The following is a 72,089-nucleotide window of genomic DNA, read 5'->3' as shown; positions in this document are numbered from 1 at the left end:
TATCACAGTTTTTTTTCTAATAACTCGATGAAGCTCTGACTAAATGTAAGGTGACTCAGCTCAGGAATATAAACATCCAAACCCTGCTGTTTCTTTCACTGACTGAGTCCATCTGTAAAATAGGATCTGTAATCTCATTCAGATGTCTGGCTGCTTGGGTATATGCTGGTACGAATCATTTAAAAGCATCACTTCCAGTTCTGGGTTTATCACTTTAACCCACCTGTTGTCCTCATTTACGGGCACCAAAGAAATATTGTTCCCTTGTCTGAAAAAAAATCCAAATTCATTCAAATTCAGAAAAAAAAACAAATTTGGCAAGAAAGAAACATTTGAAAAATTTTTAAAAAGTAAAAATTATAAATATTTTCAAAAAATGAATAAAAATCTTCCAAAAAAAGTCCTAAAAATATCTAAAGTGATTACACATACATCAGTAAAAATTTGAATATTTTCTTTTAGAACATTCGGGAAAAAAATCAATCCAAAAATTCACCAAAAAAAATCTTTAAATTTATAAAAATTTGCAAAATCTTCAGGAAGAAAATTCAAAAAATTCCGTAAAAGTTTCCCTTAAAAGATTTATTTAAAAAAAACAAAAAAATCCCCAAATTTGAAATAAAAATTTAAAAAATAAAAAATTTTTAAAATAAATAAAAATTGTAAATATTTCCAGAAAATGAATCAAAATCTTCCGAAAAAAAATCCTAAAAATATCTAAAGTGATTATGTACATATCAGTAAAAATTCTAATATTTTCTTTAACAATGAAAGAATTTCGCTGGATTTTGGTTGATTTTTTTCAGAATGTTCTTAAAGAAACATTTTTTTTAACATTTCTTTTTTTCCACCTAAAAAAAGTTCAAAAATTTCCCCAAAATGTTGAAAATGTGGATAATAATTTCTTTAAAGTTTCCCTTAAAAGCATTATTTTAAAAAAATCCCCCAAATTTGACAAGCAAATTCTTGTAAATATTTTCAAAAAATGAGTAAAAATCTTCCAAAAAATCCTAAAAATATCTAAAGTGATTACATATATATCAGTAAAACTTCTAATATTTTCTTTAAGAACAGTCACATAAAAATCTACCAAAATCCAGTGAAATTCACTGGATTTTGGTTGATTTTTATGTGACTGTTCTTAAGAAACATTTTTAACATTTCTTTTTTTTCCACCAAAAAATGTTCAAAGATTTCCCAAAAATGTTGAAAATGTGAACATTAGAAATTTCACTCTGAAATTTCTTCTTTCCACATTTTCAAACTTTAAAACGGGTCAATTTAACCATCAGGACGACACGAGGGTGAAACTCCATTATGCACCCAGTGAACTTCATTTGTGCCTCTTTGCTACTGAAACCTAACGTGTAGCCAGACGAAACCTGAGCTTCCTAACACAGTAAATATGAAGACTTATGAAAAACTGGTCAACCTACGAACATTAATGCACTGAGATGTACTTATCGGTAAACTAGTGCTGTGGATGGTGGCTGTCATGTCACATTTTTGCTTGTTCTGGTCTCATTTTTCACTGCAAGTAGCCTGGTAACTCCGTGGAGCAGTACCACAGCAAGAAGTCATTTATATAATAAAAATGAGCCCACGTTGTGTTTTTACAACAGTGGGTTTTTCAGGGTTAACAGGTGAACATGAAGCCACACTTCCTGACTGTACAGATCGCCTTTTTGGCAAAAACAAAGTCGAGTAATACAAGCAGAATCTGTAATCTAGCCCAGGTCAGCTTCATACTTGGGCCAAGGAGGGCAGAATCTCTTTTTTATTTTTGGAGATGTGTAGAATTAGCTGATTTTGATGAAATGTGGTGATTTTAAGCACAGATTTGGTTCATTTTTCTGATGAAACAGCACAGATTGTTCAAAACAAATGGTTTAACCCTCGTCCTGCAGGTCAAAATTGACCCGTTTTAAAGTTTGAAAATGTGGGGAAAAAAAACAAGTTTTCACAGTGAAACTTCTGATGTCCACATTTTCAACATTTTTGGGAAATCTTTGAACATTTTTTGGTGGAAAAAAAGAAATGTTAAAAATGTTTCTTTAAGAACATTCACATAAAAATCAACCAAAATCCAGCAAAATTTGCTGGATTTTGGTTGATTTTTTTGTGAATGTTCTTAAAGAAAATATTAGAAGTTTTACTGATATATATGGAATCACTTTAGATATTTTTAGGATTTTTTGGGGGGGAGATTTTTATTCATTTTTTTGAAAATATTTACAAGAATTCTCTTGCCAAATTTGGAGGATTTAAAAAAAAAAAAAAAAACTTTTAAGGGAAACTTTAAAGAAATTATTGGAGTTTTCTTCCTGAAGGTTTTGCAAATTTTCTGAAATTTGGGGAATTTTTTGGCTGAATTTTTGGATTTTTTTCAGACAAGGAAACAATATTTTTTGGTGCCCGTAAATGATGACAACAGGAGGGTTAAAATGTGCAGCCACATGAAGTCGGCTTGTATCAGCATTTGTTCAGTTGCAGGAAGTGATAAAATAAATGCAACAATGTGCGATTTGTGAACAGCCTTGTTGTCCTACTGAAGGGTTTTTGCCAGATGGAGTGCCGCTTGTTGTTCCTACACACTATATTGATGGTTAATTTTGACCCGCAGGACGACACGAGGGTTAAACACAGAAGCAAAATGAAAAGAACGTAAAAACAAAATATCAGAGTGTAATGAGATCTGAAGAATAGATGACGGTATAAAACAAACCCATATACCAGGGACATGAAGAACAGATGTTGAACGCTTTGCTTTAACACCGTGTAAGCAGTTCAGTGACGTTTTAGTGCTGGTTTTGAAGGGAACGGAATTGTTGTTTTTTTTAGTTTTAGTTTTGTTTTCCATTTGGCTGTCTGTCTTTCATGTATTCAGTCTTCTCCTAACTTGTCCTGTACTCGAACATACATTTGTATGTAACTATAAGTGGTGCATATAATTCTACTATTATTATCATTTTTATTTTTGTGTGATCGATGTATTTGTGTATCTCTGCTATTCTGTATTATGGATGTTTCTGGAGGAAATAACAAAAAGCATAATTGAAAATAAATAAAAAATAAAGAAGAAACCAGCTGATTTGAACAGAAAGTAGATGTTTCACATGGTTCTGCACAGAAACAGGGAACACACTAGATTGTTCATTGTTCTTTTGTCGTTGTCATTTTTGTAATATTTTGTCTTGTTTTTGTTGGTTTTTGTCTTCTTTTGTCTGACTTTCGTCTCATGTTTTTGTTGTTTTATGTTTCCTTTTTGTCTTGTGTTTTTTGTCTTATTTTTGCCATTTTGCGTTTTGCTTAATTAGTTTTGTTTCTCATTTTTGTCATTTTGTGTCCTTTTTGTCGTTTTGTGTCTTTTCTCATTTCTTTGTCCCTTTGTAACTTTTTTGTCTTTTTTGGTTTTGTTTTGTGTCATGTCTCATTTTTTGTCACTTTGTTTCTTGTTTTTGTCGTTTTGTGCCTCATTGTTGTAATAGTTTGTCTTGTTTTTTGTTGTCTCTTTTTTTGTCTGACTTTTGTCATTTGTCTCACGTTTTTGTCGTTTTGTGTTTCCTTTTGGTCTCACTTGTGTTTTTGTTTTATTCATTGTTTTTTGTGTCGTTATTGTCATTTTTGTCTCGTTTTTGTCGTTTGTCCATTTTTTTGACACTTTGTAACTTTATACATATTGAACACAAAAACATGATAATAATAGTAGAATTCTATGCAGCATTTCTAGGTACATATAAATCTATATTAGAGTACATGACAAGTTTTATTCAGTCATTTCCTGATGACTGAATAAAACAACACATATTTCTCCCAGAGTTGTTGATTATTTTGATCCTGTGTGTTAATCTGTTTTCCATAGTAATTGATTTCTGTCCCCCAGGATCGGAAGCAACAACATTTGGGCCAGACACCAGAGACAATGCTTCGACCACCAGCATGAGCCCCACAGTTCCTGCAGCCGACACTGCTTCCCCCACCTCCTACTCCAGCAGCCCTGAACCTGTCCTGGGTCTCCTCACCGTCAGTTGGACAACGGATTGTAAAGGCATCATCAGCCTGATCCTACATCTACCCTCCCACAGCTCCTCCTTACCTGTGTGTCACAGTCAAAAAAATAAGATGGAGACTATTCTGCAACATGTTTGTCAGAGCAAGACAGGTTGTTACGGTGTGCCAAGATTTTACAATGGATTCAGAATGGAAGGTTATGACATCACTGAGAAGGGATCAACCAGAAAAGTTGACTGTGAGACGCTGGTGGTCACATGCAAAGGTTGGTATACCGTCTGTTTGTCTGTGATGTTTGTCAAAGTGAATTTCACATCCTGTTTCGTGTTTTCATGCTTTGAGATGTGTTAGCTGAAGATGCAAGATAGTGTGAAACACCACTGTTGATCCACTAGCAAACATCTAAACTCTCCAAAGAAAATTAGTCAAATTAGACCTTAAAGCACCGGACTGGGAATGTTCCTCTCAATGCAGAGGGAAAAGAAAAGCAGCATTCCCACATTGGGAAAGCGCTGAGGAGCTGTGACTAACCCCAACTGGGCCTTCATCAAATCAACAAAGATCTAGAAAGCACAACACCACAACAAACAGCCAAGAAAGGAAGAACAGGAGAAACAGCATTGTTATCCCATATGCATATGGAATATCGGAAAACCTCAAGGATTTTCTCCAAACATATCAGTGGACTTTAGTACCACTTAAAAGACAAACTACTGGTTCACCCCAAGGTCACAATATCCATCCATCCATCCATCCATCCATCCATCCATCCATCCATCCATCCATCCATCCATCCATCCATCGTCTTCCTCTTATCCACTGTTGGGTCGTGGAGGCAGCAGATGAAGCAGGTCATTCCAGATGTTCCTGCTCCCAGCAACACTTTCCAGCTCAGGTGTTCCCAGGCCAGATGAGATACATAATCCCTCCAGAGAGTTCTGGGTCTACTCCGGGGTCTCCTACCAGGAGGACATGTTCAGAAAACCTCCAAAGGAAGTCTCCCTGGAGGCATCTGAATCAGATGTCCAAACCACCTCAACTGGTTCCTTTAGAGGTGAAGGAGCAGCAGCTCTACTCTGAGCTCCCTCCAGATGTCTGAGCTTCTCCCCCTATCTCTAAGACTGAGCCCAGACACCCTACAGAGGAAGCTCATTTCAGCTGCTTGTATCCATGATCTCATTCTTTAGGTCACTACCCAGAGTTCATGATCATAGGTGAGGGTTGGAACGTAGATGGATGGTAAACTGAGAGCTTCTCCTTGCGTCTCAGCTCCCTCTTCACCTGCATTTCTCCTGACGCTGCACCAATCCTCCTGTCCATCTCACGCTCCATTTTCCCATCACTCGTGAACAAGATCCGGAGGCACTTGAACTCCTTTGCTTGGGGAAGCAACTCCCCCCAACCCAGAGGAAGCAATCCACTTTGGATAAAACACCAATGTTGTATACGCAGTCCAATGCTGTGAAGGATGCACAGAGTCATAAATAGGAGAGACTAAACAACAACTCCACAAGTGCATCCTCAGGACAAGACTCAGCAGTTCACCTGTATCTGAAGGATAAAAGACATTCCTCTGAGGACAGCAGTGTCCACCTTTTGGACAGAGAGGACAGATGGTTGGAGAGAGGAGTGAAGGAAGCCATCTATGTCAACCTGTAACAACCATCTCTAAACAGAGGAATCTATGACTCCACATATCAAACATCTGTAATGCACTGATAACGTTTCTCCCAGGAAAGTTTCACTATCAGAAACATCTAGATGCACTCCAGACTTGGTAGATTCACATCCTTTGTTGTGTAAACTAGCAGCTCCACCACCATGATTACTGTCTGTCTATTACTTTGTTGTTGAACATCAGGTTTCCCAGCTGTTCACACCTGGAGACAGGTGAGTCCTAGTGGTTAATGGACCATTAGTCATGTGACCTGGAGGAACTATATATTCAGGAACTCCCCATTAGTCAGCTAGAACTGAAGAAGCCTCTTGGATGAAATGTCTTCGAGAACCTTTAAAAGAAGTCCGGTTGATTTCTACATAAGCTCTTAGGAGTTCTACATAATGAAAGCATTTAACTGATTAAAATCAGGCTCTACCTCATCTAAAATTAATATGATGCAAACTCAGAATAAGGCCAGGCATTCAATTCAACCTCCAGTATGTTAGTACTGTTAGTAGTACATGAACACAACCATACAAAACTGAACTGTCATCATGTGTTGATGGAAATCATGACCTGTGACTGTGTGTGTGTGTGTGTGTGTGTGTGTGTGTGTGTGTGTGTGTGTGTGTGTGTGTGTGTGTGTGTGTGTGTGTGTGTGTGTGTGTGTGTGTGTGTGTGTGTGTGTGTGTGTGTGTGTGTGTGTGTGTGTGTGCGCAGAAGTTGAGATGATACCAGATGTAAGAGGAGAGCTGAAGGCCTACAAAGTGGTGACTGGTTTGCTCTGTTGTGTGTTGCTGATCCTTTTACTGATCCGCTTCACTAGACCCACCATCAAAGCCCTGCAGAGAAGATGTGAGTACACACACACACACACACACACACACACACACGCACAAGCACACACGCACATATTTGCATGCAATCTGTCTGACACAATAGATAGGATCGAATGGAATATCAAGACCTAGCCTTGGTGTTTAGTAAAGGGGATGCTCTCTCCTTGCCCTCTTTCTGTCCATATGACTGTTCTATTGACCTGATTCCTGGAGCCATTCAGCCCACCAGCCAAGCCAGAACACACTGCTATGGAGACTTACTTTAGAGACCTTCTTCTTCACCTTTTTGCTCTGGATTCTTCTTTGTGGATAAGAATCATGGTTCTCTTCGCCCCTGCATTCACTCCCATGGATTGAATGACATCACTGTGAAGAATACCTATCCTTTCACCCTGCTGCATGGTGTCAGGGTCTTCACCAAACTGGATCTCCACAATGCTCATCACCTCATCTGGATCAGAGAGGGGGATGAGTGGAAGACGGCCTTCAACACACCTCTGTGATATGTTGAGTACCTGGTCATGCCCTTTGGACTAACCAACGCATCTGCAGGTTTCCAGGGCCTAATCAACAATGTCCTGTGAGACATTATCAACAGGTTTGTCTTCGTCTACCTAGATGACATCCTCAAGGAACACACTCTACCAGCAAGTCCTGGTGTACCTTCTTAATAAGCACAAAGTGCAAATTCCATGCCTTTACAATGTCCTTCCTCAGATACATAATCTCCACTGGGGAAGTCAGGATGGATCCTCAGAAGCTCTCCACAGTACAGAACTGGCCACTACCAGAGAACTGCAAACAACTGCAGAGGTTCCTTGGGTTTGCAAACTTCTATCGCTGCTTCGTCAGGGACTACAGCAAGATAGCTGCCCCGCTTACAGCCCTCGCCTTCACCTCCAGGCCTTTCCTCCGGACCCCAGAAGCAAATCAAGCATTCCAAGACCTCAAGCAACGGCTCATTTCCACCCCCATCATTGGTTAGAGGGTCCAGAAGAATCTTTTATTGTTTGGACTGACAACAGAAAACTGGAGTATGTGTGATCTTCTAAAAGGCTAGATGCCTGCCAAGATCGCTGTACCTTGGTCTTCAGATGATTCAACTTTTCTCTGATGTACAGGTCTGGATCCCATAAATATCAAACTCAATGCCTTATCCCAGCAATTCTCAGCCAAGGAATAACCTGTGAGCCAATTCTGCTGAAGACCTGCTTGGTTGCCTCCCTCACTAGGGAGATGGAGTCCCAAGTCCAATGAGCTCTGGTACAATAACCCGGTCCAGTTAACGGGCCTCCTGACAGATTGTTTGTTCCAGAATCCGTTTGCTCCCAGGTTCTGCAGTGGACCACTCCTTTGGGTGACCTATAGCCCGGGAGCTGCACATACCCTTGAAGTCCTGCAATGAAAAGTTTGGCGGCCGTCCATGGAGGCTGACACCTGAGAGTTTGTTGCTGCCTGTTCCGTTCCGTTCCGATGAGTATTGTCAAGTGGAGCACTGAGATTTAGTCGGACAAGTGTAAGGGCCCTTGTCTTGAGGCTATAAGAAGATCTTTGGTGACTTTCACCAGCACTGTTTATGTACTAGGTCTAAATAAAGCCTAAAAACTTACTACTTCTGTTTAGATGGTCACATAATTAAGGGGGCTTTGCACTATATACGCAGTGTTCTTTTTTCTTGTTTACAACTCTGTGAACTTGACTAACAATGCGGACTTTTCTTTATAATACCATATATAAACCACATGTAACACAGCTAATCCTCTCTTTTAGGAGATGATGGGATTTGTTTGAAATCTTTACATCTTCTGATTCAAATATCTGTTAATAAAAAACATATTTAATACCTGGTTGTTGTGTGATAGTACATCACTTCACCTTTCTCTAATTCAAACCAATGAGAAGAGCTCCAAGAAAAAACAAAGAAACTCTGTTTTTACATATCCTGGTAGGTTACTGTTTAATTACAACACAGCAGTTTGGTCTGGTTTGGGAGTTTTGTTGCTTGTAAACTTCATTTGTCTCTACTGTATTCCCTGCAATGACAGGACAAAATAAATAAATTTGAATGATGGTAGGTAGACAAACATTTCTTCTTCTAAAGTGGAGGAGTTGACCCTTTAAATGAATTTCATTAATTTCAGACTGGCAAACCTACACCCTACAAAAAACATGTCATGTGAAAAGGTGCAAAACATTTTCCACGATTTCATTTTCCAACATGACTATGTTTGATTAAGAGTCCACTGCTAATCACTTTAACTTACATGAATTATACGTGTAGCTGCATGCTCATGTCGATTGGTTTCTGTGCAAATTGTTTTCAGTCTCCGACAGAAGGCAAAACCGCTGGGTTGGACCGACACAGAGTCACAGTGGTAAGTCAGACACACTCTAATCAACATTGGATTGTGTCACTCAAAGCCTCTCACCTCTTTTCCTATAATGTTGCACTGGTTTCCATGGTCCTTAATTAACATGAACACACAATCTGTAGCTTTTCTTTGACTCAGTTTGCTGCTATTTAAAGGTGATATATCACCTCATTTATGTAATGCTTGTCATTTAGATAAAACTAGACCTGTATGTCTGGGAGGTTAATATTTTAATGTAAATTCCTTGTCTATTTGTGTCTCTATCAGTGTCTTACCATCGAGGGAAAACTACAGTTAAAAACAATGATGGAGACAAGAGACTGTCCTATCCTGGTAACACAAACACACACAAAGTTATAGTTTTATACAAAAACTTTATGTACTTCATGTTATTTTTTCATTTAATTTTTCACTCAGTAATGATGAAAAAACAGACTATATTGTAGCATGGTAGATTGCGGTTGGATAAACTATCATAAAACATCGACAGAATTTTCAGTGTTTAAACTGTATATAAGCTACAGATGTTTTGCAGTTTTAAAGGTGGTCACCCAACCAACAAAAATGTTAACTATACCAGTAAATTTTAACCTGATTCTGGACAACAATAGAATTCCTGAAGTTTAGTTATGGCTTTTGGTTTTGGGTGCCATCTAAAAATGTCAGTGCCTCCATCTGGCCACCACTATATATATAGTACATATGGGATGTGTGTGTGTGTGTGTGTGTGTGTATATGTATGTGTATATGTATGTATGTGTATATATATATATATATATATATATATATATATATATATATATATATATATATATATATATATATACATACATATATATATATATATATATGTATGTATATATATATATATACATACATATATATATATATATGTATGTATATATATATATATATATATATATATATATATATATATATATATATATGTATATATATATATATATATATATATATATATATGCTGCTCCTCCAGGCATCATTCTACTGCTTTAAATCTGGTGCTCTTCTGTCAAACAGCTCTGGAACTTCTGACCATCAGTGGCAGCAGGGAATTTTAATCCAAGAGAAACAGTACTACAGCTTCATCATCATCATCATCATCATCATCATCATCATCATCATCATCATCATCATCATCATCATCAACACATATATTCATTGTTGATTATTGATTGCACAGTGCCGTGCAAAAGTATTTGCCCCCCAAGAGAAGTCTTCTATTTTTGTATATTCATCACACTTAAATGTTTCAGATCATCAAACTAATTTTAATGTGAGACAAAGTTGACCCAAGAACACTCAAAATGCCATTTTTAAATTATGGTTTTATTTTTTGAAGGAAAAATGCTGACCAGTCCATCTTGCCCTATGTGGAAAAGTAATTGCCCCCTTAGCTACCAGTCTACCAAATGACCAAATTCATTTGGCACTTTTGTTCAGTTTCACCAGAAACACTCACATATGATCACTGCCAGGCTTACTGAATCTTAACATCACTAAATAGAACCTGTGAATAGCTAAAGGGTCTCAAAAGCAGGACATGATGCCACGTTCTAAAGAGATTCAAGAACAGATTTGAAACAAAGTCATTGACATTCATCAATCTGGAGGGTTCCAAAGCCATTGCTGAGGCTCTGGGACTCCAGAGAACCAGCGACATTATCCACAAATGGAGAAACATGGGAACAGTGGAGAACCTTCAGGAGTGGACCCACGACCAACATTTCTCCAAGAGAACGTCGACATCTAACCCAGAAGGTCACTAAAGAACCCAGATGAACATCAAACAACTACAGGCCTCACTTGCGTCAATGAAGGTCAGTGTTCATGACTCCACGATAACAAAGACACTGGAAGGAAATGGATCCATGGGAGAGTTGCAAGGTGCAAACCACAACTGACCAAAAACAACATAAAGGTTCGTCTGGTATTTGAAAATAAAATATCTAGATGAGCACCAAGACCTTTGGAATAACATCCTGTGGACTGATGGGTCAAAGGTGGAACTCTCTGGAAGACATCTGGCATATCGTTAATGCTGAATTCCACCAGAAAAATGGGATACCAGCAGTGAAACATGGTGGTAGTGAGATGGTTGGAGGACCTGGAGAACTTCTCATAAATGAAGAAGCCAGGAATTCTGCTCTCTATCAGGAAATCCTCCTGGAAAATATTCACCTTCAGTTCATGACCTGAAGCTCTACACAAATGGTTTATGCAACATGACAAAGACCCAAAGCACACAAGCAATTCCACCTCAGATTGGCTCAAAAAGAACAAAGTTAAGGTTCTGGAGTGGACGAGTTAAAGTCTGGACTTCAGTCTAATTGTAGCAAGACCTTAAAAGTTGCAGTTCATACTCTAAAACCATCTAATGCGGCCAAATTAAAACTATTCTGCAGAGAAGAGTGGACCAGGATGCCTCCATGGTGATATAAAAGACTGATCATAAGCTGGAACAAACATTTAACTGCAGTTGTTGCTATAAAGGAACCAACCAGTTATTAGGTTCAGGGGGACAATGACTTTTTCACATGGATGATTTAGATAATCAATAAATCTTCAATAAACCATAATTTAAAATTGACATTTTGTGTTTTGTAGGTTATCTCTGTACAATATTCAATGAATATAAATAATAGTTTGATGATCTGAAAGATTTAAGTGTGACAAATATTCAAAAACAGAAGATTTCTCTAGGGAGTAAATACTTTTGCACAGCACTGAATATTTTTGTCAAAACATCATCTATGTTTGCCAAGGACTTGTTTACCAATGTATTCATAATTATGTAAAAATGACATTTCATTTGTTGCATCACGTGAAATCTTTAAAGTCAGAACTTACCAACAAACAACAGAAACTACAGGAGTTTCACATTTCAACATTTCAGCTTTTATTTCCAGCTATTCACATCTGGATCTGATACACAACTTAGAAGATAGCACCTTTTATTTAAACCTACCCATTTTTTATGTGAGCAAAAGCATTAGTCCTGTTAAATACAGGTGTGTTCTGTTGTCCAGGTGTGTTCTATTACACTGATTATTCAGACAATAAATAGTGCTCAGTGTCGACGCTCAGCTTCAGATTTGGGTTTTGCCTGTGCAGACTGCATCTATAGTTAGAGGTGGAACCAACATGAAAACCAGAGAGCTGTCTATGGGTGGAAAACAAGCAATTATGAAGCTGAGAGAAGATGGAAAATCAATCAGAGCTATTGCACATCGGTCATAGTCAGTAGAACCATTTGGAACGTCCTGAAGAAGACAGAAACCACTGATGGACTGAGGAACAGACGGGTAGAACAAGGAAAACAGCAGCAGTTGATGACAGAAACATTGTGAGAGCTGTAAAGAAAGAACTGTTCGTGACATCAGCAACAACCTCCAGAGGGCAGGAGTCAAGGTTTCACAATCTGCTGTTGGCAAAAGACTTCATGAACAAAAGTACAGAAGCTACACCAGAAGATCAAACCACTCATTAACAAGAAGAACAGGAAAGCCAGGCTGGAATTAACCAAAAAGTACAGAGATGAGCCTCAAAACATCTGATGAGATTAAAGTTTGGAGAAAGAAATGATCTGCTCATGATCCAAGCATACAAGCTCATCTGTGAAACACAGTGGAGGTGATGTCATGGCTTCGTCTGGGATGGGCTCATTAATCTTCATTGATGATGGAACACATGATGGCAGCAGCAAAATGAACTCAAAAGTCTACAGAAACATTTAGTCTGACAATTTACAGAAAGATGCAAACAAACTGAAGCCTCTGAACCAAGATAAAGACCCAAAACACGCTGAAAAAACAACAGAGGAGTTCATCAGGGGCAGGAAGTGGAAGGTTTTAGACTGGACAAGTCAATCTTCAACCCTATAGAGGTGCATTTTACCTGCTAAAGAGGAGACTCGAGGGAATAAACCCCAAAAACAAACAATAACCGAAAGAGGCTGCAGTGAAATCCTGGAAAAGCATCAGTAAAGAAGAATGCTAAAGTTTGGTGATGTCAGTGGGTCACAGGTTTGATGCGGTTATTACAACTAAACATTAAGTCTGATTCACTTTATTCTATTATAAATATATCCGTTCCAATACTTTTGCTCACCTAAGAATCTGGTGTTTTGTTACAAATAATGCTATCTTCCAAGTTGTGTATCAGATCCAGATGTAAACACCTGGAAATAAAAGCTGAAATGTTGATCTCTGGTGTCATATTCATCATTTGATGTCAAACCCAAATGTGTTCCAACACTTTTTAAATAAAATGACAACATTTATAAGTAGCTTCATGAAACCCCAAACTTGCTCAGTCTCATAAAAACAGCTATGCTATATTGTCAATTACATTTTGGAAGAAACATATTTTTCGCAGAGAGTTCACAGTCTGATTTAGAACAAAAGCTTTGAGATGTATTTGTGGCAAATCACAGACAGGAGAAAATGCATTCCCTCCAAATCTCAATGAGAACTGAGTCAAGTTGCTAACAGACAGCATCATGTAAACCTGGAATTGTTGAATGACTTTTCACTTCTAGCTATAAGTTTCTAGTTCCCTCTACTTCCAGTCTTTTTGCTCAGCTCGGCTCCAGACATGAGATATCTGTACATAAATAAACAGCAACAGTATTTTTCAACATGTTGTACCTTTAACCAGAGAGATATTCATTATCCTTTCTGAGGATTCATTAATATCATTCATTAATATCACTGATGTTGTCATATAATAATGTTGCTTTATTGTTCTTGTCAACCATTTGTGATCTTAGGTTCAGTAAAATAATCCTAACAGTCGTCTTTGACCTGATTTATTCTCTTTCAAGCAGGCAAATGGAAAGTTTAGAAACACAAAGAGAGAGAGAGAGAGAGAGTAGGAGGAGGAGTGGATGAGAGATGAAGATGGTTCTGAAGTGCAAAGATGTGGTTTCCTTTGCCGTTGACACCAACTTCCTGTTTGTGTTATTTCTGGTACAACCTGCACGTCAATCTTCCTCTCTCCTTCTTTTCTCCCTCGTGCTCATTCACATCTTGTGTTTCTTTCAGTCTACCTCTCATTTTTTTATTCCACTTTGGACTTCTGTTTTCTATTTTCTGTTCCTTTCTTACTCCCACCTTCTCTTTTTATCTCCTGTAGTCTCCTGCTCATCTTTGCACAACAATTAATAACTGAGTTTGAACAAAAAGTTGTTTTCAGAAGGAAACGTTTGTAAAAATGGTGAAGCGGATGAGGCTGACACACTTTTCTGACAACCCACTGAACACAGACTGGCTTCCAAAGCAGGAAACTGTCCATAAAACCAGTTTTATAGCATGCAGTGGATTCACAAAGTACTAAAACCCTCTCAGTAGTTCACACTTTACTGTGATATGGATTTCTAATGGATACATTTGTCATTTTTGTCATCAATCTACACTGATTTTCTTTTCAAACTGAACAAAAAATCAAAACCTTAAATTTGTCATTCATAAAAGTATAGAAGTGTGTTGTCACTTCAGAATGTGGTCAGGTGCGTCTTCCATCCATCCGTCCGTCCGTCCATCCATCCATCCATCCATTCATCTTTCTATCATCCATCCATCCATCCATCATTCATCCATCCATCCATCCATCCATCCATCCATCCAACCGTCCGTCCGTCCGTCCGTCCGTCCGTCCATCCATTCATCATCCATCCATCTCTCCATCCATCCATCCTTCCATCCATCCATCCATCATCCGTCCGTCCGTCCATCCATCCATCCATTCATCTTTCTATCATCCATCCATCCATCCATCATTCATCCATCCATCCATCCAACCGTCCGTCTGTTCATCCATCCATCCATCCATCCATCTTTCTATCATCCATCCATCCATCCATCCATCCATCTTTCTATCATCCATCCATCCATCCATCTTTCTATCATCCATCCATCCATCCATCCATCCATCCATCCATCATCATCTCTCATCCATCCATCCATCCATCCATCCATCCATCCATCCATCCTCCCATCCATCCATCCGTCTATCCATCCATCATCCATCCATCTTTCTATCCTCCATCCATCATCCATCCATCCATCCATCCATCATCATCTCTCCATCCATCCATCCATCAATCCATCCTCCCATCCATCCATCTTTCTATCATCCATCCATCTTTCTATCATCCATCCATCCATCCATCCATCCATCTTTCTATCATCCATCAATCCATTCATCCATCCATCCATCCATCCATCCATCCATCCATCCATCCATCCATCTTTCTATCATCCATCCATCCATCCATCCATCCATCATCCATCCATCCATCCATCCATCCATCCATCATCCATCCATCCATCCATCCATCCATCCATCCATCCATCCATCATCCATCCATCCATCCGTCCGTCCGGCCATCCGTCCGTTCATCCATCCATCCATCCATCCATCCATCCATCATCATCTCTCCATCCATCCATCCATCCATCCATCCATCCATCCATCCATCCATCCATCCATCCATCTATCCATCCATCCATCCATCCATCCATCATCATCTCTCATCCATCCATCCATCAATCCATCCTCCCATCCATCCATCCGTCCATCCGTCTATCCATCCATCATCGATCCATATTTTTATCATCTATCTATCATCCATTCATCCATCCGTTCATCATCATCTCTCCATCCATCCATCCATCCATCCATGTTTCTGGACTGTGGGAGGAAGCTGGAGAACCTGGAGAACCCATGCTGTTATGTGAGGTGACGATGCTAACCACTGATCCACCATGCAACCCCAGGTCCATCTTGTTTCCATGAATTACTCTGGAGAGTTGTCTTGATTACAGAGCACCTGTGGCAATCGAAGTGGATTGGACATTGTTTAAAAAGGAAACTCAATGTGGGCACAGATCAGGTCGAGGGTATAAAACGACCTCTAAAACTCTGGTTGTCCCTAGGAGCACAGTGGCCTCAATAATTGTTGAAGTTTAGGCCCATAAAGACTCTTTCTTGGGCTAAAGTGAACAAGCCAGTGCTCTTGGTCTGGGTCAGGGATGTGAGAGAGACCATCAGACACAGCTTCAGAAGTCTTCTACAGAGATGTTGGAAAGACGACCATCTCAGCTGCACTTTTACCACCAAGTATTTCTGATCCAGCAACATGATGGAAACCATTCTGTGTACCAGTAATACGACAGCCCACTGGGGTCCTTTATTTAAAACAACATGAGGCCCGTGGGACAAAAGCGGTCCTCCAGAGGGTCCAATCTGGCCCTCAAAGTGTAAAAATTCCACAGAAGACATTAACTGCAGTTTGTAAATTATTAAAACTATAAATTTAAAATCATTTCTAGACCATGGCAAGTTGTTTGGATCAGAAAATAAAATACTAGATTGATTATTGTTTTTTTGTCATTTTGTATCTCATTTTTGTAATATTTTGACTTGTTTTTGTTGTTTTTTTGTCTGACTTGTCATTCGTCTCATGTTGTTGTCGTTTTGTTTCTCATTTTCATTTTCTTTTTGTCTCGCTTGTGGTTTTTGTCTGATTTTTGTCATTTTGTCTTTTGCTTTATTTGTTCTTTTGTGTGCTGTCTTGTGTTTTTTCCTCGTTTTTGTCTTTGTAGCTTTTTTGGTTTAATTTTTTGTCACTTTTTTGATTTGTTTTGTGTCGTTTTCTCATTTTTTGATGTTTCGTGTCTCATTTTTGCAACATTTTTGTCTTGTCCAGTGATGTAAATGATGCTGAGCAGATCGTACTGTTCTGCAGATGTATGAACTCTGATGGGCCTCAGGAAGAAATCATTGAATTAATACCGCTAAAGGAGCAAACACGGCAGGAGGACATTTGTGAGGCTGTTGTGAATTGTTTAAAAGCTGTAACACCATCATTTAATAAGCTATTTTTTGAAAAACAGCTCTATTTTAGATCCTGAACTGACATGTTTTCAGTTTCAGGTGTGACGGTTGATCGCTGTAAGCGGCTGAGGAACAAAAAAGAACAGGATGACAGCACAATGGACTTAGTTTTTATGTTTACTCTTATATGTTATATTGATTTCAAAACAAGCTAATTTTTATTTCATATATTTTCCACAAACACGCTGAGAACCCAAACAGACCCACAATGTTCTGCATTTAATTCACTCCTGCAGCTATACGTTCTATTCATTTAATTTCTCTTCCCACTGTTTGTGTCTGTGTGTGAGTTCATCTGCACATGAGTGGGTGTATTTTAGCTTATCCTGCCTGCTCAGGTCACAGTATGAGATGATAATCTGGCCTCGTTGCAAATGTCCCATCCTGAAAACAATGACAGATGACTGCAGATTACAGCTGCAGATTATAGCAGGGGATTGACAATAGGGGACAAATATGGAAGGAGAGGGGGGAAAGGAAGAGATGAATATGGAGGAGTGACATTTACTGAAAGATGAAGACAAAATGTGAATATATAAGAAGATAGCAGTACATTTTCATATCAATAAAAGATTAGGAATTTTCAGGATACAAAAACACTATAGCTAACAGACAGAAACTAAAAATTTAACCCTCGTATCATCCTGCAGGTCAAGTTGACCCATTTTAAAGCTTGAAAATGTGGAAAAAAATATATTTTCACAGTGAAACTTCTGATGTCAACATTTTTGGGAAATTTCTTAACATTTTTTGGTGGAAAAGAAGAAATGTAAAAAAATGCTTCTTTAATAAGAGTCAGAAAAAAATCAACCAAAATCCAGCGAATTTCGGTGGATTTTGGTAGATTTTTTTCTGAATCTTATTATATAAAATATTAGAAGTTTTACTGATTTATATGCAATCACTTTAGATATTTTTAGGATTTTTTTGGAAGATTTTTACTCATTTTTTGGAAAATATTTACAAGAATTTTCTTACAACATTTGGAGGATTGTTAATTTTTTAAATAAAACTTTTAAGGAAAACCTTTAAGGAATTATTGGAATTTTCTTCCTGAAAAGTTGCACAACTGACTTCCCCTCTTGACATCCCTTTAGTTTGCCCCTAGTTATGCTGCTATAGGCCTAGGCTGCTGGGGAACCTCTCTGGATGCACTGAGCCCTTCTCTAACTACCTATGTATTTACTATATATACCATTATTGCATTACATTCACTCTGTTTCTTTCTGTGTCCTTCCTCCGAGTGTCCCTGGTCCCAGAGCTGGATGCTGGATGCTTCAGATGTGTGGTTGTTCTCCCACCTCCAGCTGCCCATTTCCACCAATCTACTCTGCATTGCCCTTACTATATTTGATTTGCTCATCTACATATTTTTGAATTTACCACCAGCTATATATGTAGTATATTTAATGCCAGAGCTGTACACCATAGCAGTAAACTATAATTAGTTTCCATGTTAGTTGTACTTTGCATGTATCATCTGTCTAATCATGCATGTATTAAACTGTGTGTTTTATGGTCCTTGTGTCCCCCCCTACCTCTCTACCTCTATCTCTCTATCTCTACCCCTCTATCTGTATCCCTCTATCTCTACCTCTACCCCTCTACCTCTACCCCTCTATCTCTACCTCTCTACTTCTTCTGTCCCTCTCAACCCGTCCAGCCAGCAGCAGATGGGTTCCCCCACATTAGAGCCGGGTTCTGCTCGAGGTTTTTTTCCCTGTTAAAAGGGTGTTTTCCTGCCACTGTCGCCTTTTGGCTTGCTCTGGAGGTTCAGGCATATGGGTTCTGTAAAGTGTCTCGAGACAATTTGACTGTAATTGGCGCTATAGAAATAAAATTGAATTGAATTGAATTGAATTGAAAAGTTAAAGCCTCTAATTCAGGGGTGTCCAACTCATTTTAGTTCAGGTTCCACATTCAGCCCAGTTTGGTCTCCAGTGGACCGGACCAGTTTTACTATATGATCAAAATGACAAAAGTCAGATAAAAAAGACAAAAAAACAACAAAAACAAGACTAAATATTATGAAAATGAGACACAAAACGTCAAAAAATTAAACAAATGACAAGAAATAAAACAAAAAAGAGACAAAAAATTAGACAAACAAGTTACAAAGCAGCAGAAAAATGGATAAACGACAAAAACGAGACAGAAAACCACAAAACTGCACGCAAAACAATGAATAAAGCAAAACACAAAATGATGAAAATAAGACAAAAACACAATCGAGACAAAAAGTAAACACAAAACGACAAAAACATGAGATGAACCACAAGTCATATAAAAACAAGAACAAGACAAAATATTACAAAAATGAGACACAAAATGACAAGAATTTGACAAATGACACAAAACAAAACAAAAAAGAGACAAAAAGTTTGACAAAAAAGTTACAAAGCAACAAAAAATGGACAAACGACAAAAACGAGACAAAAAAACTGAAAATGACAAAATTGGCACACAAAACAACGAATAAAGCAAAACACAAAATTACAAAAATAAGACAAAAACCACAAGCAAGATGGAAAGGAAACAAAAAACGACCAAAACAAGAAACAAAATGACAAAAACATGAGATGAATGTCAGACAAAAAAAGTCAAAAATCAGACAAAAAACAACAAAAATGAGAGAAAATATTACAAAAATGAGACACAAAATGACAAAAGAACAATGAACAATCTAGAATTTTACTTTCTGATCAAAACAACTTGTCATGGTCTAGAAATCATTTTAAATTTATAGTTTTACTAATTTACAATCTGCAGTTAATGTCTTCTCTGGAATTTTTACACTTTGAGGGCCGGATTGGAACCTCTGGAGGGCTGCTTTTGGCCCGTGGGCCGCATGTTGGACACCCCTGCTGTAGAGGGAAGCTCCAGCTGACGTTCTGCCTCCCAGCTACCATCCATCTGATCCTCACAGCCTCCTCATCCTCGTGGAGGCTCCACTTTCACTCCCCAACATCATGAAGGTTCTGCTGCAGTCTCACCTGTTCCTGGGTTAACCAACTCCACTTCCACTTCTGGTTGAACAAAACCTCTCCAGTACCTGAGCTGGCCAACACCTTCCTGATTCTGGTCTTTTTCCATGCCTCCTCTATGTCTGAACCTTTTTCTGAGTCTGAACTGACTTGTTCTTCTCCCATTCTGGTCCCAAGTCTGGCTTGGTAAGTTCCTCTCCTTTACCTGTATCTGCCCCCGAGTCATCCAGCACCAAGTCCATGCTCCTGCACTGGTCGACTGATGTCAAGCCAAGACCCTGCCAGTCGATCAACACCAAGACGTGTCCTAGGTCTGAGTGGCCTGGAAAAGGCCAGAAATGGGTTAACAACTTAAAGCTATTCTGCAGCAATGGAGGTTGATGAAGCCTTGAAAGTTGGAGCTACCAAATCCTTCAGGAGTCCCAACTTTTCTAGATTCCTTCCAACTTCCTCTGTCTGCATAAAGTAGTGCTGGAACCCACCGTGGAACCTTCCAGAGTATTACTAGAACCGGAAGTACTGCAGAAAGTAATGTGTTGATGTAAAAATGGAGAGGAAAAGGCAATTAGCAATAGAAGAGAGACAGACCATCAGAACACTTCAACATGAAGGTCTTTATACAGAGAGGAAGAAAGTCCAGGTGTCAGTGAGTCCAGTTTTCTTCACCATCAAAAGGCTCAAAAACTGGAGGAAACTCTGACAGGAAGAGATTTGGAAGAACCAAAGCCACAACAGAACCAGAAGACCAGGTCCTGAGAGTCACCAGCTTGGTGATAGGAGCTCACAGGACAACAGCTTCAAGCAGCTTCATAGAGGTCGTAGGAAGACGTCTCAGTTTAACTGTGGAGAAAAGACTTGGAGCTGCAGGTTTGACAGGTGGAGTTGCAGCAGAAAGCCGTTGTTCAGACGTCAGAATCAGAAAAAGAGGCTTCCTGGACCATGAAACACCACCAATGGACTACCGACGACTGGAAGAAGGTCTTATGGGCTGATGAAAGGACGGTTCCTCAGTGTGGGACGTCAACCGTCCAACATGGAGGAGGAAGCGTGATGGTCTGGGGCTGTTCAGCTGGACTCAGGGTCGATGACAGAGTGAGAAATCTTTTAGTGTCATTTTTACATCTTTTAGTTTCATTTTTACATCTTTTAGTGTCAGTTACATCTTTTAGTTTCATTTTTACATCTTTTAGTGTCAGTTACATCTTTTAGTTTCATTTTTACATCTTTTAGTGTCATTTTTACATCTTTTAGTTTCATTTTTTCATCGTTTAGTGTCATTTTGGATGTTTGGGGTCATTTTTGGAACTTTTAGTGTCATTTTTGGATTTTTTGGGGGTAAATTTTGGATTTTTTGGGGGTAAATTTTGGATTTTTGAGGTAATTTTTGGATCTTTTGGGGTATTTTTTTGCATCTTTTAGTGTCATTTTTTACATCTTTTAGTGAGATTTTTGGATTTTTTTAGGTAATTTTTTTTATTTTTAGTGCCGTTTGTGTGTCTTTCAGTGCGTGACATTGACTGTCAAACATGGAGGAGGAAGCGTGATGATCTGGGGCTGTTCTGCTGGATCCAGGGTTGGTTCTTGTACAGAGTGAGAGGAACCCTGAACCTAAATGGCTACCACAGCATTCTGCAGCACCATGCAGAACCCTCTGGTATGTTCCAAGTAGGTCAGGGGCTCCTCTTACAGCAGATAATGAGCCAGAACATCAGTCCAAGCTCTGCCAGAACCACCTTAGGAACAAAGAACCAGATGGTTGAAAACATGGAGTGGCAGCACAGTCTCCAGACTTAAACCTCATGGAGATGGTTTGGATGAACTGGACAGAAGAGCGAAAGCAAAGAACCTACAAGAACCACACATTTATGAAAACTTCTGCTACAGAGTTAGAAGAACTTTCTGAAGAATATTTGGCTTCCATTGAGGAAAGAATGCCATGAGTGTGTTCTATGCTTTCATTTCAGAGAACAATGAGACATCATTTGCAGAATTTCCAATCAAAACCTGGAAAAAATTGGGCTGGTCTAAAACTTTTGACTTTTCATGTGCTTCGATGATGTTAATGGAATCAGAAGTTATGTAATTCAAAAATGGAAAACCACTGAGTGACTGTATATGCAGTGCGGTGGAAGGAGGTGAAGGTCTGTTTAGTGAAATGCTCATATGCTGATGTTTTTCATTTTTTCTCCTCCTCTGTTAATCTCTACTCTCAGTGTCACATCCATTGTCCTCTAAGCCCCTTCTGCTGCTCTATTACTATTCTAGTACTGTCCCATGACCAGCCTCTCTTTCTCTCTCTATCCGCTGCAGAAGGATGATTAGTGGAAGATATATACACTAACGAGCCACAACAGTAAAGCCACCAGCTTAATATTATGTAGGACCCTCGTGATGCCAGAATAGCTCTGATCCATTGAGGTCTGCAGTCATCAGACCTTTAAAGGTGTGCTGGTTTATGTACCTGGCACCGAGACGTTCGTTGGAGATCATTAGATTCTCATCCAGGCCAAAGTCTGGGGAATTTGAAAGTCAACCAAAATTTTGAAATCTGTTTTTTATGTTCCTCAAACCATCCCTTAGCAATGTTTACAACATGGCAGGTCACACTGTCATTGGGGAATACTGTTTCCAGGAAGTGTGTACATGGTCAGTACTAATGTTAGGTAGGTGTATGATGGCCAGGACCCAAGGATTTCCAGCCTGGGACCAGTTTTGGTTCATACTAGCTATAAACAGCAGGAGCCCATCACAGTTTTCTTGCCGTCACAATTAGACTCCATGCTTTCCTGCTTTCACCAGCTTCAAGAACGGACTGTTCACTTGCTTTAGTTCCATCTCTTGGCAGTTGCGATTGTAATAAAGATAGTCAGTGTTTTTTGGTTTGTTTGTCATTGGTTTTAATGTTGTGGCTGATCGATCTGCACAAACTATGTCAAAATTTTGCATCTCGATGAAATTTTGTGTCCCAGAAACTGTCCTGAACGGAGAAAGATTCACTTCACAGAATTTGGTCAAGCTCATGCAACCCTAAATAAGTTTGGCAAAACAGCTGCATGGAAGATGTTTGATTCATTCATTCATTGAGACAATAGGAAAGAATTGGAAAATGGGTTGTTTAAGAAACTGCAAAGTTAGAATGGGGGACAACATTCAAGAACAAGACAAGAACATCCCCTGTACAAACCCAGCAGAGCATTTTAACAGAGCCCTGGTGAGCATGCTTCAAACACTAGAACAGGCATAAAAACCAAACTGGAAGGATTGCTTTAACATGGTAACCACCATTATACACCTAAAGTGTTCATGAATTAGCAGGATTTCCCCATTTTCTTTCTGCTCATTGGGACAGAACCCCCTTTGCCTTTTGACCTCATGTTTCCTAGAGAAAGAATAAATCCTCAGTCTCATGCAGGATGTGCTGAAAAATCTCAGTGTAGGAAGCCCATAGCATCCAAAGAAAAACATCCAAAGGGTATAGACTTCTGTAGGGGAACCTGGAGGCCACATGTGAGTCCAGAAACCCTCATCAAGAAGAGGCTCAGAAAAGGCTCATGCCTTGTGGGAAAGTCAGTTGCATGTAGTTAGAGAAGAGGAACAGTCTAGTGTGTTGTAACACCTTGTCCTTACCGTCAGGTTTCTCCTAGACACTCTTAGACTACAAGTGAGGATGAGTATGATGTGTGGATGTGTAAGCGCCATTTTGTAACGTGAAAAGATTAAATTGTTGCACTTAATTGTGATCCTGTGAGGCTTCCGTAGGCTTTGAATGCAGCCTTGAAGAAAAATAAAGCCAGAAGTGTTGTGTTCTGTCACAATAAACAAACCACATCAACCAGGATTTATCTTTACAAAGAATGACATAAAGAAATGTAGAATCACCCCAGTAGGAAGGAAGGGACTTAGAAGCAGATGTTCATAGTAATACTAAAAATTTTAATTCTAGAGTTCATATATTTTTAATATTTCTTAAGGAATACATTTGCAATAAGTCAGCAGTCACGTGACAGAAATGTATTTCTTGTACTTAATGATACAAAGAACTACACATTGCAAAATGAATAACCATAAGAGCAGATACAATGTGAAAAAGACACAAAAAATGTAATGAATAGTCTGAAAATGAACAGCATTTAAAATGCTAGTATAAATTAGGGATAGTGAAATGGTACATATGGCCAAATGTACCTTATTAATGGAGTGGGGAGGCCTGCTAGCTTATTACCCAGTGTGAGGTTGGGGGTTAAGACAGGGACTCTGCTACTTTTGAACTCTCTTGGTAACAATAATTAATGCTAGACTTCAGATCTGTGTATTTCTGTTTGGTTAGAGTAATCTAGTTAGGTTTTTTTTTTACCAACATTATCTTTGTCAGTGCAATTTAGATTAAATTTGCAAAACCTTCCAGTGGAAGTTCCTTTGGTTGTGTTTATTAATTTTTAATTAAAGCGCACCGTCTGCTTTCTGTCCCTCCTTTTGGTCTTCTGAATATTAGGTTAAATCCCTGTTTTTCTGCTTCAAACAGCGTCCAGCAGCTGTCTCATTGCTGTTCTAGCTCTTCCTAGGTTTGTGGACTTGTCTGGGGTGTTCAGTCCAGAGCTGATCAGTTGGTTGATAGACTGATGGGTTGGTTTTGTGCACAGACCACAGCAGCTATCTTTGATTTGGAGCAGCGTGTTACCAGCCTCTACCTCTAGTTAACTGAGTGCTGTTTGTTGCAGATCACGAGCCACTCTGAGAGCAAACTGTTAAACATAAGCTTAAAGCTCTAGTGGTAGGTAAGATAATGGAAGTGAAGGTGATAAGTTTGTCTGTGCCTACTGTCTCCAGCCATACACTGGAAAAAATGCTTCTCTCAAAACAAGAAAAAACTTATTTCAAGGAACTTTTACCTTGAAATAAGTGAAAAAATCTGCCAATAGAACAAGTGAAAAATGGCTTGGTAAGATTTCTTGAAATAAGATGTGATATTTAGAATATTGAGATCTCAAAATTAGCTGGGAAAACTTATTTTAAGCTCTATTTTACCAGGATTGTCAAGTTTAGGTGTCTTAAAATAAGCCAGACATGCTTAAAAAAAGTAGCAGTTTTTCACTGAAAAATTGATTTTCGCTTTCATGTAGCCTCCTAATGTGAAATGTATTAATCCTCCTGTTGTCTTCATTTACAGGCACCAAAAAATATTGTGTCCTTGTCTGAAAAAAAATCCAAAAATTCAGCAAAAAAATCCCCAAATTTCTGAAAATTTGCAAAACCTTCTGTAAGAAAATTCCAATAATTCCTTAAAAGTTTCCCTTAAAAGTTTTTTTTTTTTTTAAATCCCCCAAATTTGGCAAGAAAATTCTTGTAAATATTTTCAAAAAATTTGTAAAAATCCTAAAAATATCTAAAGTGATTCCATACGTATCAGTAAAACTTCTAATATTTTCTTTAAGAACATTCACAAAAAAAATCAACCAAAATCCAATGAATTTCACTGGATTTTGGTCTATTTTTATGTCAATGTTCTTAAAGAAACATTTTTAACATTTCTCTTTTTCCACCAAAAAATGTTCAAAGATTTCCCAAAAATGTTGAAAATGTGGACATGAGAAGTTTCACTGTGAAAATGTATATTTTTTCCCACATTTTCAAACTTTAAAATGGATCGATTTGACCCGCAGGACGACATGAGAGTTCAACTTATTTTGAGTTTTCTTGTACAATTCAATTCAAAACAAGATAATTTCAAGATTGTTTGACTTAACAAGATATTTAACCTGTGTTGTCTTCAAACAAGTGCCTCTATGTTGTGGAAATGTCACTTGTTAAGTGAATTTATCTCAAATCAAGTGGGATGAGACATTTTGACTAAAAATAAGACAAATAGACTTGGTAGGATTCTGGGATTTTGCAGTGTAAGGGTTAGAGAACCCCTCACATTTGTCCAGGTGCTGCTGTGGATGTAGGCAGAGGTCAACCTTCTTTATTTCAATCCACTCTAACCTGATTTTTCTGAGTCTCCAGATAAGGCTTGGCTGAAAGTGTGCCCAGCTTGAAGCCCAAGAGAAAATACAAGCTAGACATCCACAGCTGGACCTTGAGATTATAACGTTGGGGATTAAAGCTGAAGCAGTCGTGTGTAAAATGGAGTTGGAATCCTAGACTGCTTGAATACCAACTGACACGTTCCACATTACTTAGTTTTTCCCTTCCAAAGTTGATGGCTTTGATTCCCTGCAGGAACTACTACTGTGAGATGTTCATCAGAGCATGTTGTTGTTTATCAGAATGAACAGAATGTGACTTCACTGTCCTCTGCTGCTACAGTGGCTGATGAGTACGTTTTAACACCTAAAGCATCCTTTCTTTTATTAATGAAAGGTCCCATGGTAATCCTGTACAGCCATGTCCCCTGTTAAGTCCATTAGCCCAAGGGGGGAGAGCTGTGAGCGCTGTTATTGTTAGAAACCTGGACATCATTGCAGACTCTGTGATGCTGAAGTGTAAAGCCCAGCAGAATCTACAGCAGCCGAAAGGTGTGGGATTGATCCAAGCATCGCCCCACAGCCAGACTCCTGTCAGTGATGATCAGACATTTGAAAAGCTGACAATTTAATTCAACTCCAATTCACAGCATTCATCATCTCATAGCACTTAACATAGTAACTTGAAGACCTTGCAAATTTTGAACAGACAGCAGAGAACCTAACAATCCAAAGTTTCCTTTGGATTCTCTATGAACAAGCAAAGAAAACCCTCTGATGAGCTCCCACAATAACCGACATGCTTGAGTCGCTGTTCTCTAAGTTATATCCAGCATGTGTAGTCACCCATACCCAGTTGCACAAAAATGTACATATTTCTTTGTCCGAAACTGCAATCATGTCAGCTCTGTCAGGTGAAGAATGCTTCCCAATCTCACTCCAAACCAGTGAAACTGGAGCGATCTGTTGTGGAGCCATAGCCTCTGGATGGTGTGTCCCTTCCTATAACCTGCAATCAGTTGTGCGCTGTTCAAAAAGCTCATCTAAAAAGGTAATCTGACCTAAGCAGCACTCCATCATCTCCTTCTTGGTCAGATAGTCCTTCCACAGCCTGGAGGTGTGTTTGGGGTCATTGTCCTGTTGGACAATAAATGATGGTCCCACTAAACCAAACCAGATGGGATGTCATCTCGCTGCAGGATGCTGTGGTAGCCATGCTGGTTCAGGGTTCCTTCAGTTTGGAATAAATCCCCAATAGTGACCATCACACCTCCTCCTCCATGCTTCACAGTGGGAACCATGCATGTAGAGACCATCCGTTCACCTTTTCTGGTCTCACAAAGACACGACAGGTGGAACCAAAGATCTCACATTTGGACTCATCAGACCAAAGCCCAGATCTTCACTGGTCTAATGTCAATTCCTGGTGTTTCTGGTTCCAAACTAATCTCTGCTGATTGTTGCTTTTCCTTAGTAGTGGTTTCTTAGCAGCTATTGGACCATAAAGGCCTGATTGGTTCAGTCTCCTCTGAACAGTTGATGTAGAGATGTGTCTGCTACTAGAACTCTGGGTGGCATTTATCTGGGCTCTAATCTGAGCTGCTGTTAACTTGACATTTTTGAGGCTGGAGACTGGGATGAACTTCTCCTCAGCAGCAGAGGAGACTCTTGGTCTTCCTTTCCTGGGGAGGTCCTCATGTGAGCCAGTTTGGTCGTAGTGCTGGATGGTTTTAGAGACTGTGCGTTCCTGGGTAGTTCCTAGATGGTTCCTGGTAGGTTCCTGGGTAGTTCCTAGATGGTTCCTTGAGGATTAATTCAAAGTTCTTGAAATGTTCCTGATGGACTGACCTCCAAGTGTTAATGATGGACTTCCTTGTAGGTTCCTGGGTAGTTCCTAGATGGTTCCTGGTAGGTTCCTGGGTAGTTCCTAGATGGTTCCTTGAGGATTAATTCAAAGTTCTTGAAATGTTCCTGATTGACTGACCTTCAAGTGTTAATGATGGACTTCCTTGTAGGTTCCTGGGTAGTTCCTAGATGGTTCCTGTAGGTTCCTGGGTAGTTCCTAGATGGTTCCTGGGTAGTTCAAGATGGTTCCTGGTAGGTTCCTGGGTAGTTCCTAGATGGTTCTTTGTCGGTTCCTGGGTAGTTCCTCAATAGTTCCTTGAGGATTCATTCAAATTTCTTGCAGACTGACCTTCAGTTCTTACAGTAATGATGGACTGTCCTTTCTCTTTACTGAGCTGATTGGTTCTTGCCATAATATGGATTCTAACAGTTGTCAAATAGGGCTGTCAGCTGTGGACCAACCTGACTTCTGTACAACACAACTGCTGGTCCCAACCCCATTAAGAAGGCAAGAAATTCCACTAATGAACCTTGACAAGGAACACCTGTGAAGTGAAACCATTTCAGGTTCTGCCTCATGAAGCTCATGGAGAGAATGTCAAGAGTATTCAAAGCAGGAATCAAAGCAAAGAATCTAAAATATGAAACATATTTAGTTATTTCACAATTGTTTGCTACATAATTCCATATATCTTGCTTCGCAGTTTTGATGCATTCCGTCTGTATCTACAATGTAGTAAGTAGTAAAAATAAAAATAAATCATGGAATTAGACGGTGTGTCCAAGCTTTTTACTGGTAGTGTATGTCAGCTTTTACATCCTCTTATTTTGCAATGATAAAATGGAACAGAATGGAGAATTGACCACACCAGGTGTGAAATCCAGAGTGCTTACATTGGACTTACTGGATTGTTAAAATTAATCATTTCTCATTAAGACACATGCTGAATAAACACTCCTAACTTGACTGTTTAAGTATAATTATATGTATAATTATAGCAGACACTCTTATACAGACACATAGACACAGTGAGGCTTTTAGGAAACCAAGTGAGACACATGTTCAAATAATGGGGGAAGGGCGAGGAAGGAGAAAATGAGAACAAGAAAACAAACCTACAAGAAAAAAGAGAGTCATGAAGAATACGAGGGAGGAGGGGCATGAGGGGATTATTTACTGATTCAAACGAATAAATCCATATCGTGTGAATCTGCCACAGAGAGAGAAGAGGTTTAGAGCAGCAGCAAACCAGCAAGGACGAGTCAGACGGATAAAAAAGACCATGTAACTGTTTGCTTTTTAATAGAAATTATATATATTATATATTTTTTGCATTTTAATGGTCCCTTTTGGAATCAGCGATATGACTATTAATCATTTTAAAAAGCCGTGAGGAAGAGATTGGATCTGAAACTGGAATAGACAGATGCAGGTGGGTAACAGTAGAGGAGCATTTGTGAATGTGTGCTTTTGCTTCTGTTCTGAGGCCATAAATCACTTGTTTTTAGTGTGGTGAGTTTCTTAAAGGCTGGAGTACTGATAGATTTAGGTTAAGATTAGCGTTAAATAATTAAGAACTGTAATTAGCTATGGTTCCAGGAAAATAATGGAAGTCCATGTAACGTGCATGTGTGTGTGTGTGTGTGTGTGTGTGTGTGTGTGTGTGTGTGTGTGTGTGTGTGTGTGTGTGTGTGTGTGTGTGTGTGGGTGTGTGTGTGTCTGTGTGTGTGTGTGTCTGTGTGTGTGTATGTGTGTGCCTGTGTGTGCCTGTGTGCCTGCTCAAAGTGATTGTTGTCATTATGATAATACCTCCATTCACACATACTTGCTATATTTTTTCAATTTCAATTCAATTCAATTCAATTTTATTTCTATAGCACCAATTACAGTCAAATCGTCTCGAGACGCTTTACAGAACCCATATGCCTGAACCCCAGAGCAAGCCAAAAGGCGACAGTGGCAAGGAAAACACCCTTTTAACAGGGAAAAAAACCCCGAGCAGAACCCGGCTCTAATGTGGGGGGACCCATCTGCTGCTGGCCGGACGGGTTGAGAGGGACAGAAGAGGTAGAGAGGTAGAGGTAGAGGGTTAGAGGGTTAGGGTTAGAGGTAGAGGGGTGGAGGGGACACAAGGACCATAAAACACACAGTTTGATACATGCATGATAAGACAGATGATACATGCAAAGTACAACTAACATGGAAACTAATTATAGTTTACTGCTATGGTGTACGGCTCTGGCATTAAATATACTACATATATAGCTGGTGGTAAATTCAAAAATATGTAGATGAGCAAATCAAGTATAGTGAGGGTGATGCAGAGTAGATTGGTGGAAATGGGCAGCTTCTTCCCAACATGCTGAGGTTAATTGGTGATTCTAAATTGTCTGTAGGTGTGAATGTCATTGTGATTGTTTGTCTCTATATGTAGCCCTGTGATAGACTGTTACCTGTCCAGGTGTTCCTTTACCTTCAGTCAGCTGGGATAGACTCCACCCCCCATGACCCTAATGAGGATTAAGCAGTGTATAAATGGTGGATGGATGATGGATGGATGGATGGATGATGGATGGACGGATGGACAGATGGATGACTTTTCCTGGCAATGGGAAGGTTTTACAAACATGAAACTTCCCATAGAATAAAAATTCATTTTAGCAAATGTAACCCCTGTCCTTTCTTACGGTCAGCAGATTTCCAGTCGTCTCTGTGTAATGATGACCTGTTGGGAAAATGCTGTGTGGATGAGGGGATTTTTCTGAGTTGAAATAACGCAAGTGACCACTTTCACAAATTGGCAGCAAGCTCAGTGGGTTAGCTATACCAGCCCTCTTAATAGGTACTAAGGTGAGCCATACAATGCAGAAGCAACCCTGCAAGCTAGTGGTCAAAGGGTCAAGAGGACTGGGACCTCAACACATGACCAAACCTGGGATGAGGAGCCAGGGGAGTGAAACACAGAGATGAGACTCTAGGAACACACCGGGCTCCACAGGTGCTTCTGATCACATTAAGAAGCTAACTGCAGAACTGATGGAAATGCAGGTGATCAGAGCCGCTGTCACGATGACCTCAGAGGGGTCGTCAAAATGTACACAGTCAGAAGTCTTCACTACGCATAGGAGTCTGGACATTTCATGTGACTAACACAGATCAGATCACTAAATAGTTCTGTGGCAGTATTCTGCCATCTTCCCATGCCCTCTATTGACACTGAAATGTTACAGCAGCAAGATCTATGTTCCTGCAGATAGGCGTGATAGAACAATCAATGGCCAACAATCACCACAAGACAGTCTAAACTAGGGGTGTCAAACTCATCCTAGTTCAGGTTCCACATCCAGTGGGCCGGACCAGTAAAACCACAGCATAATAACTTAAAAATAACCACAACTTCAAATGTTTCCGTTGTTTTAATGCAAAAAAGTTAATTCTGAAAATGTTCACATTGAATTAATTATCTTTTTACAAAACATCATGAACAGCCTGAAATTTCTAAAGAAAAGTAAGTTAAATTTCAGAAACATTCAGCCTCAGTTTATCATTTCCACATTACAACTTCCAGATGACAGAGTGTCTACAAAGGAACACAACATTTAGTAATCTGGAACTGAACCTTAGAAGATTTACTGTAGGATCAAAGCCACAAAAGTCAGACAAAAAACAACAAAATAAGACAAAATATTTCAAAAATGAGATGCAAAACGACCAAAACGAGAAGCAAAATGACAAAAAAAGAGACAAACAACACTAAACAAAACAAAAAAGAGACAAAAATTAGACAAAAAAGTTACAAAGCGACAAAAAAATGGACAAATGACAAAACTGAGACAAAAAAACACAAATGACACAAACGATCAAAAATGACAAAAGTGAGAAAAAAAGACAAAAAGTAGACAAACAACACAAGCAAGCCCAAAAAAACACAGAACGACAAAAACAATGCACAAACCAATGAATAAAACAAAATACAAAATGACAAAAATAAGACAAAAAACACAAGTGAGATAAAAAGGAAACAAGAAACGACAAAAATGAGAAACAAAATGACAAAAACAGACAAACGACAAAAGTCAGTCAAAAAACAACAAAAACGAGACAAAATATTACAAAAATAAGACACAAAACATCAAAAGAACAATGAACAATCTAGTATTTTACTTTCTGATCAAAACAACTTGTCATGGTCTAAAAATGATTTTAAATTTATAGTTTTACTAATTTACAATCTGCAGTTAATGTCTTCTGTGGAATTTTTACACTTTGAGGGCCGGATTGGACCCTCTGGAGGACCACTTTTGGCCCGCGGGCCGCATGTTGGACACCCCTGGTCTAGACTGTAGCAACATGAGCATTTCATGTTACTAAGACAAATGCATCGCTGAACAGTTTAGTGACATCCATGTGTGGTCTTTGAGTGCCCTCTATTGGTCCTTCAGTGTGATAAAACACAGTCAGCCTTCTTGTCTCATCACAAAGAGCCTTCTTCCAGTTGACCTTGGAGTCTCCCACATACCTTTGGGTGAATTCCAGGTGAGGTTTAATATGAGCCTTTTTCGACAGTGTTTTTTTCTTTGCCAGTCTTCCCTACAGCTCTGACTGGTGAAGAACCCTGACAACAGTTGTTGTATGAACATTCTCTCCCATCTGAGCCACTGAAGCTTTTAACTCCTTCAGAGTCGTCCTAGTGTCTTGGTGGCCTCCCTCACAGGTCTTCTTCTTGCCCCATCATTCAGTTCGTGAGGAACATCTAGCTCTATACAGATTCAAACAAGTGCCATATTCCTTCCAATTCTTAATGGTGGATGTAACTGAACTCTGGGATGTCCAGTTGGAGATCTTTCTGTAGCCATCTCCTGACTTCTACTTTTCAATGATCTTTTCTCCGAGTTGCTTGGAGTGTTCTTTTGTCTTCGTGTAACAATTTTAGCTGGACTACTCATGAATCAGAGACTGGACCTTCCAGATACAGGTGTTTTAATACTACAATCACTGGACACATATCACCTGCACTCAGGTGATCTCCATTTCATCAGCTAGCTGGACCTCTATTGAATTAGGTCAGTCACTTTAAAGTGGGCTAATATTTATGCAATCACTTACTTTACTGTATATATTTTTAATTAATTGATGCGATTTTGTAAAATCATGAAGATATTGAAGGTTTTTTTTGGGGGGGGGGTTTGCAAATTATTGTCTAAAAAGCCCAATTATAGTGACCATGATTTGTATTTGTACATGTATAAAAGCAACAAAAATGTGAAACATCCAAAGGGGGTGAATACTTTTTATTGGTATTGTAATATTGTGTAAGGAAAGCATGTACAAAGTAAATAATATTTGAGACTTCCAGACTGACAGAAGGAGACCAATGGTTGTAAACTGACAACACATTGGATTAATGTGCTGCAAGCAGCAAGTAAGTGGAATTAAATAATTCTTTTTGGTTTGCAATTTTATGCTCCCTGCACTGCTCTTTTAGATATACTATGAGTGCCTGTAAAAAGTATTTACCCCCTCCTGAAGTTTTCCTTTTTTTTTTGTTTTCAAACACTGAATCATGGTGAAGTTAATATTTTGACAAAGTTTACAAAAAGACATAAAATTAAGACATATTTCTAGAAAGTAAGGGTTATTTAATTCAACACATATAGTGAAATTCACAAGTGAGATTCTTTCATGTTGGCTTGCCTGATACATAACTTGTTGATTTTCTTGGTTTGATTTTCAGCTCACTGATGCTCCATTTCACATCTGTCCTGTGCCCACAGGCATTACGAACTACGTTACTAACTCTGACTCATATAATAATAATAATAGTAATAATAATAAGAGAATACATGTTTAAAATCAATTCAATTCAAAAAACTTTATTTGTCCCCTGTGGGCAATTTAAGGTTTATCAAACAATCAATCTTTATTGGTCATTGCACATTTTCATATACAACGAAATTTCATTTGAGCTGCCCTGCCAATCACAGCTCCGGCTGCTGCGCAGTGCTGCGCACACCTTTCTTGAAGAAAAAAAGAAAAAGGACATGTTGGGATCTGGGTAGGGATAGCAGAGGGTAAAAGAAAAAAAGGCTCGTTGTACCAAATGAAACCTCCAATGTTGGGAAATTCAATTTGAGAAGGAACCTAAAAAAACAAACCCGCAAACAGGCAAAGCATGACGTTAGACAAGAATAGTTGAGATAAGGATGTGGGGAGGTGGAGGGGGGGAGCACTGCACAGTTAGCCGGTTCCTGTGCAGGTGCACGGATTCCTGGCTCCTGTGTATAGTGAGGAAAGCTTGTGGAGGCGGGGGGGGAGGGGGGATATGGGAATGTGTGTGCGAATGTTTAGCTCAGTCCTCAGTTCATGAGTCCGAATGTGTGTGTATGCGTGTAGCCCATCTTTTTCCATCTCAGACCTCCGGTGTCTCAGTTCGCGAGGGTGGGAGCGATAACACAGCAAGGTTGCTATGCAGACGTCCTCGGTTGGCCCGGTCCAAAAGTCAACAGGTGTCCTTGGGAAGGTGGGTGGGTGGGTGGGTGGGGGGTGGGGGTGGGGTGGGGGGTTAGGAGAGCTATCTCTTGGCCATGAAACTTCCAGAGGAGTTTGTTATTGTTCCAGGGGCGCCAGAATGTAATCAGTTATTCACATGTTTGGGCGGGAGAGAAGTAATTTCACCTTCTCCCTACTGCTCTCAACAATTTTAGACCTCAGCTGTAGCGATTCTCACCCTGATGGCCTCCAATCTGCGACTCAAATCTTACGATTGAGTTCGTCATACTGGGAATCGGCAGCCGTGATCCGTTCGTTTGCATAGACCAGCAGAGTTTGGACGTCGTTTCTGTCTGCAGTCTTCCTGATTTTCCAGAAGCTCAGGCCAGTGAACAAGCCAATTATCAGCAGGCCTATCATCATAAATCTGAATATATAAACATCTTCCACATCCTCCACGGATAGGGGTGCCAGGCACATGATCCCCTTCCACTTCCCCCAGGCGTCGATCACGTAACCAGAGGCAAAACTCCCATCCGGGCAGGTAGGCTCCCCTAGGCCTGTGCTCTTTGTGGCGACAATCTTGTCAATTGCGTTGAGAGACCAGTTAATCAATTCCATGATCGGTGTTTCGAAGGTCCAGTGCCAAGCGATCGCTCCAAGTCAGACAGACGAGACGAGACGAAGAAATGCAGCAAGCAGGGAAACATGAGGGTATGAGGAGGAACAGAGATAGCGGAGCGAGGAAAAGTGCGACCGCCTCCTACGAGAGCTGAGTTGAGTTGAGAGCTGAGTTTAGTTTAACACGTTGAGTATGATTCCTTACATACAGTGTTTTGCTAGTATAATAATTTATGATATTTTTACTTAATTTAATTTGTAACAATAATTGTTTAATTTGATTCACCATTCAGCCTAATATGACGTGTCATGCATGGAGTGGGAGCGATTACAGCGGTGCAGAGCTCAGTAACAGCGCTTTTCCATTAGCACCTACTCTACTCGGTTTAAGTCGTTTTCCATTCCAGGTGAGCACCACCTCATCGTGGGTGGAGTCCTCATAGCACGGCAGCACTACCTTTAAGATTTTTTAAGATTTTTATCCCGCACCTTCTGCTATGTTTGTACTGAAAAGGAGAAGCTCTCCAATCTCGTTCTACATTGTATAATGACAATAAAGCACATTCTTCTATTCTATTCAAAATGCAAGAAGCAGCAAGCACAAAATACACTTTAGACCTTTTCCAGCTTCTCCTGACACTGCTTCATTGTCCTGCTGTATCCGTGGGCGTCCGTCTACTCAGCGACCTCCTGATAAACTTTCTCCGTCCAGTTCCCTCTGGATTCTTTGGTCCGCCACCAAAAACAGAAAAGTCTCGACCTCTTCATTCGCCCACAGTACAGGTCTGGTTGCCATATTCAAATCTTGCCAAGTTCCGTCAAGAGCAATGCGCACCGTCGCTGTTGCCAGTTTTTTTTTTTTTTTTAAAGAAATGCTGGGTTTGGTTTTGGTGAAGGAGTCGCTCTGGTGTGTCGTCACTCCCTGTCCAATCAGTGGCCTGCACTCTGTAGACGTCACATTATCGGCTCCACTCAGCTCGCTGGGAACCCCGGCCCAGTAGGAACTAAAATAGTAGCTGGTACCAGGTACTACGTCCTGATGGAAAACCTCACAAACCCAATAGAGTCGAGCCGAGTAGGTGCTGGTGGAAAAGTGCCATAAGATGGCAGCTGTTCCTATGCAGGTGCTGGAACAGAGATTTCCGTAGTGCCCCCTAGAGTAAGGGAGGGCAAACAGACTGGCCAGAGTATGAGCGGTCCCTTACAATGCCTCGTGACCTCTGCAGGTATCACTAGTGTTACGCAGTCCCAGCAGGAGGGAGTGGTGTACTGGTGATATGTTGGGCAACCTGTAATGAAACCATATCAGACTGTGATGCTGTTGGCTGATCCTCACTGCTGCCCAGCTCCTCATCTGGTTCCCAAGTCTGGTCCTGGTCCAGTCTATACCTCTCTTGTTCGTCTGTCAGAACGCTGATTCTCCTACTCATAAAGCTTGTATCTATAGTGGTGCCTCGTCTATCGCAGGGGTTACGTTCTGCCTCCCATTCTACTTTTAGAAACTCTGGGAACAAGAAGTAAGCCTGCAGTCTGAGAGCGAAGAGTTCTGATAGGATAATATGGTACTATCAGGTCTTTAAGATATGATGGAGATTGGTTGTTTAGAGCTTTATATGTCAGAAGAAGGATTTTGAATTCTATTCTAGATTTAACAGGAAGCCAATAAAGAGAAACCAGTTTACTGACGTCAGGAGAAGTGACACCAACAAAGCAGCAGTTCATGCAAGCAATGCCAGCATCAGGTCTGAGAATTCTCCCTGACCTTCAGGTTTATCTTCTAGTTGGAAGAAGGTCAGATTTAGATTACAGACCAATAATGGAGACAACTCGCCTCCTTAGTCCAGTCAGAATAGACAATATCTAATCTTGACCAGGGCAGAGAATCCTAACATATCTTCTGTCTGTCACATGGCCATATTAGTGTGAGATAAGGTCTGAATCTAACCATGGTTTCAGGCCTACAGAGGTAAAAGGGGAACAAGGACCAAAGGTGGTAACCTGCTGTAACTTGAAGGATTATTTGGGATGATGTCAGCTAACAGTTGCAAGGAAATACCTTAGGAAGGGGAAAGATCCATTTTTCCCTCACTATATGCTTTGAAAGCGAGTTTCTAAGATGTTTGGGGCCAAATACAATGACTTCAGTCTTGTCTGAATTTAGTAGTAGGAAATTACAGGTCATCCAGGTCTTTATATCCTTAAGACAATCTTGCAGTCTGCCTAGCTGATTAGTTTCATCTGGCTTCATAGATAAATACAATTGAGTGTCGTCAGTGTAAAAATGGAAATTAATACAGTGCTTAGGATAGTGTTACTTTTAAACCGACAACTCAGTAAGAAAGGATGGTTTTACTTTGTCGACATGTTTCGACGGCATCTGCCATCTTCTTCAGAGCATCATCCGGCGTGTGATGATGTGTCTTTTTTTTTTATCATGTGGCCGATCTGACAGATCTGTCAGATCGGCCACGCCCCCCGCTGTCCGGTGGTCTCTGGAGGATGGAGTCCCAGGTATTAGAGGGTGTAGGCCCCCTCATCCCGGTTCATGGAGCAGCTCACCCGCTTCCTGATCTCGATGGCCTCCTTAATCCATCGTTTGTGTTTGTTGGTGTCTGATGTTAAAATCTTCCCGTTGTCCCAGTCCATGATGTGGTCATTTCTTTTGCAGTGATCCGTAATGGCTGATTTTTTGTTTTCTTGATTGGCTTTTTCTTTTTGTGTTTTTGTGAGTCGTCCAATTGTTTCCTAGTAAACAACTGCACAAGAAAACCATCCTTTCTTACCGAGTTGTCGGTTTAAAAGTAACGCTATCCTATAATAAGAAACAACAAAATGAACATAATCCAACTAATACAGTGCTTCCTAATAATATTGCCTAAAGGAAGCATGTATAATGTGAACAGTATTGGTCCTAAGACAGAACCCTGAAGGAACTCCATGATTAACCCTAGTATGCTCAGAAGAGTCATTGTTGACATGCACAAACTGGAACCTGTCTGATAAGTAGGATTTAAACCAGTCCAGTGCTGTCCCTTTAATGCCAATAGAATGTTCTAGTCGCTGTAATAAAAGTTTGTGGTCGATTGTATCGAATGCTGCACTAAGGTCCAATAAAATAAGTATAGAGACCAGTCCAAATATCTGACGCTATGAGGAAGTCATTAGTAACTTTCACCAGAGCTGTTTCTGTGCTATGATGCACTCTAAAGGCCTGAGTTAGGAAAATAAAAATGGGATATCATGCATGGAAGATGGGGATGCCATTGCAAACACTGCGGGGTTGGAATGGATCAGCTTACACTGTGGAAAAGGACACAAATTGTGTGGTGCAAATATACAGAATATAGCCCCTTAAAATTATTGATGTTAAATAGGGCATGATTATAACTTTCTAAACAGTGCACATGACACACAACATACAGTTAAAAAGACATCAAAGCAGCTCTGATTCCACTCTGTTCATCATCTGCAAAGACAACTTAACCTCTGTGCTAAAGTGTTATTGAGGTTTAGACACAGAAAAGCTTCACTTCCACACATATTGTGTTTCAGGAGGTCTGTTGTGATGGCGGGTGTCAGCCGGTTCCATGTGTTGTGGACAAGAACAGCGGAGTTGCTGCTCTTTTGGATGTCCATACTGGGTAAGTCTCTCTATCTCAATTATTATCTGTCTGAGGCTAAACAGGGTCAGTGTTCATTTCACCTTCAAAGCTGTTCACTTCCTGTTGTTATTTTTGTTCTGCTGTGTTCAGGCATGAATTCCTTCATATCGTCATATTTTCATTTTTCTATGATGTGGCTTTCAAGCATTATTTTTCAAAAGTACAACACAAAATTATATTTCTACTAAAAAAGTCCATTCTTCAAGCTTCACACTTCCACTTTCCACTGATGTAAGTTGCTGACCAGGTCATGATTGGTTTCCTATGAGCTGCAATGTAGTAAATCCTGCAGGTTCACCCAGACTTGTAAAGTTCCGCTTCAGCAGATGGATATAAAACAAACTGCACAAGCATCATTCTGCCCAGTGAGGTAAAATGACAGCCTAAATGCAGTGCAATGAAAAGCATCAGTAAAGCCTCTCCAAGAAGATATACTTCATTCTACATCACAGAATACAAGGGTGTCCAACATGTGGCCCGTGGGCCAAAAGCGGTCCTCCAGAGGGTCCAATCCGGCCCTCAAAGTGTAAAAATTCCAGAAAAGACATTAACTGCAGATTGTAAATTAGTAAAACTATAAATTTAAAATCATTTCTAGACCATGACAAGTTGCTTTGATCCTAAAGTAAAATACTAGAGTGCTCATTGTTCTTTTGTCATTTTGTGTCTCATTTTAGTATATTTTGTCTCGTTTTTGTTGTATTTTGTCTTTTGTCTCATGTTTTTGTCATTTTGTTTCTCATTTTTGTCATTTTGTGTTTCCTTTTTGTCCTGCTTGTGGTTTTTATCTTATTTTTGTCATTTTGTACTTTATTTGTTGTTTTGTGTGCCGTTTTTGTCATTTTGTGGTAGTTTGTCTCATTTTCTCGTTTGTCCATTTTTTTGTCGCTTTGCAATTTTTTTGTCTAATTTTTTGTCTTTTCTTGTTTTATTTTGTCTTGTCTTTGTTCTTTTTTGTCTGACTTTTGTCGTTCGTCTCATGTTTTTGTGATTTTGTTTCTCGTTTTTGTTGTTTTGTGTTTCCTTTTTGTCTTGCTTGTGGCTTTTGTCTTATTTTTGTCATTTTGTGTTCTGCTTTATTCTTTGTTTTCCCTGCCATTTTGTGTTTTTTTGTCTCGTTTTTGTCGTTTGTCCATTTTTTTGTGGCTTTGTAACTTGTTTGTCTAATTTTTTGTCTCTTTTTTGTTTTATGTCGTGTTGTTCGTCTCGGTTTTTGGACGTTTTGTGTCTCGTTTTTGCAATATTTTGTCTTGTCTTGTTTTTCTTGTTTTTTTGTCTTGCTTTATCTGGCCTTTGTCGTTTTGATCATATAGTAAAACTGAACGTGGAACCTGGACTAAAATGAGTTGGACGCCCCTGTCTTAATACAACAGGACCACAGTTTCCAATTGGTTGTCTTTAACCATTGGTCATACCATATTTTTTTGATGATCATTACTTGAAAAATGGTAGGATTGCTTTTTTGGATTCCCTGTTGTGAAGGAAGGTTAACAGTTTTATGACCTTCTAACATGCCTCACTTCTGTTTCTCATCTGCTGCCTTCCTCTCCTCGTTCATTCCTTCAGTCTCTCCATCCCTCCTCCAGCCCACTCCTCCTCTCTCCCTGCCGGTCCAGATATCAGTAATCCCTCCTCTCTGGCAGTTCTTCCCTCTTTCCCAGGTGGAGCTGGGCCCTCTGTTCTCCAACTCCAGCCCCTTCTCCTTCTCCCAGAGCATTTTCATGCTGCCCCCACTCAGCCCGGTTCCCACTCCGAGCCTCCAGGCTTCATTTGGACCTTACTCAGTTTCTGAGGTAAGAGGAAAAGGATAAATGAACTGTCCCAGAGTTGCACTGGAAAAAAATACCCCTCTCAAAACAAGGAAAACAAACTTATTTCAAGGAACTTTTACCTTGAAATAAGTGAAAAAATCTGCCAATAGAACAAGTAAAAAATGTCTTGGTAAGATTTCTTGAAATAGATATGATATTTATAATAAAACTTATTTTAAGCTCTATTTTACCAGGATTGTCAAGCTGAGGCATCTTAAAATAAGCCAGATATGCTTTAAAATAAAAAGAGCAGATTTTCACTCAAAAATAGATTTTCACTTTCATGTAACCTCGTAATCTGAGATGCATTAACTCTCCTGCTGTCTTTATTTACAGGCACCAAACAATATTCTTTCCGTGTCTGAAGAAATTCCAAAAAATCAGCAAAAAAATTCCCCAAATTTCTGAAAATTTGCAAAACCTTCAGGAAGAACATTCCAATAATTCCTTAAAAGTTTCACTGAAAAGGTTTATTTTAAGAAAATCCTTCAAATTTGGCAAGAAAATTCTTGTAAATATTTTCCAAAAAATGAGTAAAAATATTCCAAAAAAATCCTAAAAATATCTAAAGTGATTTCATATATATCAGTAAAACTTAAGAACATTCACATAAAAATCAACAGATTTAGATTTTTATGTGACTGTTCTTAAGAAACATTTTTAACATTTCTTTTTTTCCACCAAAAAATGTTCAAAGATTTCCCAAAAATGTTGAAAATGTGAACATTAGAAATTTCACTGGGAAAATTTCTTTCTTTCCACATTTTCAAACTTTAAAACGGGTCAATTTGACCCTTAGGACGACACAAGGTAAAATTCAAACTAAAAACAAGATAATTTCAAGATTGTTTGAATTAACAAGATATTTCAGATGCATTGTCTTAAAACAAGTCCCTCCATCTTGCTGAAATGTCTCTTGTTAAGTGAATTTATCTTAAATCAAATGGGATGAGACATTTTGACTAAAAATAAGACAAACAGACTTGGTAAGATTTTGAGTTTTTGCAGTGCAGAGTTGATTGAAGATGGCACCATTTCTTCGGTACCTCTCTCTCTGTTTCCACAGCTCATATCAGAGCCTGTCCTCCCTCCATCTCTCCTGTTGTCGGCTTCCCTCCTCTCAGAGAATGTAGAGAGAGGATGGGATGAGGAGGGGCAGGAGAGGTTCATGGTGAGGGCTTTGTTCCATAAGCGAGGCAACATCAGCACCCAACGGAGCTGCATCACCCTCCACGCTTTCAAGGACACGGAGGAGCACAGAGCCTCCTGTATCACACTGGTGAGGATCATCATCTCCACTGTTTTCTCTTTTCCACCCATTCATTTCACTGTTTCCCTCTCCTCCCTGTAGACCAGGAGAGTCCAACTCATCTTAGTCCAGGTTCCACATCCAGTCCAGTCTGATCTCCAGTGGACCGGACCAGTAAAACCACAGCAGAATAACCTAGAAATAACCACAACTCCTAGTGGTTCCTTTGTTTTAGTGCAAAAATGTTCACATTTAAGAAATTATCTTTTTGCAAAACATCATGAACAACCTGAAATTTCTGTAGAAAAAAAATTCCATTTCAGCAACATTATTACAGACGACACGAAGCAAAGCCAAAAAGAAACAAAAAAAATAGACAAAAAAGCTACAAAGTGACAAAAAAATGGACAAATGACAAAAGCAAGACAAAAGTTTACACAAACGACACAAAAAACAACAAAATAAGACAAAGCACAAGCGAGACAAAAAGAAAACACAAAAGCAAGCAGCAAGTCAGACAAAAAACAACAAAAGCAAGACAAAATATTTTTTAAAAATTAGACATTAAATGACAAAAAATGAGACAAACATCCCAAAACAAAACAAAAAAAGACTAAATTTGACAAAGTTACAAAGCGACAAAATAGAGAAATGATAAAAACCATGAATAAAGTGAAAGAAAAAATGATAAAAAAAAATAAGGCAAAAAACACAAGTGAGACAAAAATGAAACACAAAATGACAAAACATGAGACAAACAACAAAAGTCAAACAAAAAACTAAAACAAGACAAAATATTACAAAAATGAGACACAAATTGACAAAAAAGTGACACCAACATACCAACAAAAAAAGAGAAAAAATATGACAAGAAAGTCACAAGGCGACAAAATGGAGAAATGACAAAAACAAGACACAAAACAACAAATAAAACAAAACACAACACGATAAAAAAAAGAGAGAAAAAAACACATGCTAGACATAAAGGAAACACAAAACGACAAAAATGTGAGACAAGCAACAAAAATCAGACAAAAAAAAACAACAAAAACAAGATGTTACAAAAATGAGACACAAAACGACAAAAATGACACTAAAACCATAAGCGAGACAAAAAGGAAACACAAAATGACAAAAACGAAAAACAAAATGACAAAACCATGAGAGGAAAGTCAAACAAAAATAAGACAAAAAACAACAAAAACAAGACAAAATATTACAAAATTGAGACACAAAACGACAAAAAATGAGACAAATGACAAAATAAAACAAAAAAGAGACACAAAACTAGACAAACAAGTTACAAAGTGATAAAAAAGTGGATAAACAACAAAAATGAGACAAAAAAACACGGCACGCAAAACAATGAATAAAGCAAAACACAAAATGACAAAAATAAGACAAAAACCACAAGCGAGACAGAAAGGAAACACAAAACGACAAAAACGAGAACCAAAACGACAAAAACATGAGACGAAAGTCTGATAAAAAAAAGACAAAAACAACAAAACGAGACAAAATTTTGCAAAAATGACATGCAAAACACTAAAAACAAAACACAAAAAAGACACAAAAAAATTCGACAAAAAAGTTACAAAATGACAAAAAATGGACAAACCACAAAAACAAAAAGAGAAAAACACAAAACGGCACTCAAAACAATGAATAAAGTAAAACACAAAATAGCAAAAATTAGACAAAGACCACAAGCGAGATGAAAAGGAAACACAATACGACAAAAACATGAGACGAAAGTCAGACAAAAATGAGACAAAAACAAGACAAAATATTACAAAAATGAGACACAAAATGACAAAAGAACAATGAACAATCTAGTATTCTACTTTATGATCAAAACAACTTAAATTTATAATTTTACTAATTTACAATCTGCAGTTAATGTCTTCTCTGGAATTTTTACACTTTGAGGGCCGGATTGGACCCTCTGGGGGACCGCTTTTGGCCTGCGGGCCTCATGTTGGACACCCCTGCTGTCTGACCATCACTGCCTTGTTTCCAGCCTCCTCTAGGGCTGTGTGTGGTCACTCTGACGCTTCCCAACGGCTGGTTTGAGGATCAACACACCCAACAACCACATCAGGGTCTGGACAGATGGTACAGCAACCCTCGTCGCCAGGTGCAGACGCGGCAGCAGGGACAACATCACCGTGGAAACGTCAACCGTCAGCGACCAGATTCCTCTTCACGGAGGTGCAGTGATCTTTCATTCTTTTAGTTTGGATAACTCATTCGTTTCATGTCAGTTGGCTCGTTTATGGAATAGGTTATTTTATGAATCCAGAATGCGTACTGACTGCCTCCTGCTTTAGTGAACGCCTGCTTTGCTTTAGTGAGACGTCTCACTTTCTTCCTTCATGGTTTAGTTCGGCTGTTGCTGCTCCATGGGCCCTCAGATACCAACACAACCAAATACAGCTTTACTACTCTTCCTTCGGCACAGTGGATGGCCTACAGCGGACTTCAGCAGGGTATGTTAATGAGGCTTTTTCTGTTGTTTCTTCCATTTACGTCTGGAATTGAAATGGAATCGTGGAATTGGAATCATCAAGCTGCAGTCATTTTGTCAGGTTTAGTGCCGAAACAGTTGGTAATTTAGTCAGTCATCAGCTCTGAAACAGGACAATTTGTTGCTTTTTTTTTAATGTTTCTATCAATACGAGCTGCATATATTTTGATTCTGTACTTTTAACGCAACAAAATGAGCAACTGTGACCTTTAAAGGCTTTTATTTTTTGGAATGGACACTAGAAAGCATGGGAAATTCTGGCAAAATCAAACAAGTATAGACGTCTCTGGTTGTGATCTTGGTAATCAAATTACTTCCATACGTTACAATGAAGATAACTGAAGTCCAGCCTTGGTTAGATGATATATTTTCTCTTTAAAGGTTCCTTTTATTTGTTTTCTGTTATTATTGAACTAAATTTTGCACCTGCCACTGCACTTTAGAGTAATATTGAGCAGTTTGTCAGGTTTAGTTGAAACAGTTTAATGACCAGCCAGGTCACATTGAAAGCTGATCAGGCTCACATTGTGACTGAATGCAGAAAAATCATTAGCAAGCCTAGCAACAGCTCAAGAAGTAGTATTGCTCCAAACAAGTAGGATGCCACTCAATGATGGCCCGACGATCCCTGACCCATCACTACACTCACCAGTGGTTCCTAGCACATCTCTGGGGGTCATCAGGTGGAAACCTCCCTTCAACGGTGTTTCTGCTGTTTAGTCCCACAACACCTCCAGGAGGCTAGGATGAACTCTGGTGTCCCAGATTCACCCCACTAGTGCCAGTTCACACTGCTCCTACACAATCCAAACAGCACCGCCACATTCAGCTGACCCAGGCCCATTTAGGAAATGCTCCAGCTAGGGACCAGATGCTACCAGTTAGCTAATGCAAGATGCTGAATACCTAGTGCCAAGTGCTACAAAGTGACAAAGAAACTATACCTATAGACTCTCCAAATCTGCTAGTGCTAACTCTAAATGCTAATGCTAGCTGCTAGACCCCTACCCTGTCCAAAGATAATTCACCACTGACAAAGAAACAATACAAGCCAGCTCACCAAACTTGGTAGTGCTACATGCTAATGCTAACAGCTAACTGCTAAAATACTTCAGCCAAGCTCACCACAGACAGAGACTATACAAGCAGACTTCATCTAAAATGCATGTACCAATTGCTAACTGCTAATTTCTAATGCTATCTAAAAGAAAAAAAACAAACAAAAAACAACAGTTCAAGTAGTAAACAGTAATGTTAGCCTAGGAATCGAAAATAAAATAGAGCCCATATAGCTTTATTGATTTCCTTGACTGAGGACACATCATGTTCTTTCAGCCAGCCATATATATATATATATATATATATATATATATATATATATATATATATATATACATATGTATATATATATATATATATATATACGTGTGTATATATATATATATACTACTACTACTACTAATTGCAGATTGTAAATTAGTAAAACTATAAATTTAAAATCATTTCTAGACCATGACAAGTTGTTTGGATCCTAAAGTAAAATATTAGATTGTTCATTGTTCTTTTGTCGCTTTGTGTCTCATTTTTGTAATATGTTGTCTTGTTTTTGTTGTTTTTTATCTGGCTTGTCGTTTGTCTCATGTTTTTGTCATTTTGTTTCTCGTTTTTGTCGCTTTGTGTTTCCTTTCCGTCTCGCTTGTGTTTTTTTGTCCCGTTTTTGTCATTTTGTGTTTTGCTGTATTCATTGTTTTGCGTGCTGTTTTGTTTTATTTTGTGTCGTTTGTCTAAATTTTTTTATGTTTTGCGTCTCATTTTCGCAATATTTTGTCTTCTTTTTGTTGTTTTTGTTGTTTTTTTTCATCTGACTTTTGTCGTTTTGGTCATATAATAAACACCGTTCCAGTCCACTAGAGATCAAACTGGGCTGAATGTGGAACCTGGACTAAAATGAGTTGGACACCTCTCACTAAACCTTCTTCCAGGTGTCTGGAGGACAGAGTGGCTCAGTCCCAGGGACAGCTCTTCTTCATGAAGACAGTGTCGCTGGTCGAGCAGGAGGACGAGGGGAGAAAGCAGAGCAGGTCCAGAAAAGAGGACGTGTGTCTGAACAGGCAGGAAGAGGAGGAGCTTAAAGTGGACTCCCATGTTGTGATTCGCTATCACAGGGGCCCGGTCCTGGTGGGACAGCCAATCAGGGTTTCTGTAAATTTGAGAGCTAATTTCACTGCTCAGTTTGTCGTCATCAGGTAATCATTACGTAACATTTATTTTTCATGTTTTTTAAAATGCTGTCTTCAGTCAATGAGGACCAGTGAACTCTTGTGTGTCTTCAGTCTGAAGGTGAAGAGGGGCTTGGTGTCAATCGTGGCCCGGAGAACTCTAACCTCCGACCTGTGGGCAGTGACCCTGGAGAGAAGCCAAGACTCCGAACACGACGTGGTTTCCATCGTCTGCCACAAACACAGCATGCTGAAGCAATCTCCTGAGTAGGTCAACAGATCAACCATTACAGGTGTCCCTCTTTTTAAGGCTGCATGTCATGTCCTACAGTTTCAGGACATGTGCAGTGTGTTTTTTCTGCTAAATGACTGAAGGTTCTAATTGTAGTGCACATGGTACTGTCCTGTAGATGGCCCCCTATAGTCATGTAGCAGGCCAGTCTTTAATGTTGTTAATTTTACAGCATTGTTTTTCATTTTTGTGTCATTTAAGAGGGAAATTGTAGAATTAAATGCTTCCTGGTGTTTAGGACTATTACACCATGTGAGGACATGACTGCAAAATGTGTCTGATTAGTCTCCCAAGAAGTAGGAAGTAGAATGTAAGGCTATAAGGAAGTCATTGCAGTTACCTGAACTGCCGTACACCGTACACCTATAAACTGAAAAGTCTTTTCCAAAACAACTTCAAACCTTGAGAAGGCAAGAGATCAAACAAGTGTTGGACATGACACCGGCCTTCAGCTGCTGTGGACATGACTGGAGAGAAGGACAGAAGTGCCACAACTTTTAAAAACTGGTGAATTCTCTAAAAGCCTTTAGTTTGTCCAGAGTCTTCAGTTGAGAAACCATACGGCTTCATCTGCCCCATAAGTGCCAGTCCTGTTTGAACACAACTCATAATTATGGTCTACTTTGGTGTCAGGACAAAGCATGAATTCCAGTTACAACTTAGTTCAGGTGCAGAGAAGGTTTTTCAAGAGGTTCTATCAAACTACTATTGGAAGTGGCCTTACTCATGGAACCAAGATAGTTAAGATGAACTCTTTGTGGACTGTGGATTGAATGCTAATGTAGCAGCAGCTCAGTCTGGCCTCTGTTTTCCTGCAGTCCCACTGTCCTCCAGCAGGTGGTGTGTCTGTCCGTCGATGGATTGAGGCGGAGCTTTGGCGTGGCCATGACGGTGTCTGCCAGCTGGTGGGTGGAGTACTCTGGGCGTAGTAACCCCCCATCTTCACACAGGACGGCAACGAGCATCTTTTCTTTCACTGATCGACACATCTATGGCATTGCTCCCGTCACAGAGGTACTTTATTCTGTCCAGTCTTTAAAGAGCCACATAATATCATCCAGTCTTTCTGATTGTGTCTTCTCTGATTGTCTGTTCTCAGAGTAACACCATCATCAACACAGCCATACTGACCAACCAGCCGGTGTCGCTGCCTGTGATGGTTCTGGCTGTAGGCGACGATGAGAAGGTGTCCGATGTTACCTCTGCAGTCACCTGCCGTTCGACCAACGAGAACACTATCAAGGTGCGACACATAAGATCTGTCCAGTACACTAGTCAGGTTTATTACCAGAGAAAGATCTTTGTCCTGTGCAGTTTCAGTCTGACTACTAGTGTTTTCCTCAGTTCAGTGCCTTTCAGTCTTCGTCACTAGATTTCAAGTAATTTTGGACAATTTTCTTGTCATTTTGGACAATTTTTGAGTCATTTTGGACACGTTTCGAGTCATTTTGGACAAGTTTCGAATAATTTTGGACAATTTTCGAGCCATTTTGGACAATTTTTGAGTAATTTTGGAAATTTTCTAGTCATTCTAGACAATTTTCAAGTCATTTTGGACAAGTTTTGAATAATTTTGGACAATTTTCGAGCCATTTTGGACAATTTTCGAGTCATTATGGACAATTTTCAAGTCACTTTGGAGAAGTTTTGAGTCATTCTGGACAATTTAGAGTCATTTTGGACAAGTTTCAAATCATTTTGGACAATTTTCAAGTCATTTTAGACAAGTTTCAAATCACTTTGGACAATTTTTGTATCTTTGGAATAATACTTGTGTTATTGAGGACAAATTTCACGTCATTCTGGACTAATTTTCTGTAATTATGGATCATTTTCAAGTCATTCTGCACGGGTCTATATATAATTGCGTCATTTTTTGTATCATAGTTGACATATTTGCTGTTTACAGGCTTAAAATCAACATGACCGCCTACAACAAAACACTCCATGGCATGGTGTGAGCGCTGTCACTGAAAAAGAATGGAAACACCCTCAGAGACACTAAGAGGATTATAAATATTGTTTTTAATTAATGACTGCTTCTGAAGTCAGTAACGAACAAGCACTCATCTGTAGCTCCGTGCTAAAGTGCTAAAAGCTTTTTTAAGCTTTAATCAAACAAGAAGCAGAAACCAATACTTTCATACTGGACCGTCTTCTAGATGACAGAGATTACTCACATCTTGTTATCATGGATATATATATATATATAGTACTGTTGCTGGATAAACCTCTTGAAATTGATTTTTCTGTCACAGGGGGAGCATGCTAAATTGTAAACCCCCACCAGTTGAAATAAACGACCAGCGAGTTCCAGTCTGTCAGAGGTTACTTCCTCTTACCAGAAACTTTTCTTGCCCATTGCCCATTCTCTCTCTAGACCAGGGGTGTCCAACTCATTCTAGTCCAGGTTCCACATCCAGTCCAGTTTGATCTCCAGTGGACCGGACCAGTTTCTACCATATGATCAAAATGACAAAAGTCAGATAAAAAAAGACAAAAAACAACAAAAAAAGACAAACTATTGTGAAAATGAGACGCAAAACATCAAAAAAATTAGACAAACGACACAGAATAAAACAAAACAGCATGCAAAACAAAATGTCAAAAATCAGAATCAAAATGACAAAAAATTTGACAAACGACATGAAACAAATCAAAAAAGAAAATTAGACAAACAAGTTATAAAGTGACAAAAAAAATGGATAAATGACAAAAACGAGACAAAAAACACAAAACGGCACGCAAAACAACGAGTAAAGCAAAACACAAAATGACAAAAACAGGACAAAAACCACAAGCGAGACGAAAAGGAAATACAAAACAACAAAAGCAAGACACAAAATGACAAAAACATGAGACGAAAGTCAGACAAAAAACAATAAAAACAAGACAAAATATTACAAAAATGAGACACAAAACCTAGAAATGATTTTAAATTTATAGTTTTACTAATTTACAATCTGCAGTTAATGTTTTTCTCTGGAATTTTTACACTTTGAGGGCCGGATTGGACCCTCTGGAGGACCGCTTTTGGCCCGCGGGCCACATGTTGGGCACCCCTGGTCTATACTGTTTGGTTTGGGCCTTAATATGCAAATCATATAAGGCTTTGGCACTCCATAAATAACCACCTCTCTCTTCCTCGTAGGTGTCCAGTGATTGCTCCACCCTCTTTGTGGACGGCAGTGAGTCCGGGCTGGGGAACACCTGTGCAGTGGTGGAGTTCGTTCTGGGCATGCTCCGTGGGTCTGTTTGTCTGGAAGTGTGGGCTCCATCGGTGCCTCTTCAAGTGTCCTTAGCGGATCCTGTTCTCAATGCCATCGATGGCTGGAACCTCTTCACAGAAAACGGGTACAGAACAACCTTCACTCTGCTCTATGGTCTCTTTAATGCTGCAACAACGTTGTGTGTATTTGTTTTTTGTCTCGTTTTTGTCGTTTGTCTATTTTTTTGTCGCTTTGTAACTTTTTGTCTAATTTTTGTCTCTTTTTTGTTTTGTTTCATATCGTGTGTAATTTTTGTTCATTTTGTGTCTCATTTGTAATATTTTGTCTTGTTTTTTGTTGTTTATTGTCTGACTTTTGTCTCATGTTTTTCTCATTTTGTTTATCATTTTTGTCATTTATCTATTTTTTCGTCGTTTTGTAATTTTTTTGTCAAATTTTTTGTTTTGTTTTGTGTCGTCTGTCAAATTTTTTTATCATTTTCTTTTTTTGTCTGACATTCGTCTCATGTTTTTATTGTTTTGTGTTTCCTTTAGTCTCGCTTGTGTTTTTTGTCTTATTTTGTCATTTTGTTTTACTTTATTCGTTATTTTGTGTGCAGTTTTTGTCATTTTGTGTTTTTTTGTCTCGTTTTTGTCGTTTGTCCATTTTTTGTCACTGTAATTTTTTTGTCTAATTTTTTGTTTTATTTCGTGTTGTTTGTCAAATTTTTTTGTCATTTTGTGTCTCATTGTAATATTTTGTCTTGTTTTTGTTTTTTGTGTTTTTTGTCTGACTTTCATCTCATATTTTTGTCATTTTGTTTCTTGTTTTTGTCATTTTGTGTTTCCTTTTTGTTTCGCTTGTGTTTTTTGTCATATTTTTGTCATTTTGTGTTTTGCTTTATGCGTTGTTTTGCATGCCGTTTTGTGTTTTTTGTCTCGTTTTTGTCGTTTATCCATTTTTTTGTAACTTTGTAACTTTTTTGTCTATTTTTTTGTCTCTTTTTTGTTTTGTTTCGTGTCCTTTGTCAAATTTTTTGTCGTTTTGTTTCCTTTTTGTGGTTTTTGTCTATCTTATACTGTTTATCCATTTTTTTGTCGCTTTGTTTGTTCTTAAAAATTTAAATATAACACACGTACTTAATTACTGTAATTAGCAGCAAATTTCACAGAACTTTCTTAGAATGTCCTGTAATTTGCAAGTATTTGTTTTAGTAGATTATTAGAAGCTTTCTGAGAAATTACCTGGAAAATACAGAACATCCAAGTAAAATATGACCAGTCACTGTTTAACAAGATGAACCACTCTGTTACGATATTAGTTACACGTTCTTAAATGTAATCTCAGCCTACTATGATATTATCCTAAATGAACGTTCTTCTGAAGGTCTTTACCTCCTGATGTGTTCTCAGGTGTGTTCCGGTCTATCAGCGCTCCTCCGTCCAGGTTCTGACTCAGTTCACAGCTCAGGACTCCAACAGTAAGTCCATCCATCTCCTGGGCTCATCCGATTGGTTTGTTGATGTCACAGAGCTGGTCCATGACTGGCTCAGAGTAGAAGACTCCCAAGTGGCTGCCCTTGGCTATCACAACACCGTGATTGGCTTACGACCAGGAAAGACGTCGCTGCATGTAGATGAGCTGCACATCTTCCACTTCTTCATCAGTTCCTAACTTTTATATCTTCTCTTTCTGAGCATCTTCTCTCTGCGTCCTCCTCAGATCATCTCTGAGCAGTGGGACGGTGTCCTCGGCAGGTGTGACATCACTGTCACCCCTGATGCCGTTGTCCCCGGCGACTTGCATGTCCAGGTGGTCAGCGGTCTGGGCATGTCGGTCACGGCCGGCTCCGCCCACCCGTCCATCATCACAGCGACAGTGACGGCTTTCAACATCCTGTACCATCATCAGCAGGTATCGCTTCATCACACAGTGGAAAGTCTTTGTCAAAGCAGGCGTTGAAATTATAGTAAAAGTAAAGTTAATGTGACGTTCACCGTGATGGCTGACATGGTAAAGCAGAATTTAGTGTGTTAATGCACTGAAGCACACGAACAATGTTGTTATGGGGTTATTAGTTTGTCATTGCATAAGCACTAAAGCACACTAATAAATGGATCTGGGAAATAAACCGAGCACATTAAGGAGTGATGTGCTATTACTGACTGCATTTACTGCTGATATGTGCAGTGACTGATTTGGTATTATTTTTATAATGTTTAAAATTAATGGGAACCTAAAGGAAACAAGACTCAACTTTGCTGAACATGCTCACCTTAAAAATATAAAGATTTACCATCCACACACCTATGTCAAATTAAAGCCTTAAAATACTCCCAAAGGCTTTGATCTTCTATTGTATGACTTTTCCTTTGCTAAAAATGTTCTTAGTTTTGTAGATATGTGCCCTCAAGCTGAAGTATTTTTTTGCTTTTTGAAGTTTTTTCAGTGTGTCATGTGACCAGCTAGACAGTAGAGCAGTGGTTTTTGGTAATAAAAAAAACGCTTCCAACTTAATCAAAAACACAAATTAGTCTCCATATGTAAATAACTGGTATCGAAATGTTCTCACGGTGTTTAAATCTAGCTCAAATGAGCTTTTGTATTTTTGATTTAAATCTTAACTGATATGAAACTCACTGTCAAGCTCTCAGAAAGTGCAGGCAGATTTTCCTGAGTAACTCGGTCAGTTGATGAATTTCAGACATGTTAAAACATGTTGAGGATCCTGTAGTGGACTTGGTTAAGTTGGTCCAGTCAGAGAAAATTTATTCTAACATCATAATGTCTAACTTTACTTAGTGTGATATCTGCTGATGTAACCTAGTAAGCCACTCCCCTACGTTCTGCTGCTTTGTGGGAGAATAGAGCTGTAGCTTATCCTGCCAGGATGGTAAAAGTCGGCCTGAATGGTGTCAGGGCCGTTCTCATGCACGAGTGGAGGAGCTCACTGGTGAGTCTGGAATCATATTTTGTCTGAGTTGCTGTTGGTCTGTACTACGAAGCCAGATTAGTGGGTTAGCTCAGGGGTCCCCAACCACTGGACCGTGGACCAGTACCGGTCCGTGGATCATTTGGTACACGGCCACACAGAAAGAATAAAAACATGCATTGTCATTTTATTTACATTAGTCTGCCACATATCTTATTTTAAAAAATGACAGCTTCCTCCTGCGTGCATCTTTCATGCAATGGTTAGCCCACAAGCTAACCTTAGCAAAAATGAGTAAAAAACTAATTTTGCTGAAGAGCTTCTTTGAAAAGGAGCAAAGACCCAACAATGAGACAGCAAAAGACTCCAAGAATGCCACCAAAAATAAAGCAGCATTTAAAAAAAAATACCAAGAGTCCTACTTAAATTACGGGTTCCTCGCAACAGGTGATGCTCCAAGTCCACTCTGTTTAATATGTAGCGACAGGCGATCCAACAAAGCCTTAAAACCTTCAAAGCTGCTTTGACACATGGAGACCAAGCACCCTCCATTAAAAGACAATCCTTTGGAGTTTTTATTAAAGAACAAAATGTGAACAGGAAGGACAAAAGCAACTACGAAGGCCACCACTTCTTCAACTGTGTCTGCACTGACAGCATCATTCTTAGTAGCTAGCTGCATTGCTAAAGCTACAGTAAGGTGAACACAGGGATTATTTTCCATGTTTCAAACATTAGCAGGGATGTTGGAAGAGACTGAGCCAGGGTGTAGTGGCTAAAAATGGAGTAGCTTATTGAAAATATAATTTAATATGATTTGAGTTTCATTTTTATATGATGAAGTTTGATTATGTGTGTACATGTTGATGAAAAAGGCGTAGTTGCCCTTTAATGTCTCAAGCGTAGATGCAGATGTTTGTTTACGTTTCGTTTTACGACAGTTCTGTCTGTGCTTGATAGAGAAGCATACAGTTTTCTTACCTGCGTCCAGCAAGAATTACAAGTATCTTAGCCAGCCGCATTTTTCCTGTCTGTGGAATTATATTTTGGAGAACAAAATAAACCGGAGAGTTTATATTTTTTCTTTAATCATGACGTGTCCGGAGTGGATCTGTGGGATCGTGTAGCTGAGCTAACTGCGAGCATTGCATGTGGAAATACTTTCTTGCTAACGAGACTCAGTGTAAGTCAATGCAGATTCTCACAGAAGATAAACCTCTTCATTAGTAAGAAAACTCGCTCGACGTTGGACAAGGAACCGTCGGAGAGGTTTGTGGAAAGTGGAGCACGGATTCAAGATTGAACGGAGCTCGTCTCGGCCGCTGTGTGACTGTCGGAGCGCAACCGGGACCCGTCTAATTTCTGGAAGGACCGATCGCGTCTATGATGTCCGGAACGGGAATGGAGGAGACGGTAGGGCTGAACGTGGAAAAGAACAAGAGAGTTGTTAAGTCAACACAGAAAGGATTAGAACATAATCTGCAATTGAGAATATCCTCAAGAAAAGCTATATTGGGCCAGCTCACTGAGAAGAGGAGTGAATTGCATGCTTTAATGGATGATGATGCAAATGTGGAAAACATAAAAGGTGAACTGTTGACCAAATATGAAGGACTGATTAACAAGCTCAGTGAAATAAATGTGCATGTTAAAGACCTGTTTTGCCAGATAGGATGTGAAGAGAACATGAACACAGATCAAAGGGATTGGTATGAGCCAAGAATTTCTCAGCACCTAAACTTTGTGAAAGATGTGAATGTATGGATACAGGCGGCTAAGCTGCGCCAAGAGGAATCTAAGAGGATCTCTGATGAGCTAAAGCCTGAAGATAGTGTGTCTGTCACATCCAAGAAATCCAAAAGGTCTAAGTGTGTCAGCTCTGCTTCAACATCGTCAGCTCATTCTGAGCGCTTAAAGATTGAGCTGGAAAGAGCTGCGCTGTTAGCCAAGACGGCGGCATTGAAAAGAAAGCAGGCTTTAGAAGAACAAGAGCTACAGCTCAAGGCCGAAAAGGAAGAGTTGGAGCTACAAGCCGGGCTTGCTGCAGCTGATGCTCGATTGGCTGTATTAAGACAATATGAAGGTTCAGAAGTGTCAAGCAGAACCAAGGGAAGTAAAGTGGATGTTTTAACGTCTGCTCCATTGAAGCACGTCAGCCACAGTGAGGGTGGTGTAGTCAGCGGTGGCAGTCAGCATAGCCACGTAGGGAGAAGAGATGCAGGTGACCACATGATACAAGCCCCTGTATACTCTGTGGACAATTTTGTTCCTCCAGATAACTTGGTTACTGTCATGCAACGCCAAAATTACATTACAGAAAGCCTCATAAAGCAACAGAAGCTTTCTACCTTGCCACCTCAGAACATTCCTGTTTTTAAGGGAGATCCAACAGAATATTGTCTCTTCATAAGAGCGTTCGAACATGGCGTAGAGAGCAAGACTGAAGATTGTAAGGATCGTCTTTACTATCTAGAACAACATACGAATGGACAGCCTAATAACATTGTGCGCAGCTGCTTTCACATGGACCCAGAACAGGGCTATTGGGAAGCCAAGAGGCTTCTGAGAGAACGTTTTGGAGATAAATACAAGATTTCCATGGCTTACCTGGACAAGGCTTTAAACTGGCCTGTGATAAAGACAGACGATGCCAAGGCACTCGATTCATATGCTCTCTTTCTCACGAGCTGCTGCAATGTGATGTCAGAACTTGAGTATTTAGAGGAGATGGAAAATGCTGCCAACATGCGCGCGATCGTCGCAAAGCTTCCCTACAGACTGAGAGAAAGATTCAGGAGTGTCGCCATAGATATTCAGAAAAGGCAGGATCGCCGCACAAAGTTCAAAGATGTAGTAGCTTTCATCAACGCGCAGGCGGAAATGGCATCACATCCTGTTTTCGGTGAAATCCCAGGACAAACAAGACGCCAGTCAGACAGTAAGACAGAAAGGTCAAGTGGAAAGAAGAATGTCACAATACTAGCCACCGAAATCAGACCTCAGAAATCTGAGAAAGGCGCTGACATTGGAAACAAGAAAACACAGGAGAAACGAACACAAGTGAACAAGGCCTTCAACAAACCCTGTATTTTCTGCCAGGGAGACCATATTATGGAACAGTGCAAAAGGTTGCAAAGAATGTTGCATAAAGAAAAGTTGGAGTTCCTCAAGAGCAAAGGACTTTGCTTCAGTTGTCTTACAGCAGGACACATGAGTAAGGTCTGTGAAGAGAAGAAGAGCTGTCAGATATGTTCTGCAACACATCCTACGCTCCTACATATAAAACAGAAACCCAAAAACTTACCAAAGGAAGAGGCTTCAGAGGGGGATTCTGAGAGCGAATCTCAGAGGGAGGAGCAAACTGTGGTCAGCGGATTCGTGGATGCAGGAGACACAAGCTCCCAGACTGGGGCTGGGGGTACGGATAGTATCCTCGCCATCGTCCCTGTGAGAGTAAAGGCAAAGAAAGGCAGCAAGGTGCTGACTTGTTATGCGTTCTTGGATCCAGGGAGCAACGCTTCTTTCTGCACTAACAAGTTGGCCAACGACCTTCACCTGCAAGGAAAGAATGTAAACATTCTGCTCACTACAATGGGAGAACAAAAGGCAGTATCCTGCAAAGCTGTACCAGACCTCGAAGTGAGCAGCCTCGAGGACGATAACTTCATTGAGCTTACGGAGGTTTTCGCTCAAAAGGCTATCCCTGTGAGTAAAGAGAACATCCCAACTCAAGAGGATGTGGATAAGTGGCCACATCTGCGAGGTGTACAAATTCCTTTGATCAACGCAGACGTCGGTCTTCTGATTGGAACCAATGTAGTAAAGGCCTTAGAACCAGAGGAGGTAATCCGCAGCGTCAAAGATGGGCCGTATGCAGTACGCACAGCGCTGGGATGGACCATAAACGGACCGCTGCGTGAGAACATTAGACGCCGGACAAAACATGGCTACCCACTGATCAAAACGAATCGCATCTCTGTGGCTCGACTGGAAGAATTATGGACTCAGCAATTCAAGTGTGATTTTCCTGAGAATGCTCAAGGAGAGTGTTTGGAGATGTCAAAGGATGATCAGCTGTTCATGGACAGAGTTTCTGAATCAGCCAAGCTGGTCGACGGCCACTACTCTATTGGTTTGCCACTGAAGAACAATGATGTGAAAATGCCCAACAACAAAGTAGTGGCAGAACAACGAGCACTCAACTTGAAGAAGAAGCTTCAAAGAAATCAGACATTCAAGGAAGACTATGTTAACTTCATGAACAAAGTGATCAACATGGGCTACGCCGTTAAAGTACCAGATGAAGAATTAAACCGGAGCGATGGAAAGGTGTGGTTTATCCCGCATCACGGTGTCTACCACCCTAAGAAACAGAAAATAAGGGTGGTGTTCGACTGTGGAGTCTCGTACCAAGGAGCCACACTCAACGGACAATTGTTGCAAGGCCCGGACTTAACAAGCAGTCTGATAGGTGTCTTAACAAGGTTCCGTCTGGAACAGGTTGCAGTAATGGCAGATGTGGAATCAATGTTCCACCAAGTCCAAGTCCCACCAGAGGATGCCGACCTTGTCAGGTTCCTGTGGTGGCCAGAAGGCGACGTCTCCCAAGAGCTGCAAGAATATAGGATGCAGGTTCACTTATTTGGCGCCACCTCTTCCCCAAGCTGCGCCAGCTATGCATTGAAAAGATGTGCTGAAGATAATAAGGACAGGTTTGACGCAGTTGCAGTTGACACAGTCTTACATAATTTCTATGTTGATGATTGTTTGAAATCAGTTGCCTCTGAACAAGAAGCAGTCAAGCTACATCAAGACTTGACGGCCATCTGTCAAGCCGGAGGATTCAGGCTGACAAAATGGATGACAAACAGCCAGAACGTGTTGTCAAGCATTCCACCAGAGGACAGGGCAACAGAAGTTAAAGACCTGGATCTTGATCAAGACGCACTCCCCATCGAGAGGGCTTTGGGAGTACAGTGGTGTATCCAGTCGGATGAGTTCAAGTTCCACGTTAACATCCAACTGAAGCCTCTCACCCGAAGGGGAATCTTGTCAATGATGAGTTCAATTTATGACCCATTGGGTATGTTGTCTCCTGTCATACTACTTGCCAGAAACATCCTGCAAGAACTGTGCAGACTGAGAACAGGATGGGACGATGCTGTGCCAGATCATCTTGGACAACAATGGTCAAGGTGGATGGAAGAGCTTCAGCATCTCACAGACTTTGGATTGGAAAGGTGCTTCAAGCCACCAGAGTTCGGAGCCACAGTGGAGGCTCAACTACATCACTTTAGTGATGCAAGCGAAACAGGCTATGGTACTGTCACATACCTAGTCCAAAAGAGTATCAGCAATCAAATACACTGCTCATTTGTCTTGGGAAAGGCAAGGGTTGCCCCACTGAAGTCCACAACTATCCCACGGTTGGAGCTGACGGCGGCTGCCTTAGCTGTGAAGGTGGATGTTATGCTAAAGAAAGAGCTGCAGCTACCACTTAGAGAGTCCAAGTTTTGGACAGATAGCACGGCCGTACTCAAGTATATAGCGAATGTGAAGCTATCCTGAACACTAGGCCTCTTACCACGCCTTCAAATGATATCGACGATCTGGAAGCTCTCACCCCACAGCACTTGTTGCTATTGAAGACTCAACCCGACTTACCACCGGGACTCTTCAAGAAGGACGATATCTATGTACGTAGAAGATGGAGGCAAGTCCAGTATATGAGCGACCTATTCTGGAAGCGCTGGACCAAGGAGTATTTGCCTCAACTACAGGCAAGACAAAAATGGAACTATCCATCACGAAACTTCATCCCAGGAGACGTAGTCTTGATCGTCGACGACTCAGCACCTAGGGGATCCTGGCTGATGGGAAGGATCATCAAAACTATTGAGGATGAGCATGGAATGGTCCGCAAGGTCCGAGTCAAGACAAAGACTAATGAGCTTGAGAGACCAATAACGAAGCTCTGCTTACTTCAAGAAGCAACATGAGACTGTTTCTATAGACTGTTATTTAGTACTACTCAGATGAAAGATGTTCAGATAAGTTGTAATTGTTTCTACTCTAGAAAGCAATTAGGGGCTGGGTATGTAGTGGCAAAAAATGGAGTAGCTTATTGAAAATATACTTTAATATGATTTGAGTTTCATTTTTATATGATGAAGTTTGATTATGTGTGTACATGTTGATGAAAAAGGCGTAGTTGCCCTTTAATGTCTCAAGCGTAGATGCAGATGTTTGTTTACGTTTCGTTTTACGACAGTTCTGTCTGTGCTTGATAGAGAAGCATACAGTTTTCTTACCTGCGTCCAGCAAGAATTACAAGTATCTTAGCCAGCCGCATTTTTCCTGTCTGTGGAATTATATTTTGGAGAACAAAATAAACCGGAGAGTTTATATTTTTTCTTTAATCATGACGTGTCCGGAGTGGATCTGTGGGATCGTGTAGCTGAGCTAACTGCGAGCATTGCATGTGGAAATACTTTCTTGCTAACGAGACTCAGTGTAAGTCAATGCAGATTCTCACAGAAGATAAACCTCTTCACAGGGCCTTCCTTCACCCAGCTGGTGCACCATCACCTATCTCAGCTTTCAGAAGAGTTTCAGAGTTACTTCCCAACCCGAAAAGACCCTGAACTGGGAAGGAATGGATCCATGACCTTTTTGTGATCAAGCCAGCTGCTAGAAGATCATCTGTTTGACATCACTAATGATGGTGTCCTTAAACATATTTTTGAGACAACTTCAAGTCTCACTACATTCTGGATTAAAATCCTGAGATCACCATGAAACCTAGCTCCCATTTTCAACATCCGGTCTTTGTGAAGCGTTTTTTTCTGTAGTGACAGCAACCAAAACAACATTACAAAGTAGACTGGACATAAGAAACGTACTTCAGGTGTCGTTGTCTCCCATCACCGCCTGATGGGACCGTCTAGTTGCAGGGAAAGTTCAGTAACATACAGCCGAAGGTGTTTACAGATAAAACATTTTCCTGCAGCTCACAATCTGTATCGCTCATAAGTAATCACCAGAAAAATCTTTGGTTAAAGGGAGACGCTTCTTCTAGCTGATTTAAATCAGAAACCTTGAACGTACTCCCGTGACCAGGTTATCTCCACAGCATCAGTTACCATGGAGATCTACCAAAGTAAACAGAGAACCACCTTCATGATGCTGAAAACTCTGACTTTGGACTCAACATACCTGCTAACCTGCTAATGTCACTTCGTAGTACAGCCCTCTATCTGTTGAACTAATTGGACATGTTGGCTAATGAATTTTGTTCTGCATCTGGCTTCCATTTTCTCCCTCTGGCCTCTAACTGTCTTGAGCCAATCACAGCTCTCCTCTTCTCTTTAACCAATCAGCAGCATTGTCTTTCTAGTCAATCAGAGGCTGTATCTTGATAGCAAAGCAAGGTTCTCTTGCTTTAGCCAATCAGAGGAGTTCATTTTCTCCTGCCAGTCAGTTTCTCCCTTGTGCTTCCCAATTAAAAGAGAGAAAGGAAAAAACACCTCCTCTGGAGTCTAGAGTCTTTTTTTCTTTGGAGGTCTTGTCCTCATGTCCTACCTACATCCAGAACACTGCTTATGATGCAATGTCTCTCCAGTCTAACCGCCAAAACACTTTGTTCCAGCGTGCTCATCTTCAACAGTAAGCTTTGTTCTCTACTTTTGTACAGTCTTTCCTTATTTACATTAGACTTCTGCATTAGTTGAATAAGGACTCACTCTGTCTCTGGTCCTCTCAGTCAGTATAGGCTACCATTGCTGTACTTTCCTCTTTGTTGCCAGTGTTTTCCCAAAACCACTCAACTTTCAACCATTCCATCACTACTCTTGTCCAATGAGCTCCTCGCTCTCATCTTCTACTTCTCCTACATCTCCAACTCCACTCCATGTTTTTGATTCTCACATGGGTCTAATTACCAAAACACTTGATAAAAACTGACAAAGTAGATGTGGGAGTTTAGGTTGGAAGGTACGTCTGTCAGATGGTAACACCGATATCTGAAGGAAAGCTCAAGGAGAACAGAAACCTGATCAAGTTGAACATGGATGGTTGCTGTCTGGAAAATACAGAGGCTTCTGAATAAAATATAATGAATTTGGTCAGAGAAACAGGTGAAATGGTTGCTTTTCCATGTTGTGTCTCTGCAGGAGGCGTCCATCAGTGTTTGGCTCCAGTTCAGTGATGATACCGCCTCCCTGCTCTCCACCTTCAGCGACCTGCCATTCGTCCTCCATCTCTCCTCGCTAGCGGAGACTGTGGTTGCCGTGGCGCCCAGCCCCGTCCAACGCATCTTCGCCCAGGGTGACGGAGGCGGGCCTTTACTGCGAGCAGAACTTTTGGTTTCTGCCTGTGCTGATCTTACTTCCAACTCCATCCACGAGGGCAACAGGGAGTGGGCAAACGTCAAAGGGAACGGAGGCACCAGGAAGCTGGCCAGTGGATCAGGCTGGATAAGAGTCAATCTAGATCTTGGATTTAAGCAGCCAGGAGGAAAGAAGGATGAGGAAGAGTTTGAGGTGAACATTTCAGACAAGCTGGTTGAAGCATACAGTAACATCTACACATCAGGTGAGAATGAAAATGGAAATGTGAGTTATGACTACTATGACAAAATCAGTCAGAGGATGACTAGAAGGAAGTGGAACGAGGTGGGCAGCAGAGAGATGGTCAGTCAGACCATTCTGGAAAGAGCTGTGCTGATGCCCAAACTAGAGGAGGACACGAAGTACTCGTCCCCAAGCCAGGAGAAAGACGAGGAGAGGGGAACGGAGGAGGACGGAGAGGGAGCTGAAGACCTGGAGGTGGGTTTAGGTGCTGTCCTCTCCCTGCTCTGCCTGTCTGCTGCCCTCTTCCTGGCGAACTGTCTGCCATGCATCTTACGGGACCGGACAAGACGGACCAGGACAGGGGAGGACAGGGAGGGACAACTGGGAGGGAGTTCAACAGAAGACAAGGGGGAAGGTAAGAAGAGACAGGGAGACGACTGGGAGGAAGTAGAGATGAAGAACAGAGAAGGTGAAGACGAGCTAAATAAGAAGCAGGAGGGGACTGACAAAGAAGATGTTACAGAAGTAGAGATCGTTTGCTGTTAGACCCGAAAGAACAATGTCCACATTACAATCTCTGTTCTCTGTGATACAACAGGAGAAAAAACAGCATGAAACTTTGTTCTACTGTTGGAACACAAAGGTTTCAACTCTTCCATTAAACCCTGTCAGTAGGACTGGTGGATCAATGAGGCCTTTCCTGTTACTAGGCAGAACTGCAGATCAGAGTTGTCTGTTTTCACTCCAACATGGCAGTTGAAAAACATCATGCATAAATGAACGAATTTGGATGAAGTTTTCAGAGAAGGTCAGAAATGATTCAAGGACCAAGTGATTAGATTCTGGCAGTGACGTGGCTTATAGCCTGGATTCACTGATTTAACAAAAAAAATTGTTCAAAATTACTTAAAATTTGCCCAAAATAACTGAAAATTTTGCTGAATGACTCAGAGTTGTCCAAAATGAGAAAATAATTGTCCACAATGACTAAAAAGTTTACAAAATGATTCAAATTTATCCAAAATGACTCAAAATTTGTCTAAAATGACAAAAAATGTCCAAAATGACTCAAAATTGTGCAAAATGACTCAGATTTTACCAAAATAAATAAAAATTTTCCAAAATGACAAAAAATTGGTCTAAAATGACTAAGAATTGGTTCAAAATTACTCAAATTTGTCCAAAATGATGAAATAATTGTCCAAAATGACTTAAAATTTGTTTAAAATTACAAAAAAATTCCAAAAATGACAAAAAAAATTCAAAAATGACAAAAAAATTGGTCCAAAAATGACCAAGAATTGGTTCAAAATGACTCAAATTTTGCCCAAAATGTCTAAAAATTTTCCAAAATGACAAAAAATTGGTCCAATTTGACTAAGAATTGGTCCAAAATTACTCAACATTGATCCACGGATTAGTTAAAGATTTCTGTATCATTGCCACATAGTGGCACAGTGTCACTGTAACCATGACAACAAGTGAGCACTACATCAGCTGCTTGCTGATGATCACATGATTGTAATCCGACTACAAATCCACCGCTGAAGACCAATGTTCATAAACCTGTAACTGTGAATAATTCCTACTTTTTAAAAAAATTAACAGTTTGAAGACATATTAAAGTCATTTTGGACCCATTTTTAGTCATTTTTTTAAACCCTTCTCAGCCATCCTAGACCATTAACTCATCTTGGACAGATTTTGAATCGTTAAGGAGGATTTTTTGAGCAAGTTCTGGACTAATTTGAGTCATTTCTAGTCATTTTTGCACATATCTCGTGTCATTTTGACAACATTTAGGGAACACGTTTATTTTATGAGGTCAAACTAGAGTCATTGTGGATATGTTTTTATTGTTTTTAGTCATTTTTTGGAAGTCTTCTAAGCCATCCGAGATGTTTAACTCATTTTGGAATGATTGTGAAAAGGAAAATAGGATTGTTTTGAACAAGTTCTGGACAAATTTCTAATAATATTGGACAAATGTGGAGATTTGTTAAAGATTTCTGTATCATTGCCAGATAGCGGCATGGAGTCACTGTAACCATGACAACAATTTAACACTACATCAGCTGATTGTGATCCTACTACAAATCCACCACTGAGGACTTACCCGGACTTATCCATCAGAAATGATATAAGGAACAACTGCTTAAATTGTGGGGGTGTTTCTGAGTCCCATCAATTCCCCTCGCCTGCTACATATTTAGGTCACGTGATGTGGTATCCGTACATAACGTACACATGCATAACACACGCCTGTGCTCAGGTCATTGTGTTTGTGGGTACATCTGTGGACACATTCTATAGTGCTGTGATTTCTGATCATCAATAACTAATAAAAAAAAATGCTGCATTTCTGACATATGGGGGAATGAGCAGCCTTGGAGGAGGATTGTGCTTTCTAAGGGCTTTTCTTGTTTCTTGTTTTAAAAGAAACATGATTAAAGAAGCATGTTGTGCTCTCAGCCTGTCCAATACAAACTGTTCAGACATGTTCATCAGACTACCAGGTAAAGTTCAACTTGTCCAGGTACATTCAGTTTCAGCACTAGAATGGCAGCAGAAGAAACAACAAAGCAACTCCGTTTTTCATTTTTAATCCCATCCATCCAACACAGAAACAAGAGAAATCCTTTTTTCAGCTGTTTATCTGTCTAATCCAAGTGTAACTAGAATGATTCTGTTAATGGTGAGAAAATAACCCTTTTTATTTTCCCATTCAGTTGTCTGTTAACTCTCAGTCTATAGCAGAGCAGTTCAGTTCGTCAGTAAGTATCTGGCTCTTGTAGACATGCAGTTAGTCAGCAGCACCAAACAGCTTTTCAGCTTGTATCTTGACGTATGAAATGAAGGAAGTCTGATCTTGATATTGATTCAGCTCTGAGTAGAAGGTCAGCCCACATGTGAAAATTAAACAGTTAAACTGTCCAGTTTCATTTTGGTTTCTGGTTTCTGTTTCTCTCGGTCATACAAAAATACATATAATTTTTTTGTTTCTACTACAACACAGCTGAAATAGGACAGACCTAAATGACAACATTGCTCTTACAAAGCTGGGTTCTGGGATGTTAACCAGTGATGTAGCTTTAATCATGTTCAGCTTTAACCCTCCTGCTGTCTTCATTTATGGGCACCAAAAAATATTGCTTCCTTGTCTGAAAAAAATCCAAAAATTCAACAAAAAATTCCCCAAATTTCTGAAAATTTGCAAAACCTTCAGGAAGAAAACTCCAATAATTCCTTAAAAGTTGCCCTTAAAAGTTTTATATATATAAAAACAACACATTAAGAGAAATGACATTCTGCTTCACCGAACTAAGCTTTTTGGGTCAACATACATGTACCAAATAATACTGATCCCTGTGGGATCAATAAAGGTTTAATCTATCTATCTATCTATCTATCTATCTATCTATCTATCTATCTATCTATCTATCTATCTATCTATCTATCTATCTATCTATCTATCTATGTTAAACAATTACTTTCCGTTTCGAAACCGTATGCTTAACCTTGAAAAATTGTACATAAAATTTGCCATTTTTTTGGTTTTGTTTCTTGTTTAACTTCAATTCAATTCAATTTTATTTATATAGCGCCAATTACAGTCAAATTGTCTCGAGACACTTTACAGAACCCATATGCCTGACCCCCAGAGCAAGCCAAAAGGCGACAGTGGCAAGGAAAACACCCTTTTAACAGGGAAAAAAACCTCGAGCAGAACCCGGCTCTAATGTGGGGGAACCATCTGCTGCTGGCCGGGCGGGTTGAGAGGGACAGAAGAGGTAGAAAGGTAGAGATAGAGGGATGGAGGTAGAGATAGAGGTAGAGGGATAGAGATAGAGAGGTAGAGATAGAGGGGTAGAGGTAGAGGTAGAGAGGTGGGGGGACAAGGACCATAAAACACACAGTATAATACATGCATGATAAGACAGATGATACATGCAAAGTACAACTAACATGGAAACTAATTATAGTTTACTGCTATGGTGTACAGCTCTGACATTAAATATACTACATATATAGCTGGTGGTAAATTCAAAAATATGTAGATGAGCAAATCAAGTATAGTAAGGGCAATGCAGAGTAGATTGGTGGAAATGGGCAGCTGGAGGTGGGAGAACAACCACACATCTGAAGCATCCAGCTCTGGGACCAGGGACACTCGGAGAAAGGACACAGAAAGAAACAGAGTGAGTGTAATGCAATAATGGTATATATAGTAAATACATAGGTAGTTAGAGAAGGGCTCAGTGCATCAAGAGAGGTTCCCCAGCAGCCTAGGCCTATAGCAGCATAACTAGGGGCAAACTAAAGGGACGTCAAGAGGGGAAGTCAGTTGTGCAAATGAAAACACCAGCTCACCCCGTCAGGGTCACCCAGTCAGCCCTAACTATAAGCTTTGTCGAAAAGGAAGGTTTTAAGCCTGGCCTTAAAAGTAGAGAGGGTGTCCGCCTCCCGAACCCAAACTGGGAGCTGGTTCCACAGGAGAGGTGCCTGATAACTGAAGGCTCTGCCTCCCATTCTACTTTTAGAGATTCTAGGAACAACAAGTAAGCCTGCAGTCTGAGAGCGAAGAGTTCTGCTAGGGTAATATGGTACTATCAGATCTTTAAGATATGATGGAGATTGGTTGTTAAGAGCTTTATATGTCAGAAGAAGGATTTTGAATTCTATTCTAGATTTAACAGGAAGCCAATGAAGAGAAACCAATATAGGAGAAATATGATCTCTCTTGCTAACTCCCGTCAGTACTCTGGCTGCAGCGTTTTGGATCAGCTGTAGATGTTTCAGAGAGCTATTGGGACAACCTGATAATAAGGAATTACAGTAGTCAAGCCTAGAAGTAACAAATGCATGGACTAGTTTTTCTGCATCACTCTGAGACAGGATGTTCCTGATTTTCACAATATTTCTCAGGTGGAAAAAGGAAGTCCTACAGATTTGTTTTATGTGCGAGTTAAAGGACATGTCCTGGTCAAAGATAACACCGAGGTTCCTCACAGTAGTACTGGAGGCCAATGTAATGCCATCCAGAGTAACTATATGCTTTGAAAGCAATTCTCTAAGATGTTTGGGGCCAAATACAATGACTTCAGTCTTGTCTGAATTTAGTAGTAAGAAATTATAGGTCATCCAGGTCTTTATGTCCTTAAGACAATCTTGCAGTCTAGCTAGCTGATTAGTTTCATTTGGCTTCATAGATAAATACAATTGAGTGTCGTCAGCATAACAATGGAAATTAATACAGTGCTTCCTAATAATGTTGCCTAAGGGAAGCATGTATAATGTGAACAGTATTGGTCCTAAGACAGAACCCTGAGGAACTCCATGATTAGCCCTAGTATGCTCAGAAGAGTCATTGTTGACATGCACAAACTGGAACCTGTCTGATAAGTAGGATTTAAACCAGTCCAGTGCTGTCCCTTTAATGCCAATAGAATGTTCTAGTCGCTGTAATAAAAGTTTGTGGTCGATTGTATCGAATGCTGCACTAAGGTCCAATAAAATAAGTATAGAGACCAGTCCATTATCTGACGCTATGAGAAGGTCATTAGTTACTTTCACCAGAGCTGTTTCTGTGCTATGATGCACTCTGAAGCCTGACTGAAACTCTTCAAACAGGCTATTCCTTTGTAAATGTTCATATAATTGATTTGCAACTGTTCTTTCCAGAATTTTAGAGAGAAATGGGAGGTTGGAAATTGGTCTATAGTTGGCTAAAACATCTGGATCTAGAGTGGGCTTTTTAAGTAAAGGTTTGATTACAGCAACCTTAAAAGCCTGTGGTACATAACCTGTTACTAGAGAGAGATTAATCAGATCTAACATTGAGGAATTAATTAAAGGTAAAGCCTCCTTGAACAGTCTAGTTGGGATAGGATCTAAAAGACATGTTGATGGTTTGGATGTAGAAACTATTGAAATGAGTTCAGAGAGATGTATGGGGGTGAAAAATTCTAAATATCCATCTGGTCTTACAGCCAATTCTAAAGTATCTGTACTCGATGATACATCTGTGACATTTGCAGGAAGGGCCAGATTAATTTTTTCTCTAATCGTAATAATTTTATTTGTAAAGAAGCTCATGAAGTTGTTACCGCTCAAAGCTAAAGGAATACAAGTTTCAACAGAGCTCTGACTCTTTGTCAGCCTGGCTACAGTGCTGAAGAGAAACCTGGGGTTGTTCTTGTTTTCCTCTATTAAAGATGAATAATATGTTGTCCTGGCATTACGAAGAGCTTTTTTATAAATTACTAGACTTTTTTTCCAAGCTACATAAACTTCCTCTAAATTAGTGGAGTACCACTTCCTTTCCAGCTTTCGGGACGCCTGCTTTAAAGTCCGCAGCTGGGAATTATACCAAGGACCAGGTCCTCTCTGAGATAGAACTTTCTTTTTTACAGGTGCAACACTATCAAGTGTTGTACGCAGTGAGGCTGCAGCATTATTAACAATATAATCCACTTCTGTGGGGGTAAAATTATAATATTTCCCTTCCATTATATCAGTAAGTGGTGCTGGACTAAATAGAGAGGGTATTATTTCCTTGAATTTAGTCACCGAATTGTGAGACAGACATCTACTGTAATGATATTTATTCTTAACTCCTATACAATCTATTGTTGTAAATTGAAATGTTATCATAAAATGGTCAGAAAGAAGAGGGTTCCGGGAAAATACTGTTAACTGTTTGATTTCTATGCCATAAGTCAGAACGAGGTCAAGGGTATGATTAAAACTATGAGTTGGTTTATTTACATGTTGAGAAAACCCAATTGAGTCTAATATTGAATTAAAAGCAGTCGTAAGGCTGTCACTGTCCACGTCAACATGAATGTTGAAGTCACCCACAATAATGACTTTATCTGAGCTGAGCACTAAATCAGATAAAAAGTCTGAGAATTGAGATAAAAACTCAGAGTAAGGAGCAGGAGGACGATATACAACAACAAATAAAACTGGTTTCTGAGCTTTTAAATCTGGATGAGAGAGACTGAGAGTAAGATTTTCAAATGAACTGTAACTAGGTTTAGGTCTCTGGTTCATTTTTAAGGTAGAGAGGTAAATTGCTGCCACTCCTCCTCCTCGGCCCGTGATTCGAGGAACATGACAGTTAGTATGACTAGTAGGAGTTGATTCATTTAGACTAACATATTCTTCCTGCTGCAACCAGGTTTCAGTCAAACAGAACAAATCAATCTGGTTATCAGTTATCAAATCATTTACTAACAGAGATTTAGACGAGAGAGATCTAATATTTAACAGACCACATTTAATTGTCCTGTTTCTTCGCTCAGTTGAAATAGTGGTATTAATTTTAATTAGATTTTTATGGTTACTATGTCTTTTGTTTAGTTTTGATTTGCTTAATTTATTGAATTTTGGTGGTCGGGGGACAGACAGTCTCAATAAAGCTAAGTGATTTACTGGAGGGTGACAGCTGAGAGGAAACTGCAGAGAGGTGTGGAAGACTACAACTCTGCATCCTGGTCTGAACTCTGGGTTGCCATGCTTTAGGAGTTCTAATAAAATCAGCCATATTTGTAGAAATGAGAGCTGCACCAGCCAACGTGGGATGGATGCCGTCTCTCCTAATCAGACCAGGTTTTCCCCAGAAAGAGCTCCAATTGTCTATAAAGCCAACGTCGTTTGCAGTACACCACGTAGACGACCAGCGGCGAAACGATGCCATACGGCTAAACATATCATCACTTGTCAGATCAGGCAGGGGTCCAGAGAAAACTACGGAGTCCGACATGGTTTTGGCAAAGTTACACACCGATGCCACACTAACTTTGGTGACCTCCGATTGGCGTAACCGGGTGTCATTACCGCCGACATGAATAACAATCTTACTGTATTTACGATTATCTTTAGCCAGCAGTTTCAAATTTGCTTCTATGTCGCCCGCTCTGGCTCCTGGGAGGCATTTTACTATGGTCGCTGGTGTCGCTAGCTTCACGTTTCTGACTACGGAGCTGCCAATGATCAGAGCTGGTTTCTCAGCGGGTGTGTCATTGAGTGAGGAAAAACGATTAGAAACGTGAAGCGGTTTGTGGTGTGCCGGGACAGCGGGCTTGAGCTTAGGACTACGTTTCCTACGAACTGTCACCCAGCTACCCTGACTTCCCGGCTGCTCGGGAGCTGCTAGGGTACGGCTAGCAGAAGCTACACTAGCAGCTATATTATTGCGGTCCGCACCGGCTAAGGGAGCCTGGCTAACAGCTAGCGGGGTGTTTTCCATGGTGCGGAGCCGCGCTTCCAATTCAGAGAGCCTTGCCTCCAAAGCTACAAACAGACTGCATTTATTACAGGTATCATTATCACTAAAGGAGGCAGAGGAGTAACTAAACATGTGACACACTGAGCAGGAAAGAGAAGGAGAGGAAGAGGGAGAAGCCATGCTAACTGCTAAGTGCTAGGCTAGCGGACAGAGATAACAGATTAACTTAGAATTAAGTACTGAGAGGGTGTGTGAAGAAAACGAGTGTATGTTACGATTCAAATATTACCGCTACACACAGATTTAATGAATATCAAATTAGATGGAGTGGATAAGCTACAACAGTCACAGAACACAACACAGCGCTACAACAGGAAGTGACGCAATACGCCCACCGTAACGTCAGACGTCAGCAGGGAGAAACCAACCGATCTTCACTTCACTTCAGTGTTTGAATTAAAACGTGATGTGTGTAGTGTGTGTGTGTGTGTGTGTGTGTGTGTGTGTGTGAAGTGCTTTCCTGTTTAACGGCCACCTGGTTCTGAAAAAGGTTCACTGAAGATCAGCTGTTTAACATCAGATAAAGGCAGTCATGTGTGAGTAATAATCACACTCAGAATACTAAGAAGTACAGTCATATCAACTGTCCAGTCTTCCTTACATGTGAAGAACCCAACTATTATGATATAAAACTGTCAAGATAGCAGCTTTTGTCTCAAATGAAAACATCCTTGATTAGTAGGTTGCTTTTTTTTTTTTTTTTTTTTTTTTTTTAAATAAAATGAAGAAATTCCACCCGGAGAGTGAAGCAGTATGGTAGCAGCAGCAGATCCAGTCTCCTGGGTCAACAGTGAGGAGAGTGTTTTAAGGTCTGAAATCTGTCCCCAGCATAAAGTAGGTGAAGACGAGGACATATAAGGCTTTACTGTTGTCTGCCTCACTGGCTCACACTGATCCAACTCCGCCAAAACTCTTCATACTGTCACTTGTCATGGGAATTCTAGTACATATCTTATATTTTGATTCTTAGTTTAATAGTAAAAAGATAAATAAATACTCCACCAAGGTCCAAATCCCTTAATCCGTTTAGGAGTAATGTTGCCAACAGACAGACAGACAGACAGACAGATGGCGAACTCTGCCCAGGCTCCACCTTCTTGGTGCAGTAAAAACCAAAGACAAAAACCAAAGACAAAATCTCTCTATGACATGTCCAACATGCGGCCCACGGGCCAAAAGCGGCCCTCCAGAGGGTCCAATCCGGCCCTCAAAGTGTAAAAAGTCCAGAGAAGACATTAACTGCAGATTGTAAATTAGTAAAACTATAAATTTAAAATCATTTCTAGACCATGACAAGTTGTTTGGATCAGAAAATAAAATACTAAATTGTTCACTGTTTTTTTTTTGTCATTTTGTTTCTCATTTTTGTAATATTTAGTCGTTTTTTTTTGTCTGACTTCCGCTCATGTTTTTGTTGTTTTGTTTCTCGTTTTGTCGTTTTGTGTTTACTTTTCGTCCTGTTTGTGTTTTGTCTTATTTTTGTCATTTTGTGTTTTGATTCATTCATTTTTTTGCGTGCTGTTTTGTGTTTTTTGGTCTTGTTTTTGTCATTTAGCCATTTTTTTTGTCATTTTGTAACTTTTTTGTCAAATTTTTTGTCTATTTTTTTGTTTTGTTTTGTGTCATTTGTCAATTTTTTTGTGGTTTTGTGTCTTGTTTTTGTCATTTCTCATTTTTGTAATAGTTTGTCTTGTTTTTGTTGTTTTCTGTCTGGCTTTTGTCGTTTGTCTCATGTTTTTGTCGCTTTGTTTCTCGTTCTTGTCATTTTGTGTTGCTTTTTTGTCTTGCTTGTGTTTTTTGTCTTATTTTTGTCATTTTGTGTTTTGCTTTATTAATTGTTTTGCGTGCCGTTTTGTGGTTTTTGTCTCATTTTTGTCGTTTATCCCTTTTTTTGTTGCTGTGCACCTTGTTTGTCTAATTTTTGTCTCCTTTTTTGTTGTTTTGTTTTATTTGGGATCGCTTGTCTCATTTTTTTTGACATTTTGTGTCTCATTTTTGTAATATTTTGTCTTGTTTTTGTTGCTTTTTTTGTCTTTTTTTTAATCTAACTTTTGTCATTTTGATCATATAGTAAAACTGGTCCGGTCCACTGGAGATCAAACTGGGCTGAATGTGGAACCTGAACTAGAATGAGTTGAACACTCCTGCTCTGTTATGTAAAGGTGATAGTTGTTCATGTTAATCAGTCTCTTTCTCAGTCGATCCTCAAATAGAATTGATTGTACTCAATCATCGGTGACTCAAAGAAAAACTTTTTGCCTTTGAGCTGCCCTCACTGAAGACTGAAAGCGACATTCACCGGTCAGATCAGCTCCAGCAGTATGCAGGATGTAACCTCAGAATGTACATCAGAACGAGGACAATCAGAGGTGAGGATGAGACCGTCAAACATCTCCCCTTGTCAAACTATCATGTTATGATGAAATGTTCTCTGATATAATTTATGACATTAGCATCCAGTACTGTTGCATACTTTATACTTTAACCCTCGTGTCGCCCTGTGGGTCAGATTGGCCCGTTTTAAAGTTTGAAAATGTGGCAAAAAAATAGATTTTCACAGTGAAACTTCTGATGTCCATATTTTCAAATTTTTGGGGAAATTTTTGAACATTTTTTGGTGGAA

The 72,089-nt window shown here is 39.8% G+C and overlaps 2 protein-coding genes and 1 long non-coding RNA gene across 3 annotated transcripts in view; all 3 read left to right on the top strand.

The window, feature by feature from the left end:
- LOC111569018 (uncharacterized) overlaps positions 1-14,609 on the top strand; it is a 15,939-nt gene extending 1,330 nt beyond the window's left edge. Inside the window, exons 2-6 of the mRNA XM_023270953.3 lie at positions 3,884-4,276; positions 6,392-6,526; positions 8,835-8,885; positions 9,150-9,215; positions 9,921-14,609. Of these exons, the coding sequence (XP_023126721.2) occupies positions 3,884-4,276; positions 6,392-6,526; positions 8,835-8,885; positions 9,150-9,215; positions 9,921-9,961 (686 nt within the window). The 3' untranslated portion in view covers positions 9,962-14,609. The remainder of the gene's footprint in view (positions 1-3,883; positions 4,277-6,391; positions 6,527-8,834; positions 8,886-9,149; positions 9,216-9,920) is intronic.
- Positions 14,610-18,429: 3,820 nt separating this feature from the next.
- Positions 18,430-22,657, top strand: LOC129348798 (uncharacterized). The gene is made up of 2 exons (XR_008601489.1): positions 18,430-20,875; positions 21,288-22,657. It is a non-coding gene; the product is annotated as an uncharacterized LOC129348798 (long non-coding RNA).
- A 6,167-nt stretch (positions 22,658-28,824) lies between these two features.
- Positions 28,825-64,115, top strand: tmem132a (transmembrane protein 132A). The gene is made up of 14 exons (XM_035948521.2): positions 28,825-29,024; positions 38,255-38,343; positions 39,931-40,157; positions 41,242-41,454; positions 43,445-43,635; positions 43,809-43,913; positions 45,934-46,197; positions 46,285-46,437; positions 47,281-47,476; positions 47,562-47,705; positions 49,614-49,816; positions 51,084-51,303; positions 51,394-51,585; positions 60,775-64,115. The coding sequence occupies exons 2-14, from the start codon at positions 38,268-38,270 to the stop codon at positions 61,717-61,719; spliced, it is 3,129 nt and encodes a 1,042-aa protein (XP_035804414.2). The 5' UTR covers positions 28,825-29,024; positions 38,255-38,267; the 3' UTR covers positions 61,720-64,115.
- Positions 64,116-72,089: the final 7,974 nt, after the last annotated feature.

The sequence above is a fragment of the Amphiprion ocellaris genome, chromosome 4, assembly GCF_022539595.1.
Source record: "Amphiprion ocellaris isolate individual 3 ecotype Okinawa chromosome 4, ASM2253959v1, whole genome shotgun sequence".
NCBI classification, from domain to species: Eukaryota; Metazoa; Chordata; class Actinopteri; family Pomacentridae; genus Amphiprion; species Amphiprion ocellaris.
Note: the sequence above shows the minus strand (reverse complement) of the source record. Positions and strands in the feature narration are given on the sequence as shown.

Excerpts from the sequence above, each read along its gene's own strand:
- tmem132a (XM_035948521.2), top strand. The coding sequence starts at position 38,268 with ATGGCGGGTGTCAGCCGGTTCCATGTGTTGTGGACAAGAACAGCGGAG. Across the intron at positions 41,455-43,444 it reads GAGCCTCCTGTATCACACTG|CCTCCTCTAGGGCTGTGTGT; the intron begins GTGAGGATCATC and ends CCTTGTTTCCAG. Across the intron at positions 46,198-46,284 it reads GCTCAGTTTGTCGTCATCAG|TCTGAAGGTGAAGAGGGGCT; the intron begins GTAATCATTACG and ends GTGTGTCTTCAG.